Source organism: Capra hircus, assembly GCF_001704415.2.
Source record: "Capra hircus breed San Clemente chromosome X unlocalized genomic scaffold, ASM170441v1, whole genome shotgun sequence".
NCBI classification, from domain to species: Eukaryota; Metazoa; Chordata; class Mammalia; order Artiodactyla; family Bovidae; genus Capra; species Capra hircus.
In genome coordinates this window covers 1,175,545-1,247,633 of record NW_017189517.1, presented here as the reverse complement: position 1 = coordinate 1,247,633, position 72,089 = coordinate 1,175,545, and the positions used below count along the sequence as shown (strand labels likewise).

At 40.3% G+C, this 72,089-nt stretch overlaps 2 protein-coding genes across 3 annotated transcripts; both read left to right on the top strand.

Annotated features, from left to right (window-relative positions):
* Window positions 1-44,581: 44,581 nt before the first annotated feature.
* SLITRK2 (SLIT and NTRK like family member 2) lies at window positions 44,582-56,389 on the top strand. 2 transcript variants are annotated; one of them, XM_018044268.1, is made up of 4 exons: window positions 44,582-44,760; window positions 48,504-48,557; window positions 48,666-48,854; window positions 49,099-56,389. In XM_018044268.1, the coding sequence occupies exon 4, from the start codon at window positions 49,142-49,144 to the stop codon at window positions 51,674-51,676; it is 2,535 nt and encodes an 844-aa protein (XP_017899757.1). In that variant the 5' UTR covers window positions 44,582-44,760; window positions 48,504-48,557; window positions 48,666-48,854; window positions 49,099-49,141; the 3' UTR covers window positions 51,677-56,389. The 2 variants fall into 2 exon arrangements, with proteins under 2 accessions (XP_017899757.1, XP_017899758.1); XM_018044269.1 differs by lacking the exons at window positions 44,582-44,760; window positions 48,504-48,557 and having other exon boundaries at window positions 48,609-48,854; window positions 49,111-56,389.
* TMEM257 (transmembrane protein 257) lies at window positions 54,330-56,389 on the top strand. Its single transcript, XM_005709480.2, is given in 3 exon segments — window positions 54,330-54,386; window positions 54,389-54,562; window positions 54,564-56,389. Coding segments are annotated over 3 exon segments (354 nt in total). The 3' UTR covers window positions 54,687-56,389.
* Window positions 56,390-72,089: the final 15,700 nt, after the last annotated feature.

The window sequence follows — 72,089 nt, the reverse complement described above, 5'->3', positions numbered from 1 at the left end:
TTTGGTCATAATATGCCACATCTCTCTGTAGATATGATACTGAGAAATGGAACATTTTCTTCGGAGTTAGTTTATAATTGTGGTTCACATTTTTACTTTTTCAGGATTCAGGATTTGGACTATTTCCCAAAACATTTTGAGACAGGTTAGAGGTTTAAAAATGCAAATCTGGACAATCAGGGGATTCAATGGAACAGGAAGTATTTCAAGTCAGCAGAAAGAGAAAATTGTACCAGGCAGCTGAGTTGAGTCAATGCCTACACTTTGGTACTGAATTGGGTATTAAGATTTCTGGCAGTAAAGTCCAAAAAGGGAAACGTGGTGAATCTTTTCTTTAGTCATTGTCTGAAGAAAGAAAGCACACACATTAGTCTACAGAAACAAGCTTTGTTTATGCAGAAAAATAAATGTCTGATGATACCCTGTTACTTTCTGGGTACAAAGCACAGAGAAGCACAGTTGGGCAATATTTTCAACTGTAAATCAACAAAAGATACAGAAGCACTGTTTACAAAATAGGCCATTCTTGTCTAGACTCTTTGAAGAGCCAGAGGAGGCAATGTTCCATCATGACTGAAGGGAGACTTCTCCACAGAGCAGAAAACACAGTAAAAGAGTCTAAGGCAGAAACAGAGATTTGGTGACACACTGGAGTCATAGACCTAACAGAATCCAGAAATGACTGAATTGCTAACCTATTACACTGTTTCATTCAAGTTTCAGCTGTCTTGCCTCAGCTTCACACACTCCATACTTACCTTATGAAAGCTTTATACTTGAGAGACCATATGTGCTAAATTGTATTGCTATAATATTTGTTGCCCTCAACCTTGCCTAAAACCTCATGACTTGATCATCCATTCCTGGGGGAGAATTATACTTCTCTACTCATGGACATCAGACTCAGGCATGTAACTTGGTTTGGCCAATGAACTTTGATCTGAAGTGTCATGTGCCACTTTCTGAGCAGAAACTCTCAGAGTCTTCATGTGCCATGTGGGTTTTTCTCTCTTCTTTTCCCTCTGCCTTGAGATTGATGGGTCTCAGAAACTGCCTGTTCCTTGTACTTTTTTCTCAAAATGGAGATGATAGAGAATAGAACTGCACTCAACCTATAAAGGACATGAAAGGTGACTGAAAAATAAACTTTCCTTGTTGAAAGATACTGAGATTTGGAAGCTTAATATTTGTTACCATGGGATAACTTATCAAGGCTTCTGAGGTGGTGGCAGTGGTAAATAATCCGCCTGCCAATGCAGGAGATGCAGGTTTGATCCCTAGTTCGGGAAGATTCCCTGGAGGAGGAAATGGCAACTCACTGAAGTATTCTTGCCTGGGAAATCCCAGAGACAAGAGTCTGGTGCACTGCAGTCCATGGAGTCACAAAGAGTCAGACATGACTGACCATGCACACCTGAACTTAGTAAAAACTGACTGATATGCAAAATACATTGGAAAGAAACTTGCTTTGCTTTCATGAATTAACTCTGAGTTGAGCTTGTGTTCTACCAGAATATTCTGTGCTATATTATGTGGAACATACAACTTCTATCTTATAATTTTTACTTCAGAGAGAGCCAACTGACTCCCTCAGTTCATAGAACAAGTAATTTTAACAAGTATCCCTGATGAGCATGTCAGTAATGAATGTTGAGCTAGTTGCAAAATGCCCAGAGGGATAGATAGGGGGAGAAAAAGACTATTAATACTGATTGGGCATCTTCCATGCACTAGATGCTTTACATATATTATTTCATTTATGGTTATGGCAACTCAGATTCCGCTGCCATTCTACAAATGTAATTCAGAAGGGTTGGGTGAATTAGCTGCCATTAGAGAGCTATTAAATGAGATATCTGGAGTTTGAGCTTTGATGTGACTGACTCCAAAGTCTTTACTTTCCATTATCCTCTTTTTATTACAGGTTTTCCACTACACGAGACAGATGAATTGATGACACAGACACAGAGGATCATTTCAAAGTCTTTGGAAGCCTAATGTTGCTCTAAGCTTAAAGGGAAAGGGGTCAGGTTGTAAAGGGTTGTTCAATATGTTTGCACAAATATACCTGGGGTTTAATTCCAATATTAAGAATAATTTATTATTTTAATTGTAAAGGAAATTGACAGAAAATTTGGAAAATATAAAAATCACAAGTGTATGTCTATCAATTCTTGAGGTCAAGAATTTATAAACTTAGAAGCAGTGGGGGAAATATCAAAAAAAGTCATATTTGGTTGCACAGATGTTAAACAAATGCTGTATCTCAAGTATAGGCTTTAAATTTTGAAAGATATTTCTTTATATATTCTGAGTAGGATTCTATTAATGGGCAGACTAATATTTCTATCATTCTTATGATAATATGGCACTTCTAGATCACTTTTATAGTTTTGCATATATTTTAATTAATATTTATATAATTAATATTCCATAATAGCAATATATTATATATTGATATTAGTTAATTGTATGAATATTAATAACATGCCTCCTTCACATGTTTGGTTATTAACTAGAACTAGAAATTGGGAATGGGGAACACAGTAGACATATATATGTGAGGAATTGAACATCAAAAGAGATAATGACTATTGGCCTAAGGTGGCATTGCTGACAGAACAAGTAGCATTAAGACTCAGCTATGCAGTCACTGAATGGGGACAAGGATGCAGGAGTGTTTCTCATGGATCAAATGTGAGACGTGGGTAAGGTGATTGAAAGAGACACTTACCTGAAGTCTTTAAAAAAAAAACAAACTTAATTCATTTATTTTAATTGGAGGATAATAAATTTAAAATATTGTGATGGTTTTTGCTATACATTAACATGAATCAACCACAGGTATCCTTACCCAAGCAGACTTCCCATCAAGGTAAAGTGACCCCAGTAGAAGATAAGGATGCTGAATTCTCTGGTTAAAAGAGAAATATGTAGTGTTGATTTATTATTGCCATTTAGGGGATTTCAATGAACCCACATATATGTATCTCCAAGGAAAAGAGTTAGAGTTGACCATCGATTAAGATCAAAATGAGGCAGGTTTAAACATCTGACGAGGCTAGAGGCACCAACACCAGACACCTTAAGCGCAGTCAAATAGACCTTTCCTGACCCTGACATCCCCTCCCACCTGTTTCTTATCCTGGAGATGTCAGAAACTGGAGGCATGCTTATGGAGGGGGGAGTAGAGAACAGAGGAGATTTGTAAGTGAGAATGATGCACATGAGGGATAGAATCCTTACCTTTGAAGTTCAAAGTTTTTTTTGTTATTACCCTAGATTTACATTTATTGTTGTTCAGTCATTCAGTCTTGTCTTTTTTCGACCCCATGGACTGCAGCATGCCAGGCTTCCCTCTCCTTCACCATCTCCTAGGGTTTTCACAAACTCATGTCCATTGAGTAGGTGATGCCATCCAACCTAGATTTACATAATCATTACTAAAATGAAACTACTAGAAAGCCAACCAGAGGACTTTCCATCAACTAAGACTGAGCATATAAGCTATAAAGACTGTCCAAAATGTCTTATATGGGCTCAAAAAATATTCCACAAGATGGATTTAAAGGAATAATTGAGAAAAAGAAAAAAAAAACATGTATCCCACTTTACAAGTACTCCCAATTCAATGTATTCAATTGCTTTTATCTTCTTCCATGATTTGAAAGGTAGACACCTACTTTTGTTGCTAGTACTCACTTGAGCATTCATTCATTTCTCATCACATGTATTGAGTACCTACTATGTGCCAGGTTGTATTTAGGTATTGAGGAAATTATAGTAAATTTTAAAAGAGAGCAAAAAACTGCTGCCCAAATGGAGCTTACTTTCTGGTCAGAAGAGAAAAACAAAAAATAAAATATCAAATAAATACAATTGTATTGAAGAAGATTAAAATAAAGGAATGGGATGATGATGGGGGGCAGGAAGGGAATGGGTTGCTCTTCAAGTAACAGTTTCAAGGGTGATCTTACCAAGACCTGAATGATCAGAAAGTGACAGCCATGTACAATTTTTGGAGAAAAGTATTGTTGGCAGAGGGAAGAACTAAAAGTGAAAAAGCCCCAAGGAAAGGACTAGATTGGCTTTTCAAGACACAGAGGAGACAGAAGACTGGAGCATAGTGAGCTCAGAAGACCATTGGGAATTGACATTGGAGAGGAGCATATATATGTAATGTAAGGGATTGTTTGTAAGCCTGTGTAAACTATTTGGATTGTATCTCAAGTAGAATGTCAAGCCACTGGAGGATTTTAAGCATGGCAGACACATGATAAGGAGGGATGTTGTGGGGAGGGAGGTGGGAGCGGGGTTCATGTTTGGGATAGCATGTACACCCGTGGTGGATTCATGTCAATGTATGGCAAAACCAATACAGTATTATAAAGTAAAATAAAGTAAAAATAAAAAGTTAAAAAAATTTAAAAAAAAAGAATTACATGTTAAAAATAGCACTCTGGAGACTGTGGGTAAGGGAATGGGCACAGAGAGGTAACTTAGGAAGGCATTACAAAAATCTAAGACTATGATGGCAACTTAGACCAGAGAGGTGGTGAAAGAAATAGAAGAAAGTGAAAATTTTCAGAAACTCTTTTGGAAGCAGAGTTGACAGGATGTGTTGATGGATTGAATTCAGGGAATTGAGGAAATCGAAATCAAGGATTAGTCTCAGGGTTTTGGCTTAAGATGTTAGATTAATGGTGGTAGTGTTGCTAAGATCCACAGAGACTAGGAAGGAGGGTGAGGGAAATCAAAAGGTGTGTTTTTCAGGTTCTAGATTTGAGATGCTTATTTGGCATCTAGGCAGAGATACTATGTAGGAGTTGGATATGTCCTGATAAGTCAAAAGCTCAGTGGAGATGTCAGGCAGGCTACAAATTTGGGATTCTTGGAATATGCTTGCTTGTTATTTAAGACCATGTAGCAGAATGAAATAACCTAGGAAGAAAGTAGAGAGCAAACGCGTGGTCCAGGATTAAATTCTGGGAGCACGCCACTTTCTAGAAGTCCAACAGAGGAGGAGAAGCCAGGAAAAGAGACTGAAAAGGATCAGCCAGTAAAATAGAAAGAAAAACACAGAAGCATGTTGTAGAAGGGGAAAGAAGAGGTTTTGACAAGTAGGGAAAGCAGTTAACTATGTGAAATGCTGCTGAGTGATGAACTAAGAGGAAGATAATGAAGTGACCACTGGATATGACAAGCAAGGTCAATATCAAGATAACACATTTGACTTCCCTTTATGATTCTTATTAATATATTCTGTGATTGCAAGCTTTCAAAAATGTTATTGGAAAATGCAATTATATTTGTAGTATTTATCAGTTTCAGACTTTTCAATTTGCTGTTCTTTCTTAGTCTAAATAAATACTGGTATCTCCTGCTTTTCAAGGGTTGGCTCTACACCACTTTACTTTTGCAAAGGGCTTCCCAGGTGGCTTAGTGGTGAAGAATCCGCCTGCCAACAGGAGATGTGGGTTTGATCCCTGGATGAGGAAGATCCCCTGGAGAAAGAAATGGCAACCCACTCTAGTATTCTTGTCTGGAGAATTCCACAGACAGAGAAGCCTAGTGGGCTACAGTCCATGGGGTTGCAGGAGAGTCGGACATGACTTAGTGACTAAACAACAATTTTTGAGAAAGACCTATTTTAGTACCTGTTTTCACTAACTGAAAGAAATACAAAGAGGATTTTTGCTTTTTCATGGCAAAAAAAGACAAAAAGCAAAAATAGTGTCAGCATTTGTTTTCAGTGAGCTGAGGGTTTATAGAGGCTGTGTGCACCCAGAGTACCCATAAGAATGTCATGGCCAAGCTCCTCCTGGGAACCACACTCAGCATCCAGTTTCCATAACTTCAAACTGTGTCTGTGAGCATCTGTGCTTTGTCTATGCTCATTTTGAGTCTCCCTTTGTAAGATGGTTCTAAGGTAATAGTTTTCTTGCTTATGGAAGATTTCATAGATACACTTGCCTTTTGGAGAGCTGGGTAAACCTGTATTCATGTCCATACCTAAATTTGTATTCTTTTTTCCTAACTGCGTCCCCTAAATTGCATGAGCTTCTGGCTACTCAAACACTCAATCTGTACTTGTTGAGGATGGATAGATATATACATAGACAGAGAGGTACCATTTCTTTCAAACATATTCAAAGAAAAAAGACAATTTGATACCTTGGTCTAGTTTATAATTCTTTTTTGTTTTTAATTTGGCCACACCACCTGGTTTGTGGGATCTTAATTCGCCTACCAGGGATTGAACTGCACCCTCAGCAGTAAAAGCACTGAGTCCTAACCACTGGACCACCAGGGGATTCCCTAATTTATAATCCTTAACTCACATCCTTCCCCCCCCCCCAACTCTGTAGATGGTGATCTACTGTCTTCTTCAATTTAGTATTTTGGAGAAGATTAAGGATAGCCTGATCTTTTTCTTTTGTGCAGAACTATTATTAGGTTATGGAGAAGGCAATGACACCCCACTCTAGTACTCTTGCCTGGAAAATCTTATGGATGGAGGAGCCTGGAAGGCTGCAGTCCATGGGGTCACTGAGGGTCAGACACGACTGAGTGACTTCCCTTTCACTTTTCACTTTTATGTATTGGAGAAGGAAATGGCAACCCACTCCAGTGTTCTTGCCTGGAGAATCCCAGGGATGGGGGTGCCTGGTGGGCTGCTGTCTATGGGGTCGCACAGAGTCGGACACAACTGAAGCGTCTTAGCAACAGTAGCAGATTATTAGGTTAATATGTTGTTTTGTTTTGTTTTGTTTTGTTTTCCTTTTGGTGAGCAGTACAGACTTGACAACCAGGATTCTTTGACTAAAACGATTCACGTGATTTGAATCTATTTTTATTTATATTTTATAGAACCCAGTGAATTCTCACACTTTCTATATTTAATGCCTTTCTTGAGATCAGAAAGATTTCCCCATGCATTTTTCTTCAATGTTGCTTCTGTTTTGTGTGTTCTCCCCTATCTTCTAACTGTCTTTAATTGTAGCACCTACCTATAGGATCTCTCCGCCAAATTTACTATCACCACTTTCATTATTTTCATCTCTCTTTTTTTCTGTGTTCTGGGAGTTTCTCAAATTTATCTTTTTATTTACTTATTCAATTTTCTGAGGTGTCAGTTCAATGAGATACTCATTACTTGCACACAGTTTCGTCACTGTATTATTTATTCATCTCTGAATAGTCTTTCTTTTATTTATATTTATAAAGTAGCAAGTGAGATGTGATAAGAACTTTAATTTTAAAAATATAGGACACTGATTCTGGCCCTATGGATTATATCTCTTCTTATCCCAAACTCTCCAAAGAGAAAGGTCTTAAAAGATGTCTGTGAAATCCATTTCAGTGTTAACAATATATCAAGAAAGCACTGGAGGGGGTTACATTGTGGGGGAGTTGAGAATAGGTTTCTGACTAATGTTTCATTAAAACTCTAGAACTTAAGAGAGACCCTGAGGCTCTGGCAGGTCATAACACTCCATTGTTCATCTGTGGAGCCAGGGACAGATTTAAAAATGAGGAAGTCCACAAAGCAGAGAACTGAAAACCTTACTGTATGCATGATTACCTTAATTCATTTAGCTCAGCATTGCTTGGGGATGCAAGAAGATAGAGGGCACCAGACCTACCCACCCAGTGAAACCAGAAGCAAGTGTGCCCATGGACATCAACAAATGGCCCATCCAGAATCTCTGGACAGGCTCACTGGCAAGAGGTTTTGTTTGCTGAAACCAGCCTGTAAAGAATTATGGAAGAGATGCCTACTTCCTTAAATGTGCAGACATCAACACAAGGTAACAAGAACAATAAATAATCAAGGAAACATGACACCATGAAAGGAAACTAACAAACCTCCAATTAATGACCCTAAAGAAATGGAGCTGTGAACTATCTGATATTCAGAAAAACCCTCTTAAAGAAGAAAGTAAAGACAGACAACTAAAGAGAATTAAGAAAACAATGCCTGAATGAAATTAGAATCTCAACAATGAAATAGAAACCATTAAAAACAAAACAAACAAACAAACAAACAAAAAACAGAAATCCTAGCATTAATGAATACAGCAAATGAACTGAAGAATTCAGAAGAGAGCTTCAACAGAAGACTTCACTATGCAGAAGAAAGAATTAGTAATTGGGAAGACAGGTCATTTGAAATCAGGCAGTTAGAGTAGCAAAAAGAAAAAAAAATGAGGAAGAAAGCCTATGAAAATTGTGGAATATCATTAACAGAAATAATCTATAAATTATTGGAGTTCCCAGAAGGAGAAAAAAGTGATAAAGGGATGGGAAGCTTATTCAAAGAAATGATGATTGAGAACTTCTCAAATGTGGGGAGAGAGTTGGGCATCCAAGATCATGAAGCTAGTAGGTCACTCCAGAATTCCAATTCAAAATAATGTTCTCTAAGGTATATTAAAATAAAACTATCTAAAATCAAAGGCAAAGAAAGATTTTAAAAGAAACAAAAGAAAAACATTCCTGACATATAAATCACTTTGGAAAACAGTATGATGTTTCTTTTAAAAACTAAAAATAGAGTTGCCATATGTCAAGAAGCAACAGTTAGAACTGGACATGGAACAAGAGGCTGGTTCCAAATTGGGAAAGGAGTACATCAAGGCTGTATATTGTCACCCTGCTTATTTAACTTATGTGCAGAGTATATCATGTGCAATGCCAGGCGGGATGAAGCACAAGCTGAAATCAAGATTGCCAGGAGAAATATCAGTAACCCTAGATATGCAGATGACACCACCCTTATGGCAGAAGTGAAAAAGAACTAAAGAGTCTCCTGATGAAAGTGAAAGAGGAGAGTTAAAAAGTGAAAGAGTGAAAAAGTTGGCTTAAAACTCAACATTCAGAAAACTAAGATCATGGAATGCAGTCCCATCATTTTATGACAAATAGATGGGGAAACAGTGGAAACGGTGGAGGCTTTATTTTGGGGGGCTCCAAAATCACTGCAGATGGTGACTTCAACTTTGAAATTAAAAAATTTCAAATTTCTTTCTCCTTGGAAGAAAAGCTATGACCAAGCTAGATAGCATATTAAAAAGCAGAGACATTACTTTTCCAACAAATGTCCATCTAGTTAAAGCTATAGTTTTTCCAGTAGTCATCTATGGATGTGAGAGTTGGACTGTAAAGAAAGATGAGCACCAAAGAATTGATGCTTTTGATCTGTGGTGTTGGAAAAGACCCTTGAGAGTCCTTTGGACTGCAAGAAGATCCAACCAGTCCATCCTAAAGGAAATCAGTCCTGAATATTCATTGGAAGGACTGATGCTGAAGCTGAAACTCCAATACTTTGGCCACCTGTTGTGAAGAACCGGCTCATTTGAAAAGACCCTGATGCTGGGAAAGATTGAAGGTGAGAGGAAAAGGAGATGGCAGAGAAAGAGATGGTTGGATGGCATCACTGATGAGAGGGACATGAGTTTGAATAGGCTCCGAGAGTTGGTGATGGACAGGAAAGCCTGGCATGCTGCAGTCCAAGAGGTCACAGAGAATCAGACACGACTGAGTGACTGAACTGAACTGGTGATCCTGCAATACTACTCCTGGGCATATATCTGGAGAAAACTATAATTCAAAAAGAAGCATTCTCCCACTCCAACATTCATTGCAGCACTATTTACAATAGCCAAGACATGGAAAAACATGATGTCAATCAACAGATGAACAGATGAAGAAGATGTGATATATATATATATATATATATATATATATATATATATATACACATATATATATAGTTAGTAAATAGTGTATGTGTTGAAGATTACTCCAGTGTTTCAGATACTCAGAGTGATTTTAATTAAGAAGTAAGATTTCTGTACAGTGAGGAGTTTTTTTCTGTTTATGTGCAACCCTCTTATGCAAGTAAAAAGGTAGCTACACCAAGCGAAGAAGACCTCATTGATCTGTTTTAATTAACTACTGATATTTTCCAATACATGTATTGTTTACACTCAGGAGCATCAGATTGTGTCACTCAGAAATTTCATGGGTGCTCATAGCTTAAAGCACCTCAAGTGGAATGGAGAAATAGAAAGGAAATGACTTTGTAGAATGTTGTAGAACAAGTCTTTTTTTTTTTTTTTTTTTGCCAGTAGACAGAATAAAATCAGCTTGACCTTATCTGTGTATCCAAAAACAATCACTATTAAGGGAACAGAGTGCTTTTTAATGGGAGATTTCAGCTCATCTTGCCTTTAAAATTTCTGTATTGCCTTAAGTAACGATGGGTGCTCCACCCCTCTGTGTTCAACAGACCGAAAATGAAGTAAATTGATGTGAAAACATTTTTGTGCTCAAGTTAAATACCATAGCTTATCTCTGTGATTATGGCATTTAGAAAGGACATCACCCAAAAGGACAGAGCATATATTACCACAGAGAGCTACCGAATCAGTATTTGGCATGAATGAGAAGGACGTCCCACAGAGCATCCACTGAGCTCCAAGAGAGGCTGATGGAAGGGCCATTAGCTCAGATGATGGCTACGTAATCAGATAGGTTAGCTGATAATTTGTACAAAGTGCTTAGGAAACTCCTTAAACTAGAAAAGTAAAGGGTGACTTATTTCTGTCTGATAAGGCACGAAGTACATTCCCACCAATAGATGATTGTAATAAGAAGATAAAGATAAAGCTGGGCTTCAAGTATTAAAAGATGGGTTGAACACACATATGCTTCTCTTCCCTCCCAAGAACCTCTTGAAATTATTAAAAAGAATTTTCTTTGGGCGGGGGGCAGGGAGCGAGGGGAGAAAAAGCCATTGCAGTGTCAGAGAAGCCAGAAGGGCAGCCAGGAGTAGACTAGAGATTTTGAAGGAATCCCAGATGGTAGAAACATCATAGAACACGGATGAGGTGGGACTGACTGAGGAAAAAAGATTGAAAACCACAGCCCAAATATCAGAAAGAGTCAGGAGCATTAATGATAGCAGTTATGAATGGGGATGCATTGGGAATAGCTAAGACAGCCATCACTGTCTCCGTCTCCAGCATTCTGCCCAGGGTGCTGGTGTCCACAACTCTGGCTCTCTGGGTCCTGAGGACTTCTCTCCAAATGACATACCTTGTCTGCCTGGTAAGGAGTCTTGAGATAGCTGTTAGGCCCTGGAAGAGAAGAGTTTGAGGTAACTGAATTTTCAAGTAAAGTGCAGAGGAAAAAAAAAAAAAAAAGGCAAAACAAGAAAACTCTCCTTCCTGGAGTGCAATACACTAAGAGCCTCTCTTCCCCCTAGAAAGTAGGACCTTCCCTCTTTTGAAGCTTGTGGGACATGCTATTTGTCAACGGGGTTTTCAAAATCTTCCCTTGTGGCTCAGATGGTAAAGAATCTGCCTGCAATGTGGGAGACCTGGGTTCCATCCCTGAATCAGGAAGATCCCGTGGAGAAGGGAATGGCTACCCATTCCAGTATTCTTTCCTGGAGAATTCCCATGGACAGAGGAGCCTGGCGATCTATAGTCCTTGGAGTCACAAAGAGTCAGACATAACAGAGAAACTAACACTTGCACTTTTCAAAAGCCAAGCAAAGGAAAAGAGCAATTTTTAAAGCCCTGTTAGAACAGAGATGCTACAGAAAGTTTACTCTGGGCAGGAGAGACTGTGGGCTGAGATCAGCTGAGAAGAGGTTGAGAAATGCTGGGGTAAGATTTAACCTCCTCTCTCTTAACCTTCGAAAGCTTGAGCTCAAGAATGTGTTTTAGACATGTGATAATATAAAGGAGAAAATGAGTGTTCTTGCTCAAATTTTAGTTTGAAGTGCCCGTGCTCAAGAATTCCTCTTACAATCTTCTTTTCCTTATAATGAATATGGTCCAATGACCTTTTTTTCCTCCCTGAAGCATACTTTATTTCTGGAAATGCAGATAAAGTGCCATGAAGAGAAACTCAATCTTATTTTATTTTATTTTTTTCTTGAAGATAAGGAGTTCAGTAATCAGGAGTCACCTGTCAGGGCACAGGCAAACACTGGCAGCTCAGGAGGAAAGAGCCATAGGCAGTGAACTGAAGGCTTTCTTCTCTCCCCCCGGTTGGCTCTCCTCTGGGGAGGGCACACTTCTCCAGGGAACATGGAGGAGACTGGGTGTCAAGAGCTGATAGATAAGAAGAGCTTGTGGTTATTTATAAAAATCCGCTTGTATAAGATAGCTTCTGGAGTGCTCCAGTGTGTGTATTTTCTGTGAGTTCTGCTTCTGCACTGTGTCTGCCAATAAAGGTGCAGAGCTGAAGAGCACAGGAGCTGAAGGCTCAGGGTGGCTAGGCATGATTAGCCTTGCTTCTGCATGAAACTTTGCACACAAATAATTAAGTACCTTTTGAGTAATCCTTAAAGAGGGAAATATCATTTCTGGCAATGATTAGGGACTGTTCTGTGAAATGGCAGCTGGATTTAAACAGAACTTGACTTCCTTGGTGGCTCAGATGGTAAAGCATCTGCTTACAATGTGGGAGACATGGGTTCGATCTCTGGGTTGGGAAGATCCCCTGGAGAACGAAATGGGAATCCACTGCAGTACTCTTGCCTGGGAAATCCCATGGACGGAGGAGCCTGGTAGGCCATGGGGTTGCCAAGAGTCAGACTCAACTGAGCAACTTCACTTTCACTTTCCACAATGAGTAGATTTCAGTCCTTAGCACTCTCTTAAACTGAATAATCAGTTGAAAACACCCACAGCATTCTTTTTCAAAAGTATCAGTTCAGTTCAGTCGCTCACTTATGTCCAACTCTTTGCGACCCCATGGACTGCAGCATGCCAGGCCTCCCTGTCCATCACCAACTCCCGAAGCCTACTCAAACTCATGTCCATTGAGTCAGTGATGTCATCCAACCATTTCATCCTCTATCATCCCCCTCTCCTCCCGCTTTCAATCTTTCCCAGAATCAGGGTCTTTTCAAATGAGTAAGTTATTCCCATCAGGTGGCAAAGTACTGGAGCTTCAGCTTCAGCATCAGTCCTTCCAGTGAATATTCAGGACTGACTTCCTTTAGGATGGACTGGTTGGATCTCCTTACAGTCCAAGGGACTCTTAAGAGTCTTCTCCAACACCACAGCTCAAACATATATTTAATACTTATTGGCTAATCTTCATCCTTTGAAAGTAAATTTTCAGAAAAAGACGCCATTTGAAGCTAACACTGGAGAAAAAAAAGTGAATGATCAACTCTGGTATTATTCTTTGAATCTAAAGCAATGTCTACTGAGAAAATAATGACATTGGTTTCATTTGTTCCTGGAAAAATAGATGGGAAGATGATTCCAAATGATTCCAAAATGGGTCAACATCCTGAAATAAGTGGATAGTGTCCAGAAGAAGAATAAGGCCCTATAGGACAAGATGGGTCTTGTTGATTGTGAAGACAGAAACACTTCATGGTACTTGATTAGCTACCTATGAAAAAGGGAGATGGACTCAAAAGAGGAGAGGGATCTGAGAATACTGGCAGGCAAAGGGGGGTGGTGTGTAGAAACAGGATTGGCCGCTAGGGCAAGACTCGCATATCAGAAGCAAAGTCCAGAAAGGTTTATGGAAAATACAGCACAGGTACAAGCTGAGAATGATGGTAGGTGAAAAATCAGGAAACAATTGTATGGGGTACGATTTCAACTACAAGAAATATTATAGCTAGAAAAATCTGTTTGTCTGTGCATCTATCTGTCTGGGTCACAGAAAGATTCCTACAAGATTGATGAATTTCACAGGTACTCCCCACAGTTGTGCAAACTGGTGGTAATCCCAGATGCTGGGGAAGGTCAGGACAAAATCACTGTAATGTTAACTAGTGGGGAGGAAGGAAGAAAATTGTACCCCAAACCTGGGCAATAAAAGGGCTATCCAGACCTTGCTGCCCTTTAATGCCTGTGGGTATCAGGCCCTTTGGCTCTTTAATGTAGGAGTGTTAAAGGTTGTTACAAATGCCTTTAGTGGTTATTGAAATGTTTCTTCCTTCCCTTGTTGGATTCTAGTTCAAAGGATGAAGATCAGTCAATTTCAATCTTCCAGGATGGAAAAATGAAATAGATCGAGCTGTGGACATTGGGGATGGACCAAGACAGAACCCAGAATGACATTTCTAGTTTCTTGAGTTAAGAAGTCTCTTTATTGGGCTGTCATAGTCGGAGAAGAAATGCCAACTGCTTCAGTTAACTTGCCTGGAGTCACACTACAAACCATTAAGAAATTAATTAGAGATGCTTAGAAAATTCACAGCTATTTTGCTATTCATTATTTTTAAGGGCTCAAATACTAATGGAATTTTATTTTCACTTCAATATTTAGTGTTTGAGTAATGTCTCCAAACTTGATTCTCCTGATAGCTGCTCCTTTTCCCCTGTACTGTGGTAAACACCATTGGCATTCTGCCCAATGGTTTTATGTCCCTTTTTCCTTGCTAGGACAACAAAGCTTATGTCAGACTTTTCTGAATTGCAATATCCTTCTCTCTACTTAGGTGATGATTTTCTTTTCCTTTTATGTGGAAAGGCATTTTATTTTATTTTTTAAATTAATCAATTTATTTTAATTGGAGGCTAATTACTTTACAATATTGTAGTGGTCTTTTGCCATACATTGACATGAATCAGCCATGGTTGTACATGTGTTCCCCATCCTGAACCCCCCTCCCACCTCCCTCCCCATCCCACCCCACAGGGTCATCCTAGTGCACCAGCCCTGAGCACCCTGCCTCATGCATCAAACCTGGATTGGCAATCTGTTTCACATATGATAATATACAAGTTTCAATGCTATTCTCTCAAATCATCCCTCCCTCGCCTTCTCCCACAGAGTTCAACAGTCTGTTCTTTACATCTGTGTCTCTTTTGCTGTCTCACATATAGGGTCATCATTACCATCTTTCTAAATTCCATATATATGCATTAATATACTGTATTGGTGTTTTTCTTTCTGACTTATTTCGCTCTGTATAATAGGGTGCAGTTTCATCCACCTCATTAGAACTGATTCAAATGCATTCTTTTTAATGGCTGAGTAATTTTCCATTGTGTATATGTACCATGGCTTTCTTATCCATTCATCTGCTGATTGACATTAGGTTGCTTCCATGTCCTGGCTATTGTAAACAGTGCTGCAGTGAACATTGGAGTACACGTGTCTCTTCCAAATCTGGTTTCCTTGGTGTGTATGCCCAGACGTGGGATTGCTGGGTCATAAGGCAGTTCTATTTCCAGTTTTTTAAGGATTCTCCACACTGTTCTCCATAGTGGCTGTACTAGTTTGCATTCCCATCAAGAGCGTAGGAGGACCCCCTTTTCTCCACACCCTCTCCAGCATTCATTGTTTGTAGACTTTTGGATAGCAGCCATTCTGACTGGCATGAAATGGTACCTCATTGTGTTTTTGATGTGCATTTCTCTGATAATGAGAGATGTTGAGCATCTTTTCATGTGTTTGTTAGCCACCTGTATGTCTTCTTTGGAGAAATGTATGTTTAGTACTTTGGACCATTGTTTTGATTGGGTCGTTTATTTTTCTGGAATCGAGCTGCAGGAGTTTCTTGTATATGTTTGAGATTAATTCTTTGTCAGCTGTTTTGTTTGCTATTATTTTCTCCCATTCTGAAGGCTGTCTTTTCACTTTGCTTATAGTTTCCTTAGTTGTTCAAAAGCTTTAAGGTTTAATTAGGTTCTATTCATTTATTTTGGCTTTTATTTCCAATATTTGGGGAGGTGTGTCATAGAGGATCCTGCTGTGATTTATGTCAGAGAGTGTTTTGCCTATGTTTTCCTCTAAGAATTTTATAGTTCCTGGTCTTATGTTTAGATCTTTAATCCATTTTGAGTTTATTTTTGTGTATGGTGTTAGAAAGTGTTCTAGTTCCATTCTTTTACAAGTGGTTGACCAGTTTTCCCAGAACCACTTGTTAAAGAGATTGTCTTTTCTCCATTGTACATTCTTGCTTCCTTTGTCAAAGATAAGGTGTCCATAGGTGCATGGATTTATCGCTGGGCTTTCTATTTTGTTCCATTGATCTATATTCCTGTCTTTGTGCCAGTACTATACTGTCTTGATGACTGTAGCTTTGTAGTATAGTCTGAAGTCAGGCAGGTTGATTCCTCCAGTTCCATTCTTGTTTCTCAAGATTGTTTTGGCTATTTGAGGTTTTTTATATTTCCATACAAATTGTGAAATTATTTGTTCTAATTCTGTGAAAAATGCCATTGGTAGCTTGATAGGGATTGCATTGAATGTATAGATTGCTTTGAGTAGTATACTCATTTTCACTATATTGACTTTTCCAATCCATGAACATGGTATATCATGATATATTTCTCCATCTATCTGTGTCCTCTTTGATGTCTTTCATCAGTGTTTTATAGTTTTCTTTATACACACACACACACACACACACACATATATATATATATATATATATCTTTTGTTTCTTTTGGTAGATATATTCCTAAGTATTTTATTCTTTTCATTGCAATGATGAATGGAATTGTTTCCTTAATTTCTCTTTTTATTTTCTCATTATTAGTGTATAGGAAGGCAAGGGATTTCTCTGTGGTAATTTTATATCCTGCAACTTTACTATATTCATTGATTAGCTCTACTAATTTTCTGGTGAAATCTTTAGGGTTTTCTGTGTAGAGGATCATGTCATCTGCAAGCAGTGAGAGTTTTACTTCCTCTTTTCCAATCTAGATTCCTTTTATTCCTTTTTATGCTCTGATTGCTGTGGCCAAAACTTCCAAAACTATGTTGAGTAGTAGAGAGTGGGCACCCTTTTCTTGTTCCTGATTCTAAGGGAAATGCTTTTAATTTTTCACCATTGAGGATAATGTTTGCTGTGGGTTTATCATATATAGCTTTTATTTTGTTGAGGTATGCTCCTTCTATTCCTGCTTTCTGGATGGTTCTTATCATAAATGTATGTTGAATTTTGTTAAAGGCTTTCTCTGCATCTATTGAATAATCATATGGCTTTTATCTTTCAATTTTTTAATGCGGTGTATTACATTGATTCATTTGCAGATATTGAAGAATCCTTGCATCCCTGGGATAAAGCCCAATTGGTCATGATGTATGATCTTTTTAATATGTTGTTGGATTCTGTTTGTTAAAATTTTGTTAAGGATTTTTGCATCTATGTTCATCAGTGATATTGGCCTGTAGTTTTCTTTTTGTGTGTGTGACATCTTTGTCTGGTTTGGGTATTAGGGTGATGGTGGCCTCATAGAATGAGTTTGGAAGTTTATCTTCCTCTGCAATGTTCTGGAAGAGTTTGAGTAGGATAGGTGTTAGCTCTTCTCTCAATTTTTGGTAGAATTCGGCTGTGAAGCCGTCTGGTCCTGGGTTTTTGTTTGCTGGAAGATTTCTGATTATAGTTTTGATTTCCATGCTTGTGATGGGTATGTTAAATTTTCTATTTCTTCTTGGTTCAGTTTTGGTAAGTTATAGTTTTGTAAGAATTTGTCCATTTCTTCCCAGTTGTCCATTTTATTGGCATATAATTGCTGATAGTAGTCTCTTATGATCCTTTGTATTTCTGTGTTGTTTGTTGTGATTTCTCCATTTTCATTTCTAATTTTGTTTATTTAATTCTTCTCCCTTTTTTTCTTGATGAGTCTGGCTAATGGTTTGTCTGTTTTATTCATCTTCTCAAATAACCAGTTTTAGCTTTGTTTAGTTTTGCTGTCGTCTCCTTTGTTTCTTTTTTATTTATTTCTGCCCCAATTTTTGTGGGTTATTTCCCTTTACTAGCCCTGGGGTTCTTCATTTCTTCTTTTTCTAGTTACTTTAGTTGTAGAGTTAGGTTATTTATTTGATTTTTTTCTCTTATTCCTTGAGGTAAGCTTGTATTGCTATGAACTTTCCACTCAGCACTGCTTTTACTGAATTCCATTGGTTTTGGGTTGTTTTGTTTTCATTTTCATTCGTTGTTATGAATATTTTGATTTCTCAGTGTGTACACATCAACCTCAAACTCCCCATCTCCCCCTCCCCACAACCTTTCCCCCCTAGTAACACTATGTTCATTCTCTAAGTCTGTGAGTCTGTCTGTTTTGTAAATAACTTTATTTGTATAGTTTTTTTTTTTTAGATTCCACATATAAGTGGTATCATATGATACTTGTAAGGAGTTTTTGATTAGACTTTCTAAGCCAAGCATTCCTCATGCTAAGTGCTTGGTTTGGCATGGGCAAAACATGTAATTCTGGCAAATGAGACTTTAGAGGAAGTCTGCTGGAGGCTTCTGGGAAGGTTTTCTTTAAAAGGAATGTAAGAGATAGACTACTGTTTTGATAATTAAATGAGCTAATATATATATAAAGTGCTTTGAACAGTGACAGTACATAACAAGTCAATAATCAGTTGCTATCATTGGGCTATTGTTGCTGTGTTTGTTAATGTAAATGCATAGCATCCCAGAGTGTCCATGGTATTCTAGAAGTGATATAAGATGTGTACATCACATTTATGTCTATGTAACAAGGACAAACATTAGCCTACAGTGGAGGCGCACAGCCACAGGAAGAGTTTTGACAGAAGCTGAGAAAACCAAGCTCTTCAAGAATTTTCTGACTTAAACATACAGAAGCTGGCTCAGAGCTGACAAGATGAATATGGCGCAACAGTATTCATCCCCCTGTAGCCCTGGGGAGAGCTCTGATGCATTCTCAGTAAGAAGGAGGAATAATCTCACACAACTTATGTCTATTTTTCTTTAGTCTCCATTGACTGCATCACTCCAACCCCCAAAACAAATCTTCCACGTGTATAATTCATGTATTGGCCACATGGTAATAACAAGATTACAAAAGCTGAAATCATAAAATAATATATCCTATAAAATTAAAACTTCGAGTGTAATGCAGAAACATTTCAATGTCCAAATAATTTTTATTTTCACTACTTATCTCTAATGTGAATACTAATGGGAAAGTTTAGAAATACTGGTATATGCAGGACACAAATGCCGTGTCTTCTCTGAACTCTTCAGCAAAGTATAACAAGTATGAATATTAAATATTCTAGTTTAACAGCTCATTCTTGTTTTGCAAAACACTACTTAATGTGAACAAAACTTATTAATGAGCAAAAAAACTTTCAGTACCATAAAATACTATAATGCCACACTAGTCTATGACTTAAAAAGTGCTCTTATTAAGGTTCCATTTTCCACCAAACAGAAGAGTGGCCCGGATGATGCTAGGAAGGGTCTAGATAACCACTATTGCTATCTAGACACTAGGTTTTTTAATATTGGCCGGAGGTATTCTTTTGTACTGAGGGATGCCAGAATATCAGGGTTTTTTGTGTCCATCCTAATTTTCATGATTTTTATGTAAAATATTCTGCCTTGAGAGTATTTATTATACTGTTTTATATCATTTACAACCATTATTAGTAGTAAATAAAGTCTACAAAATAACTTTTAAACAATACATTATAATCTCAATGTTTATATAACAAGAAATCAAAATAATGTAGAAATAGTTAACTAGCATTTATTGTATGAAATAATATTACAACCAATTGAAGAATAATCCTCAAAAATGAACCAAATCCAAAGCTAAGGATGAGTCAGTGAGGCTTTATGGTACTCTGTCTCTCCACTTCTGTGCATATTTGAACATATTTTTGGAAAGTTTTTAGAAGACGTGGGGCAGAATATAGGCCCCAGAAAGGTGTCCACATTCTACTGTGAGAACCTATGAATATGTCAGATTACATGGCATAAAAGAATGAACATTTCTGACCACCTGATCTTGAGATGGTAGATTATCCTGGATTATCTGGCTAAGTGCAATGTCATTGCAAATGTCCATAAGCACAACAGGGAAGCCAGAGAGTGAGAGTCAGGGAAGGAGATGTGAAGCTGGAAAAAGGGTTATAATGATTCAGTGTGAGAACAATTCGATCATACATTTCTGGCTTTGAAAATGTAGGAAGGAACCATGAGCCAAGGAATGCAGGTGGCCTCTAGAAGAGGCAAAGAAATGGATTCTGTGCTGGCACTTCCAAAGGAATGTAGCCTTCCTGACACCTTGGTTTTAGCCATTTCAGACTTTTGGCCTACAGAACTGTAAGATGATAAATTTGTGCTGTTTAAGCCACAAAGTTTGTTGTCAATGTGTTATATCAACAATGGGAAACTGGGACTTTCCTGGCAGTCCAGTGGTTAAGACTATGCACTTCCAATGCAGGGGATGCAGGTTCAATCCCAGGTTGGGCAGCTAAAAGCTTACATGTTACATGGTGTGGCCAAAAAAGAAAAAAAAAAAAAAAGGGAAACTAATACAGGGAGAAACATGTGTCCTTTCCCTTCCCATTTGGACAGAAGTGCAGTAGGCCCCTCCAAAGATGTACATATTCTAATCATCAGAAACTGTGACTATGTTAAGGTTACACAGCAAAGGGGACTTACAGTTGTTTCATCAACTGACCTTGCAAAGGGGAGACTACCCTAGACTATCTGGATGGGCCCACTGTCATCATAAGGGTCCTTAAAAGTGAAAGAGAGTGGCAGAGAGAGGGCAGAATCAGCTAGGTTTGAAGATGCTCTGCTGCTGGCTTTGAAGATGAAGGATGGGGTGACAAACCAAGGAATGCAGGTAGCCTCTAAAGGCTGGGAGAGAGAAGGCAGTGGATTCTCCCTTAGACCCATCAGAAGGAACATGGACCTACTGACATCTTGATTTTAGCCCAGTGAGCCTCATTTCAGACTTTCTGTAAGATAATACATTTGTATTGTTTGTATTTCAGACTTTCTGTAAGATAATACATTTGTATTGTTTGAAGTGACCCCATTTTAGTTATATATTATAGCTGCATGAAAAAACTGATCTATGAAAAATTTTTTGTTGTTGTTGAATATCTCTCTGTGCTTAGCACTGTGATGCTCACTTAGATGCCAAAATGATTTGGTCCGTGCCTTTAAGTTGCTTTCCATCAGCTCAAAACTTACACAAGGAATGCCTAGGGGGTAATAAGAGATGACAGAGTGTTTAGAGCTAAAATGAGGGATGAAGAGAATAAATCCTCCTGGAATTCTGACCACATAAACAGACAGAAATCACAGGACCTAGCTTGCTCATAACAGAGAGTTCTGTAGGTGCAGGAGGATGGCGTTGGAGAACTGCTGACTTAGCTGGGTTATCTGTCATTGTACTGTGTTCTACAAACCTGTCGTGTTACAGCTGAGATCCCTGGGCATCTCAAGGGAACAAAGGGTGATGGGTGACTCTCAACTCCCCACTGATGTGCTGCCATGCACCATGACAGAAATAGTCTGTTAGCCTATGCTTTCCTGGCCTTCTTGAGAATCCCTTCCAGCCCCTAGACATCCCCAGCTAACACTGCCACACCACCTGTGGAATGTGTCTGTCCTTATGCCCTCATTCCAGCCCACTGCTCCTTATTTTCAACCTAACTGTTACTTCCGTTCACCTTTTCCAAGCCCCTGCAATTTGTTTCTGCCAATGGGAACTTAGCCATGGGAACTTGGGTGACTTCCCTTTTTTGTGCTTCTGGTTCCTAATCTGTAAAATCTGGAGGCTAACAGCACTGATCTGGTAGGGGAGGCAGCTCTGAGGATTAAATGACACATTGTAAGTAAAGTGCTTAGTCTCCATCAAAGTGTAGAAAGGTTATTAGTATCATTCGTTAGGACCAGGTACTACTTGATAAATAGAGAGATCAAATGTCCAGTTTGCACAGGGCAGCCCAGGTTTACACCTGCTTTCCCAGATTAGTTATTAATAGCATCCCTTTTTTGCTCACAAAAATGTCCCCAAATGGCACCTTAATCATAAGGAATGAGGCAAGAAGCGAATTATTAGAATTCGGCCATCAGATCAGCATCAACAAAAAAGCTAATTTATAGTCAAACGTCTGGCTCATAGCTTCTCCATCTTCCCTGTCGAAGGAACAGCATTGGTGCTGGGACTCTGGAACAGGCCAAGGGCATAGAAATGGCTATGGACAGAAGGCTTCAGAGAGATGCTATACTTTCCTTCTTCTTGAACAATTTCTTCTTCATCTTCCCTAATCCAGGGAGAAAGTAGGGATTAGAAAGATCCAACTAAGCAGCCATTTGATTATTTCAAGCAGGCATTTTTGTCTGTCTTCCTACAAAGAACAAAGTCAAATCCTTTTGATAAAGAATTGCTATGATACTTTAAAGCTCCAGAGCTGTGATTATGGTCTGAAAATAGCTCTTGACATAAAACACAGATTAAAGATTCAGGTGAGTTTAAAGATGAGTTTTCCTTAGTCTGAAGGAGGCTAAAACCAGAGTTAGACCAAACAACAATTTATTACAGAGATGAGATAAGGAGCTGTACCCAGGCGTTCCTCCTTTATAATAGCTTTTCTTTTAGAATGACCTCTCTTTCAACCTTTCCATTCATGATTTTATATGTAAATGGATGTGTGTGTGTGTGTGTGTGTGTGTGTATATATATATATATATACACATTCATATCTATATCATCTCTAAGTATTTATGTATTGTCAACTTTACCTCCCTGGAGAATTCCATGGACAGAGGAGCCTGTATATATATATATACACACACATACACACAAGTCTTTGACTCAATTTCTGCAAGAACCTGTGCCCCTCAACTCCCTCTATGACTGCACCTCTAGCTGAAGGTCTGTTCATGCTCTCACTCACCTTATCTTCAGCTGCCTGACCACCTTTGTCTTCCACGTGAATCCTAGTCAGCTTTGCAGGCTATAGTGCTGCCTGACACTGGACATCCAACTCCAACGGCTTCCTAGTGAGGAGTTGAAAGGTACTGGGAGCAGGAGAGTCATAAGCCACTAGAGCCATTCCTTTCTCAAATCACATCAAGTTACTAGCTCAATTCTGTGCCACTGTGCATATGATGAAGTGACAAGAAGGCCCCTCCAGGAGCTCATGTGAACTCGCACTCCACTCTTATAATCAACCAACTTTTTTTTTTTTTTGGAATGGCTATAAATATTTCTCCTAATTTTAGTAAAAGCCAATTGACTTTTCCTGCCAGACATTTTCTACTTACACTTGAGTGCATTTCTGCATATAATCTTTAACCATCTAGTTAGCTAAGAAAGAAGAAAAGAAGACATAAGTGTGAAGTCCTCCAGAGGAAAAAAGCAACCCACTCCAGTATTCTTGCCTGGAAAATCCCATGGATGGAGGTCCCTGGTGTCACAAAGAGTCAGACATGACTGAGCAACTTCACTTCTACAGAGTAAAACAGTAAAAAAAGAAAGAAAGAAAGAAAAGAAAAGTAGCAGACTCAGTAACTGTAACGTTGCTCACCATTAAGAGCTGTTCTGACTTTATTATCCATTACTAATGTTGCCCGTCATTTTTACTGCAGTTTTTCATTAGTAAGCCTGTCTACAGTGTACTGTACATAATAACAACACTTAACTCTACTCACTCCAGGACATGGCAATCAAATGTGAACCATGACGCTCATGAGTAAATACCAGTAATTTGTGGTCATTTAATACTGGTGGGAGGGGGATTCAGGATGAGGAACACATGTACACCCATGGCTGATTCATGTCAATGTATGGTAAAAACCACTACAATATTGTAAAGTAATTAGCCTCCAATTAAAATAAATAAATTAATAAAAAATACTAGAATATTAAACTCAATGTTCTCATTGTTACTTTGTATCATAATTTAAAACAAAATATGTGATTATAAAAAATAAACATTGATATTAATTGCAAAACTCTTCTACTACATATGAGCTGCAGAGCTCTTCCACTAGATATTCTCAGCATAACTCTTATTTTTTAAAACTCTGGATTCACATACATATTTCCACATTCTTCCTGGAAATGATCCCTCTTGATAGATAATTCATGGAAGTTGCATTGTCATCTGACTACCAAATGTCACCAGTTCATATTAACTGCAAAGAAGATCAGTAAGAATTAATTTTAAAAAGGTAAAGAAAAATACTTTCATTACAATAACATAGAATAAGACAAATTTCCAATTACAATATCTCTAAACATTTGCCTCCCTGGTAATGAAAATAATGCTGCCTTTCAGGTGTTATGAGCAATACATGAGATAATGTGTATCAGCTGTTTTACACAGGTGCTTGAGTAGATATTCAAGAGAAACAGTACTTATATTATTATGAAACCCCAGTGCTCCCACTTTTCTAGCCTTCTAAGCACCATCTTTCTTGAATGTCTAAATAAAAAATAACTTGAGAACTCATCCTGGGTAACACAGTGTCCTCCTGTGTATTTCAAATCATTCCTGGGGAGTATAAATCTATCTCTCCTGAGCCAACTAAAAATTGGCACTTGCCATCTGCCTCTACAAGGACTTATTGACAAACCACTGCAACCACAGGCTGCAACACCCACTGAAAAGAGTTCAAGGTGGTGATAAAGAATGAGGCCCTCTGTGCGTTGGGAAAAACTGGCAGACCAGGTCTTTAGACAGTTGGATATACAGTTGGATATTTTCAGGAGACGATTTTATGAGTCCAATTCTTGCATTTTCCCATATCTAGAAAAGCACTAAGATCATTAATGGTGACGTCTGCTCCTCATGACTAGCAGCAAGCCTCTGCCAGAATGTGTGCTTGACTACACATACTCCCAGTCTTCACTAAAACCATATGTAACACTGACCATACCCCCTGCCTCTTTGGAGCAGTTTCTAAGGCCTACCTGAAATGCTGTCTCCCGGGCGACAGTCATTTTGCCTCAAATAAAACTTACTCACAATTCTCACATTGTGCATTTTGTTTTTCTCAATAGACACCTGCTTTTTACTTGTGACACTTGGCTCTAAACTGATGCCTGTGAATTCTCTAATTCACTCTAATTTTGGTCCATCTCTACTTACCACTAAACCATACCACTCCAGTTCTCAAAAACCTCTTTCTGAATATAAAAGCAAAGCCCCTTCTTCCCCACCCCAAGGAAGTACAACACAAGAGGCTGTGGTGGTTAACACATTGTGCTGGACACATGATTACAGTGCAGGAAAGGAAAATTGAGTTCAGTGTCAGACATCATTGCTCCCCAAATGCTTAGGACACACTCCAATAGGCAAAGTCTGTAGCAAACCAGCTGTCTGCGTTTCTTCTCCCGTCATCTCTCTCTTTCCAGTTTCAAGGTTCTTCAGCTTTTTCCCAGAGCATGCCAGATGAAAGGGAACATCCCTAGATATCCAGGAGGGATTGGGTTCCCATCCCTCCATCCTTACCCCACCAAAAGTGAACTTTTGCATTATTAGAATGTTAGAATTCCTCTCAGAATTATTTATACTTATACTACTTCCAAAATCAGAGAACAAAGAATAAGTACTTAGCTTACTTCTGCATGTCAATAAAGCTCAGGATTAATCCCTTGCAGAACAAAGAGAAAGACTACCTATTCCCAAAGTGCATTCCCACTTTCACTCTTCCAGCCCTAGGAAGGAAATTTTCTGCAACTTGAAAAGAGCAGTTTTGTCCCTGCTGCTAGTCATCAAGGAATCAGAAATATTGGGTTTCAGTTTTGGACCATCTAGATACAACATGAATAACAATAATAAGGTCTTGGCAAATTATTTTAGTAAGTAGATTTTTAAAAATCATTTAAAATTAGCACATTAACTGTTTCTATGCAAACATGAAGCTGCCAACTTTCAATTAGAAAGTAGTTGGTTTCTAGGTAAGTCAACAACTACCCTGCAGATTTGTTGGGGAAATTTTGCGTGGTTTAGTTCCTACAAAGATAAACTGCAGCCTAGATTGCACTCAAATCATCCCCACCCCTCAAGTCAAATTAATGAGTTTTTGCCAAACTGTAAAGACAGGCTTTGTTTGTTACTAACATTAGTTAAACAATCCAGAGTGGTAATATTTAGATATGGTCACAGAATTCTCTAGTAGACAAAGTTCTTATATATTCTTAAGCTTAGCCTGCTGTTTTGTAGGAAAAAAAATCAGGTTTTACACAGCTCCTGTGTCAAGGTGCATGGATATTTTTTCTTAAAGGCAAAATTCTTAGGATGGTATTGGTTTGGCTAAATATATCTGTTTGGATTGATATCACTTGGGTATAGATATTTAATGCTCACATTTAAAAAAAAACACACACAAGTAAACAATTGAGGGCTGGTGTGATGGTTCAACATGGTACTTAGGACCTTAACACCTTCTAGAAATCTGTTCTACCACCCCCAGAGGGTTGTTGTTGCTGTTTAGTCACTCAGTCGTCTCTGACACTTTGTGACCCCATGGACTGTAGTCCTCCAGGCTCTTCTGTCCACGGCATTCCCCAGGCAAGACTACTGGAGTGGGTTGCCATACCTCCTCCAGGGGATCTTCCAGACTCAGGGATCAAATCCGAGTATCCTGTGTCTCCTGCATTGGCAGGAGGGTTCTTTACCACTGCGCCACCAGGTAACTTTAGTCTTTATGATCCAAGATGACTGTAGGAATGCAGTCAAGGTAAGGCAGAATAAGGGGATTCACCTTGCTTCTTAAAGAGATTTTTCAGAACCGCCAAATGACACTTCCACTCTCATTGACCAGGACTCAGCCAGATGGTCACATGTAGTAGTTTAGTAATGATCATCTTGATTCTGGGAGATAATGTGCAGAAATCCTTGATTCTGGGAGATAATGTGCAGAAATCCAAAACAAACAAACAAAAAAATGAGCTTCTTAGACTAAGCAAGCAATGGCAAGCAAACACCAAGAGGCTACTAGCAAAATCTGTGGCAGTAGCTTTTGCTTGTTTTAGGTCTGTTTTAAGAATTCTGGGGACAACTTTATCTTCACAAAGAATGACAGCCACTTCTATTCCCTGTGACTCTAGAATTCAGGGGAATAACATGTCCATATGAGGTCTGATTTCTTGGTAGATTACACTGCACCTACAAGAACCCTAAGCTTAAAGCTTAGCCACATTGGCGATGAAGAATGAGACAGGACTGCGTATTTTTAGCTGACCTGAGGAGCAGGCTTGCCAGAAGTCTATTTGTGGGAAGGACTGAGGAGATTCCTGGCAGCAAATTCACCTTAAGAAAGAAGTGATTCATTTGTTGTTTCCATTTATTCACTTATTCAACAAATACTGATGGAGTATACACTGTATGTCAGTCACAAAACATATACACATTGGTGAACAATAGCAATGACAAATACAATGCATGCATATAAACCTTTCGATCTAATGGGGTACATAGCTATTTTAGAAAGTAAATAATGAATAAGATAACTAAATACATTGTTGTAAATAGTGTTAGATGCCATGGAAAACATAAATAGGGCCCTGTAATATATGAGAAAAACAAGCATGTACTCATCATAGTGAAAGCAAGGTGACAAGAGAAGGTGTTTATCACAAGGATGTGGCTTGCTAGCATTGGTGAAAAAATTGAAACCAACTTAGATGACTATCACTCTTGTAATTGATAAATATAATTTGATAGATGACTATAGCAGTCAAGCTGAATGAATTAGATTTCTATGCATCCACACGGGGAGAGCTAAAAGAAATGTTACATTTAAAAATAAAGAATACCACATACAGTATTTTCCCACAAAACAGGCCTATAGATTGTCCATGTACACATATTTTTTTAAATTTATATTTATACATACACACACACACACCAATGTCTTTGCCTTTGGGGAGAGGTAAAAAGAATATAACCGGGAATGAGATACAAAAGTGGCTTCACCTGAATCTTCACATATTTTATATTGATAATATTGTTCCTATTTGCTTTAAATCTCTACTACATCATCAATTTGGGTAATGGGAACAAAGGTGTTCGCTGCTATATTGTTATTATATTTCATATTACTCCTTTCTCTCTTATTTTCTCTCTGTTTTCAATCTTTCATTCTTTTAATTCTCAAAAAAATAAGTGATAAATTTAATTTTTTCTCCCACCCAGAAGAAAGGAAATTACTGCTAATATTTTCCCTTGGAGACATACATTTCTGTTCTGCCACTGACTGTATTTATGTCACAAAGCATAAATGACAATTAAATTCGCAAACACACACATACACTCAAACACATTTTTACAAATCAGGCTAAGCTGCAACAGGAGCATTGGTCTTGCTCCTGTAATAAAGATTATTACCTCATAATGCCTCTAAATTCAGTACCTTTTGATATCTCAGACATTTGCTGAGTTTAAAAAGAACACATACAATGTATGACTAAGCAGAACTGACCTTCAGGAAGCATCAAACAAAGCATTTCCTTTGCTTTGAAGTTGTAAAAAGGATTTCAGTTTTGACAAAGTATAGGCTAAATCATGCTACACAGATAAAAGAAACCAATGGTCAAGTTTTTCCTCCCAATTAATGCATAAAGATTTAGAACATATGGTAATGTCCCATTAAAAAACGTTCACTAAGTTACAGACATTTCATATTTTGAGTAGACAAAATTACTATGAAAAAATGAAGATGCCATCAAAACCCCCATGACAACAGTAGCTATAATTTATTGACTCTCTACTCTTAGAGATTTGGGGGTGAGAGCCTTTAAATCCACTGTGGGTTCATGACTAATTGAGAAATGAATGAAGACACCATATAGATGGGGATCAAAGATCAAAATACCAGCTTCATACTATTATGCTTGAATTAAATAAGTTGATTTGGTCTATGGCCACAGCTGAGCTTCACAGAGAAGACTTCTGAAGTGGATAGAGCTACCCAATCCCAGGCAGTGCTTGGCACACTCTGAGGATAGGTGGTCCTGAAAGAGCGAACACAAGATGCATAGAGGTGAGCTTGATCAGATTCTTCACTCAAGGTCAGTAACAAGGTCACTTCTCTTTCAAGATTGAGTGAGAGAGACAGAAATGCTCTTCCTGTTACTTCCAAGAAGGATAAGAAGATGGTATTCCTTACTCTGTGGACTAACCTAAGGACAGTGGAAGGAGAACATGGTTCCTGCTTCATCTATTAAATGTGCACAGGATGCAACATTTTATATCTATTTCCCATGTTTTTCACAACAGCCCTCACAAAGTCAGCATAATAGGCTTTACAAAAAAGCAAAGTGAGACTCGGAGAATTTAAGCAGCTTGCCCAGTACTCACACTCTTGTTAGATGGTTGAGTTGCGGCTCAAACCTAGGTCTATATGAATCAAAAGCCCATACATTTTCTACTATCCCCACTTCATACCAATGAGGTCACCTGATTTCTCTTCAAAATAATTATAGTGATGCAGACAGGGCATACAAATATCATTAGTCCTTTCAAGTTTCTTAGATAATTGGTGCTTGTCAATCACATGCATTTGATTCTGTATTAGATTAGGTCAAATGGGATGTCTCTTCACAAAAATGTATTAATTTCAAGTTAATTCACCTTTTTAATGCTGAGAGGTGAAGTCCTGTTCTGCCTTGGGTGTGTACACACAGTACCTATTAGCAATTAAAATGAGTTACAAATGTGTCAAGAAGAGATCCTGTTGCTGAAATCCGGGTCAGGTTACTTGAAATGGATATATATCTTCCTCTTCTAAATGTTAATTAGACGTTCTATTTTATCTTCAAATGTTTCTAGCAGAAATTTTCTTGAAGTAGACACTTACAGGTCAAGAGAGCTTCTAGAGTGCATCCTCAGTCCCTATCCTAAAGGGTTTATGTAACTTTACTCAAAAATTTGAAATGAAGGAAAAAGCAAAATGAACAAACAAACTACTATGGAGTCTGGTTTCCCTATCATATTCTCAAAATGATTCTAGTAAATGATAACATGAAAAGTAAGCTACTTCAGATACCATTAAATTTAACATTTTTGCATCTCTGTGCCCATAAGGTAAATCTTTTCAAACTCTAAACCAAAGTTGGGGCTCATTTTTTTTTTCAATTCAATAAGTATTTATCAACCATTTTATTCCACTCTATATAGTTTATCACCCAAAACACTAATAAATAGCAATAAACTTTTAGTCCAAAGGGTCTGGAAATAAAATGTTATTTCTTTTTGTGGCTGACCAACAAGCCACTTTTTTATGGGCATTTTGTAACATGGTTCATAAGCAGACTGTACTGTGCAGCATTAAATTTTAACACTGATTGTCATTGAAGAATACAATTCTAAAACTAAAGTATCAAAACATTATACAATTTAATATTTGCGTAACAGTTGGGAGATCTGAGTTTGGTTCTTGCTTTGTCTGGTTGACTGTGAATAAGTTACTCAGCTTTTCAGAGCCTTAGTTTCCCTATCTATAAAATGAAGATGCTGGACTGTAATTGGCCCTGCAAATTTCATCAGAATCCCTTGGGAATCCTATAAAAATGCCATTCCTGGACACTTTAACACAATATCACATTCCACCTCCAGAAAGTTTCATTCCATGAGTCTGGTGTGGGACCCAGAAAACTGTGTCTTTTCTAAGTGACCAGGAGGTAGAGGCTGGAGGCACACCCAAATCACACGCCAAAGTCCTCTAACTTTAAATTCCTTCTGGATCTACCATCTTCCCAGTTTAAGGAAAATTCAGTAAAAAGAAAACCATGATGGTGTCTTTATGACTGAAAGCTCTATGTGGTGTTGGGTCATTTCAAATCATCATTTTCTTGGGATACAGACTGCTGCCTGAAGTGTTGATAGTTTTATTTGACAAAATACCTAATTGTGGATGAATGCATTCCCAAATCAGAAAAAAAGGAAGGAAATAAGAAAGGGAGGGACGGAGGGAGGGAGGAAAGCAGGCAAACATGCAAAATACAAATTCTTAGGCTATCAAGTACTTTTAGTCAACATTGCTACCCAAACTACTGACATTTGGTAAGCAGAAAATTCTTAAAGATGACTAATTACTTTGGTATTTCAATGAAAGATAACAATTGAACTTGTGTGAAAGCAGCTTGGGAAACCTGCAGAGTTTAGCTATAGATCACTCATCCTACAGCCTTATATTTTGAGGTCTTTCTACAGAGAATTTGGAGAACGGAAAGGCTACCCACTCCAATATTCTGGCCTGGAGAATTCCATGGACTATCTAGCCCATGGGGTCACAAAAACTTGGACAGGACTGAGCAACTTTCACTTTACAGAGAATTATTTGATATATTAATATATCATAGTAGTTTTAAAAAATGACAAGGTGCTATTGCATATTAATATTGAAAACAGATCAAGAAATTGGATAACTTAACTCCATATAGGCATTATGGGTTATTAGCATTCTAGGATTCATTTTGGACAAACCACTTAAAAAATCAGTGGAGAAGTACAGTTTGGTGAAGCCAGAAAGCCTGTAATCAATATCATTACTACAGTTCGAGACTGAATTTGGCTAAGGACCATAGCAGGGGTAACGAGCAACTCCATTGCTGCCTAATACACCCCAATGTTGTCAATGTACATCATAGCAAATCTGTTCTGACCCCTGAATAAATCATATGCTAGAATTCCAAACAACTGAAACTGTAAATCAAGGATTGCTCTATACTATTTATTTGCATTCGAGAGTTAGGAGTTATCTTAGATTGAGTAGTTATATTTTATAAAAATTGAAAGAAGGGCATGGATTCATTCATTTGACAATTGTCTTTTCTTGCTGTAAATAATAGCCAACACAATTATTTAGCAATACTGTACACATCTCCTTAAATATTAGTATTTCTATTGAAAATAATCTACTAAAACAAACCTATTCAATATGTTTCAGAGAAGGCAATGGCAACCCACTCCAGTACTCTTGCCTTGAAAATCCCATGGATGGAGGAGCCTGGTAGGCTGCAGTCCAGGGGGTCATGGAGAGTTGGACACGACTGAGCGACTTCACTTTCACTTTTCACTTTCATGCATTGGAGAAGGAAATGGCAACCCACTCCAGTATTCTTGCCTGGAGAATCCCAGGGACAGAGGAGCCTAGTGGGCTGCCGTCTATGGGGTCGCACAGAGTCGGAAACGACTGAAACGACTTAGCAGCAGCAGCATTAATATGTTTAAATGATGACAAAGAAGTTATCTAGTTCAAATAATGCTGTTTCATGACCTGTACCAACTAGATCAGTATGTAAAGAGGTAAGGGTACAGCATACTAAACTCATTATTCTGAAGCAATGATGTGTAGCAAAGAACGAGCTTGCTTTTCACTCCTTTCAAAATATTAACAAAGTGACACTGACCCTACTACAGTACTTGAGTTGCCATGGCAATGTCTAGGGTGGGCAACAAATCTGGCAATGATTATGCCTCCAGTTTTATCATGATGTCCTGGAGTTGCCACAGATTGATGTTTTTGAGACACTCCATATGGTTCCTCAATCCCAGATAGACATCAAGTTATTTTTCTGAGAGGACATCAAAGATATTTAGGTTATCAAAAGTGTCATTAAATTTGAAGGTTTTTTTTTCTTTTTAATTAGCCTAAGAACCATGGTATGACCAGACAAGTGCAGGAGTTGTTTGATATATGTCCTGGAGTCATTATGTTTGACTTAAAGGTGACCTCAGCTGCGATAATCAGATAAATCAGGGTGTGTGCCAGGTGGCACTGTAATATCACTTAGATAACTTCCTGGGAGATGAAAAATAAAGGAAAATTTAAAAGGAACTGATATCACCCCACATTACATGCAACAACACCAGAGAAAGTCCTAGATATATTTTTACTATTTTTATGACCATTCTTTTTTTTTAATTTTTTTTAAAATTTTTAAGTCCTCTATTACTTCTTTAATTTTCATTTTTATAACCTACTATTACTTTGCAAAAAAACCCTATTTTTTTAAAAGCAAACTTCATATATATATATTTTATAAATTTTGTGACTTTTTTCCCTCTTTTTGTCTTCCTTTCTTTAATATTGTATTTTTAAAATTCCAAACTCTACTTGATTTTTAATCTTTGATTTTTGGTATTGTTATTAATTTTGTACCTTTGAGAACCGAATCTTCAGTACCCATTTTTACTTAGGAGTGAGATTACTGGCTTGACTGCTCTCTCCCACTTTGGACTCTCCTTTTTCTCCACTCTCTGCCTGTGTCTCCTCCCTACCCTTCCTCTTCTCTACTCAACTCTGTGAATTTCTATGTGTTCTAGACGGTAGAGAACACTTAGGGAACTGATTACTGGCTGGATCTGTCTCTCTCCTTTTGATTCCCGCCTATTATCCTCCTGGCCACCTATGTCTCCTCCCTCTTCTCTTCTCTTCTCTGTATAACTCCGTGAACATCTCTGAGCAGTCCAGTTGTGGAGTGCACATAAGGAAGTGATTACTGGTGAGCTTGCTCTCTCCTCTATTGATTCCACCTCATCTCATTCAGGTCACCACTAACTCCCTCCTCGCTCTTCTCTTCTTCATGTAACTCTGTGAACCTCTCTGGGTGTCCCTCACTTTGGAGAAATTTTTCATCTTTAACCTAAATGTTTTATCAAAGGTGCAGTATAGAAGTCTTGAGACTACTGTAAAAATAAGACTGAAAACCAGAAGCTGGAGGCTTAAGTCCAAACCCTGAGAACACCAGAAAACTCCTGACTACAGGGAATATTAATTGACAGGAGCTCATCAAACACCTCCATACCTACACTGAAACCAAGCACCACCCAAGGGCCAACAAGTTCCAGAGCAAGATATACCACACAAATTCCCCAGCAACACGGGAACACAGGCCTGAGCTTCAATATACAGGCTGCCCAAAGTTACTCCAAAACCACTGACATCTCATAACTCATTACTGGACACTTCATTGCACTCCAGAGAGAAGAAATCCAGCTCCACCCACCAAAACACCGACACAAGCTTCCCTAACCAAGAAACCTTGACAAGCCACCTCTACAACCCCACCCACAGTGAGGAAACTCCACAATAAAGAGAACTGCACAAACTGCCAGAATACAGAAAGGACACCCCAAACTCAGCAATATAAACAAGATGAAGAGACAGAGGAATACCCAGCAGGTAAAGGAACAGGATAAATGCCCACCAAACCAAACAAAAGAGGAAGAGACAGGGAATCTACCTGATAAAGAATTCCAAATAATGATAGTGAAAATGATCCAAAATCTTTCTATTTATTTATTATTAAAAAATAAATTTATTTTAATTGGAGGTTAATTACTTTACATTATTGTATTGGTCTTGAAATCAAAATGGAATCACAGATAAATAGCCAGGAGACAAGGATTAAGAAGATGCAAGAAAGGTTTAACAAGGACCTAGAAGAAATAAAAAAGTCAATATATAATAAATAATGCAATAAATGAGATCAAAAACACTCTGGAGGCAAAAAATAGTAGAATAACAGAGGAAGAAGATAGGATTAGTGAATTAGAAGATAGAATGGTAGAAATAAGTGAATCAGAGAGGAAAAAAGAAAAATGAATTAAAATAAATGAGGACAATCTCACAGACCTCCAGGACAGTGTTAAATGCCACAATATTCAAATAATAGGAGTCCCAGAAGAAGACAAAAAGAAAGACCATGAAAAAATATTTGAGAAGATAATAGTTTAAAACGTCCCTAAAATGGGGAAGGAAATAATCACCCAAGTCCATGAAACCCAGAGAGTCCCAAACAGGATAAACCCAAGGCAAAACACCCCAAGACACATATTAATCAAATTAACAAAGATGAAACACAAAGAACAGATATTAAAAGCAGCAAGGGAAAAACAACAAATAACACACAAGGGGAATCCCATAAGGATAACAGTTGATCTTTCAATAGAAACTCTTCAAGCCAGGAGGGAATGGCAAGACATACTTACAGTGATTAAAGAAAATAACCTACAGCTCAGATTACTGTACCCAGCAAGGATCCTATTCAGATATGAAGGAGAAATCAAAAGCTTTGCAGACAAGCAAAAGCTAAGTGAATTCACCACCACCAAACCAGCTCTCCAACAAATGCTCAAGGATCTTCTCTAGACAGGAAACACAAAAAGGGTGTATAAACTTGAACCCAAAACAATAAAGTAAATGGCAATGGGATCATACTTATCAATAATTACCTTAAATATAAATGGGTTGAATTCCCCAACCAAAAGGCAAAGACTGGCTGAATGGATACAAAAACAAGACCCCTATATAGGTTGTCTACCAGAGACCCACCTCAAAACAGGGGACACATACAGACTGAAAGTGAAGGACTGGAAAAAGATTTTCCATGCAAATAGAGACCAAAAGAAAGCAGGAGTAGCAATACTCATATAAGATAAAATAGACTTTAAAACAAAGACTGTGAAAAGAGACAAAGAAGGACACTACATAATTATCAAAGGATCAATCCAAGAAGAAGATATAACAATTATAAATATATATGCATCCAACATAGGAGCACCTCAATATGTAAGACAAATAAATGCTAACAAGTATGAAAGGGAAAATTAACAATAAGACAATAATAGTGGGAGACTTTAATACCCCACTCATACCTATGGACAGATCAACTAAACAGAAAATTAACAAGGAAACACAAACTTTAAATGATACAATAGACCAGGTAGACCTAATTGATATCTATAGGTCATTTCACCCCAAAACAATGAATTTCACCTTTTTCTCAAGTGCTCACGGAACCTTCTCCAGGACAGATCACATCCTGGGCCATAAATCTAACCTTGGTAAATTCAAAAAAATTCAAATAATTCCAAGCATCTTTTCTGACCACAATGCATTAAATTTAGATCTCAATTACAAGAGAAAAACTATTAAAAATTCCAACATATGGAGGCTGAATAACAACACACTGCTGAATAACCAACAAATTCAGAAGAAATCAAAAAAGAAATCAAAATATGTATAGAAATGAATGAAAATGAAAACACAACAACCCCAAACCTGTGGGACACTGTAAAAGCAGTGCTAAGGGAAAAGTTCATTCATAGCAATACAGGCATACCTCAAGCAACAAGAAGAGAGTCAAATAAATAACTTAACTCTACACCTAAAGCAACTAGAAAAGGAAGAAATGGAGAACCTCAGGGTTAGTAGAAGGAAAGAAATCTTAAATATTAGGGAAGAAATAAATGCAAAATAAACAAAGGAGACCATAGCAAAAATCAACAAAGCCAAAAGCTGGTTCTTTGAAAGGATAAATAAAATTGACAAAACATTAGCCAGACTCATCAAGAAACAAAGGGAGAAAAATCAAATCAATAAAATTAGAAATGAAAATGGAGAGATCACAACAGACAACACAGAAATACAAAGGATCATAGGTGGGACGATTTGGGAGAATGGGAATTCTAACATGTATACTGTCATGTAAGAATTGAATCGCCAGTCCATGTCTGACGTAGGGTGCAGCTTGCTTGGGGCAGGTGCATGGGGATGACCCAGAGAGATGTTGTGGGGAGGGAGGTGGGAGGGGGGTTCATGTTTGGGAACGCATGTAAGAAAAAAAAATAAATAAATAAACATAAAATAAACGTAATAAATAAATAAAAAAAAAATAAACTCAAAAAAAAAAAAGAGACTACTATCAGCAATTATATGCCAATAAAATGGACAACGTGGAAGAAATGGACAAATTCTTAGAAAAGTAAAACTTTGCAAAACTGAACCAAGAAGAAATAGAAAATCTGAACAGACACATCACAAGCATGGAAATTGAAACTGTAATCAGAAATCTTCCAGCAAACAAAAGCCCAGGTCCAGACAGCTTCACAGCTGAATTCTACCAAAAATTTAGAGAAGAGCTAACACCTATCCTACTCAAACTCTTCCAGAAAATTGCAGAGGAAGGTAAACTTCCAAACTCATTCTCTGAGGCCACCATCACCCTAACACCAAAACCTCATAAAGATGCCACAAAAAAGAAAACTACAGTCCAATATCACTGATGAACATAGATGCAAAAATCCTTAACAAAATTCTAGCAATCAAAATCCAACAACACATTAAAAAGATTATACACCATGACCAAGTGGGCTTTATCCCAGGGATGCAAGGATTCTTCAGTATCCACAAATGAATCAATATAATACACCACATTAACAAATTAAAAGCCATAAGATTATCTCAATAGATGCAGAGAAAGCCTTTGACAAAATTCAGCATCCATTTATGACAAAAACTCTCCAGAAAGCAGGAATAGAAAGAACATACCTCAACATAATAAAAGCTATATATGACAAACCCAAAGCAAACATTATCCTCAATGGTGAAAATTGAAAGCATTTCCCCTAAAGTCAGGAACACGACAAGCGTGCGCACTTTCATCACTACTATTCAACATTGTTTTGGAAGTTTTGGCCACAGCAATCAGAGTAGAAAAAGAAATAAAAGGAATCCAAATTGGAAAAGAAGAAGTAAAACTCTCACTGTTTGCAGATGACATGATCCTCTACATAGAAAACCCTAAAGACTCCACCAGAAAATTACTAGAGCTAATCAATGAATATAGTAAAGTTGCAGGATATAAATTCAACACACGGAAATCCCTTGCATTCTTACACACTAATAATGAGAAAATAGAAAGAGAAATTAAGGAAACAATTCCATTCACCATTACCATTGCAATGAAAAGAATAAAATACTTAGGAATATATCTACTTAAAGAAACTAAAGACCTATATATAGAAAATTATAAAACACTGGTGAAAGAAATCAAAGAAGGCACTAATAGATAGAGAAAAATATCACGTTCATGGATTGGAAGAATGAATATAGTGAAAATGAGTATACTACCCAAAGCAATTTATAGAATCAATGAAATCCCTATCAAGCTACCAACGGTATTTTTCACAGAGCTAGAACAAAGAATTTCACAATTTGTATGGAAATACAAAAAAAAAACCTCAAATATCCAAAGCAATTTTGAGAAAGAAGAATGGAACTGGAGGAATCAACCTGCCTGACTTCAGGCTCTACTACAAAACCACAGTCATCAAGATGGTATGGTACTGGCACAAAGACAGAAATGTAAACCAATGGAACAAAATAGAAAGCCCAGTGATAAATCCAAACACCTATGGACACCTTATCTTTGACAAAGGAGGCAAGAATATACAGCAGATTAAAGACAATATCTTTAACAAGTGGTGCTGGGAAAACTGGTCAACCACTTGTAGAAAGAATGAAACTAGAACACTTTCTAACACCATACACAAAAATAAACTCAAAATGGATTAAAGATCTAAGCGTAAGATAAGAAACTATAAAACTCCTAGAGGAGAATATAGGCAAAACACTCTCCGACATAAATCACAGCAGAATCCTCTATGACCCACCTCCCAGAATATTGGAAATAAAAGCAAAAATAAACAAATGGGACCTAATTAAAATTAAAAGCTTCTGCAGAACAAAGGAGACTATAAGCAAGGTGAAAAGACAGCCTTCAGAATGGGAGAAAATAATAGCAAATGAAACAACTGACAAAGAATTAATCTCAAAAATATACAAGCGACTCCTGCAGCTCAATTCCAGAAAAATATACGACCCAATCAAAAAATGGGCCAAAGAACTAAATAGACATTTCTCCAAAGAAGACATACAGATGGCTAACAAACACATGAAAAGATGCTCAACATCACTCATTATCAGAGACATGCAAATCAAAACCACAATGAGGTACCATCTCATGCCAGTCAGAATGGCTGTGATTCATGTTTGGGAACGCATGTAAGAATTAAAGATTTTAAAATTAAAAAAAAATAAATAAATAAAAAAAACAAAAACAAAAGTCTACAAGAAATAAATGCTGGAGAGGGTGTGGAGAAAAGGGAATTCTCTTACACTGTTGGTTGGAATGCAAACTAGTACAGCCAGTATGGAGAACAGTGTGGAGATTCCTTAAAAAAACTGGAAATAGAACTGCCTTATGACCCAGCAATCCCACTGCTGGGCATACACACCGAGGAAACCAGAATTGAAATAGACACGTGTACCCTAATGTTCATCGCAGCACTGTTTATAATAGCCAGGGCATGAAAGCAACCTAGATGTCCATCAGCAGATGAATGGATAAGAAAGCAGTGGAACATATACACAATGGAGTATTATGCAGCCATTAAAAAGAATACATTTGAATCAGTTCTAATGATGTGGGTGAAACTGGAGCCTATTATACAGAGTGAAGTAAGCCAGAAAGAAAAACACCAATGTAGTATACTAACGCATATATATGGAATTTAGAAAGATGGTAATGATAACCCTATACGTGAGACAGCAAAAGACATACATATGTATAGAATAGTCTTTTGGATTCTGTGGTAGAGGGAGAGGGTGGGATGGTTTGGGAAAATGGCATTGAAACATGCATAATATCATATATGAAATGAATCGCCAGTCCAAGTTCGATGCATGATACTAGATGCTTGAGGTTGGTGCACGGAGACAACCCAGAGGGATGGTACGGGGAGGGAGGATGGAGGGGGATTCAGGATGGGGAACACATGTATACCTGTGGCGGATTCATGTTGATGTATGTCAAAACCAAGACAATATTGTAAAGTAATTAACCTCCAGTTAAAGTAAATAAATCTATATTTTTAAAAAGAAGCTGATATCACATCTGAGTAATAAATCATCAAGATTCAAGGTAGAAAACAATCCTTTCTCCTCTCATTGATTTGCAATGACGGTTGAATGCTGCATCTAGCTATTACTTGGAAATGATTTTATTTACTTTCTAAATCTTACCTTCCCTCTGAGTCCATAATTTCTAAACCCTGTTTCATTTTGTGCAAATCACAAGTTCAGGATAGATCTGGAGTGTGTCATTCTTGCTATTTTTGAATATTAATGGCTTTGTCATCTTCACAAATGATGACTTTTTAAAAATTTCAGAAATACTTAATGCAAATCCTTAGTAGCTGCTTTTCTGACTGTAACTCCTTAGAACTGGGCAACTTGTGTGCAGACACTTTTGAATGTTCCAGCAGAGTCAGCATTAAACTCTCTGCCACAGCACATACTTTACCATATATTTATACTAGCCAAACATAAATACATAAATAAAATAAACAGAACTTAGTACAGAGGCTCTACTGCATTATACCGCTGCAATAATGTGCAGTGTCAAACCCAATAAATTTGGTTTCCTCCTGAGCGCATTAGGTTGTAACTCCAGACCAAAATATAAATTCCAGCTGCAGCAAGATTAATAGGGAAGAATGTGTCAGGATAAATGAAATACTTACTAATGCTGTCCTAAGTCTGATCTGTAAAATCTATGGCTTTTGCCATGTATATTCCCTCCCAAGTCCAGTAAGCTTAAATATGGTTCTAAGTGATGAATCACTCTACTTAGTCACCATGGATGGATGGAGGTCTGGTACCCTCAGTGAACAGGTGCCATCACTAAGTGACATTTGATTTGAATACAATCAGTTGAGAGCTGTAAGTTTTACTGTAACTTTGCACCATATGCACTTCTCTTTTCCCTCTATTCTAGTCTCCCTCTTTTTCTTTACTGCTTCCTTTTCTTTTTTCGGGCTCACTGTTCCTCCTTGGCCCGATCCACTATATCAGTGTTTTTTAAACTGTGAGATACAATCTATCAGTCCTTGATGAAATCAATTTAGCAGGCCACGGCCAGCAGTTTTTAAAATCAACTACAATAGAGTATTTCAGGGTGCATGGCTATGACAAGAGGACTACTGCTTCAGAAACTCTGGTTTCAACCCATGACAGTGCCCTGGGTCATGATGGAAAATATCTTTCTTCACAAAGAGCAGTAACAGTATGTGTTGTCTGCCTCCATTGGTAGTATTTGGGGTCGTAGAAGTGGTGGGCAGGCTTCAGGGTGAGGCAGACCAAGAAGCAGGGCATCAGGGAGCCTGGGCTCTTGGTCTTGCTCTGTCACTATGTCATCATGTACATTATGTTACTCCATTTTGTTTAAGTGTGAAATAAACATATCGTACACACATACCATATATATACATATACACATATACATACATAAAACTATATATATATATATATATATATATAATAGATAGTATGCATATACTGCTTAGTTGCTCAGTTGTGTCCAAATCTGTGCAACCCTATGGACTGTAGCCTGCTAGGTTCCTCTGCTCATGGGGTTGTCAAGGCAAGAATAGTGGAATGGGTTTCCATTGCCTTCTCCGGGGGATCTTCCTGACCCACGGATTGAATCCAGGTCTCCTGCATTGCAGGCATATTCTTTACTGTCTGGGCCACCAGGGAAGGCCAAACATATAGTACATGTATATAAATATATAACATACTGGTGCTACTGGAAATTGGGAAAAGCCAGGGATGCTGCTAAACACATTAAGTACACCAGCCCTCCACAGCAAACACTGATCTGATCCAAGAAGTTAACACCCTGATATACACACATAACTATGTATTTGAAAAAAAAATCTAGGGAAAAGATGAAACGTTTTCAAGTTTTCATTTGAATTCCTGACATCATACAGCTCCAATGAGAAGAGTAAAAAATCTTTCAAATCCTGATTCTATTATCCAATTTCAGGTAAAATGATGCTTTCTCACTAAAACCATTGCCTTCTATCAATTACTTTTCTTAAGAAAGGAGTTTAGGAATTTCTCATTTCAATATTTCAGCTCGCATATGGGTACTCATCCTTACTGACTCCATAGGACAGGTGGTAATACCCAGTTTTGCACATGGGGAAACTTAGGGACAGGATCTACCCTGGAATTTGAACCCAGGTCACTGGTCTCCAAGGGTTTGGATATGAGTTTGATTAAAAGACAAACTGCTCTGGGTCCTGGCCCAGCACTATTCCAACCAAGCCAACATGCCTGCCAAAATAATCAAAATAATTGCATTGACTTTAAAAATATCCAGACTTTCAATAGGATCAGAGAACCAACGTCTACAATATCCTTAAAACTATAATTACCGGTATTAACGACATGTCCTCTGTGTCTCATTTCTTTATTTAGGAATTTGTCTGTCTCCGTCTGAACACTTCTTTGAAACCTTTGGTTTAAAGGGACACTATTTTCAGAAAACACCTTACACTGGTTTTAGATTTACTGACTCTGCATGAGGTCTCTACTTGGTCTTATTTTGCAAAATTTTAAAAAAATTTCCAGCCCTGCATAGGTGTGGAAAGGTAGAGAAGCAGCATTCTCAGGCAAACTGTGTACTCTCAGTAACTGGGCAACATTTGCATTGTCTTGGTAATGTCTTCACATTTCAAAAATTCATCCTATGTGAAGCTTCTGACTTTCTCTTAAATTTAGCTTGAAATTTCAAAAGCCCAAGCAAAATTTAACAAAATTTTCTGTATTGCCCCAGCAGCATTGTAATCAGGGATCTCTAATCCCTTTGGTAACATAAACTCATCAACTGAGTTCAGCAGACAAACACAGAGATGCATTCACAGTGCCACTACAGCAAAGAATCAAGAATGTCATTTTTACTAATTCACACACATACATTAATACACATGTCTTTGATATTCAATTACATCAAGAATTTTCCCTGTAACACAGAAACTTTTAGAAAACGCAGTACGAAACAGCTTTCCAACAAATTGGTACATTTAAATCTTCCACACGCTTCAAACTCCCTTCTGTAATTATCTATGTAACAATGTTCATAGGAAGTTCTGTATTGCTCCTGATTTTGTGTGCATGTGTGCATTCAGGGTATCCTTTGAAATAGCTATTCACCTACTTGAAAATGTTATGCTGACAAAAAGTCTGCTCTTTTTCATCTTACTATCAGTGCGGTCTTGTGCAGAAAGGCAGGCTGCTAAGTGCTTTTCTGAAGGCTGATAAAGATATTAGACTTGCTTACAAGGCTGATTAAAATGGATGCAAGCCCATTTTACAAGTTTCTACTGGGCTAAAATAAAATAGCATGTTCCTCATCTCATCTGTATATATAATGGCTTTTGTGTGTGTCCCCTGTAGTGAGGGACGCACCACTCATCTCAGTAAACTGTGTCTTTTTTTCAGCATGAATGTGTCATTATTTCTGCCTTTGAATAGCCCCTCAGCTCTGTGCCTTGTAGTTGTTTATAGCCCCCATTAAATGACTACACAAAAAGATGACACCGTCGGAAATGAGGTAAAGACAGAAGAAGAAACAGCATTAACTGTTCTCAGTAATAATATAATGAGTTCAGGCTGCTGCTATAGTCATAGTGAATGGGTTTTACAGGAATAAGGATATTGAAGAAAAGCAATGTTTCTGACTATGTAACTGTAAATAGCCTGCCCATGTGCATATGTGAGAACTCTGTTATTCTGAAACTGCTTGTCTGAATGGCAGGGGAATCTCAAAAAGGCTTTCTCAGGACTGAAGTCAATAAAAGGAACAGTAATGCTCCTTACAACCTCAGAGATATAAGAGAAAATTCTCTGGACTATTACTAAAATAAAGTCTGCCTATGTGCATAAGATTATCAGTAATTTTCTATTAAAGAGGCCCAGAGTGGTCTGCTTAGAAAACCATTAAGAAAAGAAAGCCTAGAAGAGAAGGAAGAAGCACAAAAGATTCCCCAGGGTAAGGACAAGAATGAAGTGGAAGTTTGTGCCAGGAGAAAGTGGTTTAAACGTGCAGGAAATAACCTTGAAACAGACAAATTGCAGTGCAGATTCACTAGCCCAGAGCTAGTTTTTGCTCTAATGTTGCGTCTGTCTCCTCCCCTCAGCTCTCCTTCTCTGCCACCAAGTGAGCGGATTTCTGAAGAACTGGGGTTTTACAGACTCTGTAGGGAGGGAATGAAAAGGATAGGGGACAGTGATGACTCTCCTTACGGCTGCTCTGCTCCAGGACTGAGGGGAGAAAGTCTCGGTGCCAACGCATCTACTACCTGCTCCCATCTTCAATGAATACAATTGCAACTTTCTCCCGGAGACCCAGGGAAAGCGGGTGTGGAAGGAACCGCAACGCTCTGGGCTTTTGCGCACTTCCCTCTGGAGCTATCATGACCCTCGCCTATAGAATCTTCCCGTGATCAAAACACAACCACCTGGACTACTAATCAGAGAGGAAAGAAAGGAGAAAGCAGAAAGGCGAGTGGCCCCGAGTCCGCTCCAGTCGATCCAGGCAACCCCGTGAAGAATGAAAAGAATCAAACGGAACCAGGGATTGGGCCGTGGCAAAAGACTGGCTCTGGCGGACGCTGGTGTCGCCCGGCTCCACGTTATATGGAAACGCCGTGTTGACTGCCTCGTCAGGGGTCCTTACATATCTGCCCGCGAACGGCGAGCCCCGGCGCTCACTAGTTAAGGGGGCGGCCGTCCCGGACGGTGCCGGCTGGGAAGCTGGCCGCTTTCAGTTGTCCATAACTTCCACCCTGAGGTCTCAGTGGCCCCTCGCCTACGGTCCGGACCCCGTGCCAGCCTGATGTCACTTGACCGTGTCCGCGCCGCAGCCCCTGGTGAAAGCTGCAGGGGCTGGGCAGATTTCCAGGCGAGAGGGGCCGCCGGGAGGCGGGAGCTGCGCGCCGCGGCACAGGTCAGAGAAGCCGAGACAGGCTCGTTTGTGGGCCGGTCCATTGCCGTCCGGGTGCAGCGCAGTGACATCTGATCTGCGGGGTGATTGATAAGCGCGGGAGGGGGTCCGCCGGCCCGCCCTCCACATCGCCTGCCTCCACCCCCTCCCGCCTCCTCCCCACCTCCCTCCCGGTTCCCTCCCTCCTTCCTGCCGGTAGCGCTGCCCGGCGGCGAGCCGCTCCAGTGGGGATCTGCCTGCCCTTGGGGGCGCCGCCCGCGCTCGCCGCCGAGCCTTTGCTCCCGGGCCGCGCCGGGCTGAGGCCGCGCCGCCTCCCGCGCCTCCCCAGCTCGCGGATGCCGGGGGCGCCTCCGGGGGAAGCTCCGGGCAGCGCGTTCGCCGGGTAAGTTCTGAGCACTCGGGGACGCCGCGGCGACGCGGCCGGCCAGCCGGCTCCCCCGGCAGAGGGAACAGGCGGGGAAAGACGGCGCGATCCGCCGGGGACCGCCCGCGGGTGGCCGGCCGTCCCCGCTCTGGCTGCCTGGCCCCGGGACCGTCCGTCCACGCGAACGGGCGTGGTCCGGCTCCGGGCGTCGCGCGGCCACCCCTCGGGTGGAGGACGCGGCGACCGGGGCTCGGGAAGGGGGCGGCGCGGCGCGAGCAGCCGTCGCGGCGATGGAGGCGAGAGAGCAGGAGGGGGCTGCGTGAGTGGTCGGGCCCGGGGCTCGGCCTCGGGGGACTTGGCGGATTCCTGGGTCCCTAGAAGAGCTCTCGGGAAAGGCTGGACCGGGGGAGGCGGAGCGGGGGCCTAAGGCTGCTGGCGGGCGGGCGGCGGAAGCCCCCTCCCCGGGCCGGCCGGGCTCTGTGAAGACCCTGGCGGCCGGGGCAAAGTGGGGCTGCGCGCCCGCCCGCACTTGCCGCCGGCGGCCCGGAAGATCCGATCCCCGCTTCACTTGGGAAGATGCGAGGGAGACCGAGGCGGTGGAGTCCCAGTTTCTCCCTCCATCGCCCCCGCGAGGACAGGGAGCGTTTGCCCGATTTTAGCGTCCGCCTCTGCCTCCCTCGTGCTTCGCGTTCACTTGGTCCCTTTCCGCCGCCCCGGGAGCCGCTGTCCCCGGCGAGGAGCCGCGGCGGCGCCTTTCGACTCGCGGGGCTGAAGGAAACTTCCTTAAAGTGCTTTCCGGCGTGGAGGTTGATTTGTTCCCCGTCACTGTGTTTGGGGAAGCTGCTGCAGCAGCCCGGGGACCGGTGGGAGATGCGGCAGTGGTGAGAGGGTCCACCGACCCGAGTCTGAAGGCAACCGCGGGAGGGTACCGCTGCCGCCCCCGCGGGGTCCCCAGTGCCGCTCCCCCAGGCAGCCTACCGCGTCGTCTCTCTCGCCCCGTGATGTCGAGGATTTCAACCGCCTCAGTCATCCATTGACGAACCCCCGCCCTAATTCCTAGTAGATGCTGTCCTAAAACATTATTGACACAGTTATCCGTGTCCTGCAGGAAATTATGATCTTTGAAAACGAAAACTCATATTTGGTATTTCACTTTCAAAATTTTTGTTTTTAAGAACACATTTCAGTAAATCACCACCACCACCACCAATTCACGGTAAGCAGGAGTGAGTTTTCTGGAGAACTGCTGGCCTGGGACTCAGAATCCCTGGGTTCTGTTTCTAATTTTATAGATTCTTGAACTTAAGCAAGTCAGCACTTCCCCTGGTTGAGGAAATGTCCTCATCTAGAAAATGAATCTGATTGCAAAGGTATTGTCCAGCTCTCATGTTGGCTTCTACTTCAGTGAAATATTAACCTAATTAATAAACGTTTGTTATATGAATGACTGAATAAACCATCTCTCTCTAGGAACTCTGTATATTTAACATTTGGAAATATGTAGAAACAAATGTCCCTCTGCTCTGGAAGGCAGTTTAATCGTGCTGGCACTTATTCCACTGGCATCTAATGATGTAGTTGCCAGGCTGGGTGGGAGGCTATGCCCTCCCTCTCTGGGGCAGTTCCTCTACTGTTGCCCTTTAGCAGAGAAAAGGGAAATCTGAGGGCCAAGAATAAAACAGTGTTGCCCAAGGTGAAGCCAGAATTACTGGATGAGGTTGGGCTCTTCCCCAAAGGAAAAGGAGGGGAAAGACGAAGGCCTGCGACCAATTGTGGAGGAGACTGGCCAAAGCCACAGGTTGCTTGGGGAGGGAAAAGCTTGTCTTGGTGGGACAATTCTAGGACATCAGCTTCACAGGAAAGGAAGAGGGGAGAGGCAGGGGGCTTGCTGTTCTCTGAAGGCTGATCACCTCTGCCAGTGCCTCTCTGCCACCCTTGGCCCAGCCATGGGACCTTGTGTGGACTGTGGCAGACAGGGCCCAGGAGGCAGGGAAGAATCAGCTGAAGTGTCTGGCTGAACTGGCACATAGCTCGGTCAACTCTTCCCATTCTCTTCCATCCATTACTTTTGCTGCCTCATCTCCCCCATTCTCACCAGAGGCAGTCCCTGGCCCATCTGGGCCATGGGCAGACATTCCCATTTTGCAAATGGACTCCAACTGAGCAACTTAAAAGTTGCCTTAAAAGAGGACCTTAAGATAATTAGGGGAAAACGAGATACTGAAGGCAAAAAGCCAACACCTGGCCAATAATAATCCTGAGGAAAGGTTATCCGAATGCAATTGATTATCAGAGCTGGGAGGGGCCGAATAGTCCACCCCCTTGTGCCAGTGGGGACAGGAAGATCCAGAAACAAAGCGACACACCTGGCAACAGAACTGGACAGGGGGCCAGGTCTCCTGAGTCTCAGGCTAGGACTCGGGTCATCCCTCTTCTTTCTCAGAAGCCAGTCTTCCTGCATTGGTAGCTTCTGTCCCCCTGGGTCCCTGGCTCCTGCAGCCTGGAGGGCTCTGCCCCCTTGTGGACTGGACTCCCACCTAAGGCGCAGCCTGGCAGTGCCTGTCTGACACCCACCCCTCTTCTCCTTCCTTCAAGCGAAGAGTACACGTTTAAACCTCATTATCTGGCTAAGTATAAACCTCAGGGGGAGAAGGGTTTTGTTGTTGTTCATCTCAGTCTATAGGCTAACGTTGTTGGGCTGGCTGTCAGAATCCAGGCAAATATCTAGCCAGTCACCACCCAGAAAGTAATTCTCTGGGCACTGAAACAAAGCTCTGAATGCAAAGCATAGAACCCCCGGGAGAACTCCTCGTCCTCCCACACAGGCACACTGGTGCACACACAGCCCGCTCTCCGCACCAAGAGCATCTCAGCTAGGAGGCTGGCAGGCGGGTTCAGTCCTGTAGCAAAGAGGCGCGCGAGCGCGGGCGCGCGCACACACACACAGACACACACACACGGAAGATGGGACACACTCGGATGATTTGACACACACACAGAGTCCTGTAGCAAAGAGGCACACACACACACGGAAGATTTCACACAGACGGAAGATGGGACCTCTGGTCCGGAATCTGGAATGAGACACCAACATCCCCGCCCCCCTCCCCAAGTCCCAGTGAAAGGGCCAGGAGGGAGGGGCAGGTGGAAGAAACCACTTGGAAGGGCCCGAGGCGTCCCGGGGGTACCAACCCCATAGTGGGGCCGCTCCTGGAGAACCCCCTCTCCAGGAGCTCCGCCAGCCACCCGCCACCCGCCGGGCTGGAGGTGGAGGAGTTCTGAAGAAACTGACGCAGCCGGGATTCGAGCTTGGCGAAGCCACTCGCTGGGAAGGGAAGCGTCTGCCCTTCCCTCCCCCGCCGCGCGCCCTCGCTCCCCCGCCTTCCCCCTCCCCCGTGACGTCACCCCAGCCCTGTCCCGGGGAACCCGCAAAGCCTCTCAAATTCAAACTGCCAGGCGCACTGCTGCCACTACCGCGGGACTGGAAGTGCGCGCCCGGGCTCGGCCGCGCCGCCGCCAGCCGACCCGGCCGGCCGGCTTCGCCAGCTCCGTGCCCAGTCGCACCCCCCGGGGTCCCCGAGGACTCAGCTGCCCGCCGCTCGGAGCGTCCTCGGCCTCTCCTGCCGCCTGCCAGATTCCGAATTCGTGCGCACCCCCATCTCCCCACCCCCCAGCAAAATTAAATCAACTGGCAGAAAGCAGAGCATCCCTCCGGAAGCAGCGGCGTCCCCTTTTACCTTGCTCTTCCTCTCTTTCTGAAGATGCTAAACTACCGGCGGACTGCAGAGGAGAGGGGTCCCGTCTTCTCCTGATGCGTGAGTAACCGACCCCCCGCCCCAGCAACCCACGCTGTCTTTGCTCATCCACCCTCTCCCCTCCCCTCGCCGCCACTCCCCTGATTTTCCCACCCCCTTTTTGCGCAGTTAAAAAAAAACAAAACAACAACCAAAAAAAAGTAGAGCAATTTCTGCTGCGAGCCCAGGACGGGCAAGCCGCCCGAGATAGCTTCAAGATATCCCCCAGGGGCGGAGGAGGAGGCGATGGGCTGGATTTAGTAGGACAACTCGGTTACTAATGACTCCGTGGCTGGCTGCCACCCGCCTGGAAATCAGGTGCAAGCATGTGGGTGCCGGGACGCGTGGGTGGGTCGGTGGGTGGGTGGGCCGGGGGTGGGGTGGGGAGGGGAGGAAAGCAGAAACCGCTGGGGAAAAAAAACCGCAGTGATTTCTTTCGGCTTCGCAGCCCACTCCCCGCCGTCTTCCTCCCTCCCACGCCGCCCCCTCGCTTTGCCATTTTAATCCGGCCTCAGTGTTTCTTTCTCCTCCGCCTCCCACTCTCTCTCGCCCCCCGCCCAAGGTTTGCCTGTAGGTACCTGAGCTGACCCCGAGGGCGACTAAAGATGCTGAGCGGCGTCTGGTTCCTCAGCGTGTTAACCGTGGCCGGGATCTTAGAGACGGAAAGTCGCAAAACTGCCAAAGACATTTGCAAGATCCGCTGCCTGTGCGAAGAGAAGGAGAACGTCCTGAATATTAACTGCGAAAACAAAGGATTTACAACGGTCAGCCTGCTCCAGCCCCCCCAGTACCGAATCTATCAGCTCTTCCTCAATGGCAACCTCCTGACCAGACTGTACCCCAACGAGTTCGTCAACTACTCCAATGCAGTGACTCTCCACCTGGGCAACAACGGGCTGCAGGAGATCCGTACCGGGGCGTTCAGCGGGCTGAAGACCCTGAAGAGGCTGCACCTCAACAACAACAAGCTCGAGGTGCTGAGGGAGGACACTTTCCTGGGCCTAGAGAGCCTGGAGTACCTGCAGGCCGACTACAATTACATCAGCGCCATCGAAGCGGGGGCCTTCAGCAAGCTGAACAAGCTCAAAGTGCTCATCCTGAATGACAACCTCCTGCTATCGCTGCCCAGCAATGTGTTCCGCTTCGTCCTGCTGACCCACCTAGACCTGCGAGGGAACCGGCTGAAACTGATGCCTTTTGCGGGGGTCCTCGAGCACATAGGGGGCATCATGGAGATCCAGCTGGAGGAGAACCCCTGGAACTGCACATGCGACTTACTTCCACTCAAGGCTTGGCTGGACACCATCACTGTTTTCGTGGGGGAGATTGTCTGTGAAACCCCCTTCCGCTTGCATGGCAAAGATGTCACCCAGCTGACCAGGCAAGATCTCTGCCCCAGAAAAAGTACTGGCGACTCGGCTCAGAGGGGCGGCCACGCTGACACACACATCCCGAGGCTGTCACCTACCCTGAATCCTGCTCTCAACCCGACCCGGGCTCCAAAAGCCAGCCGACCACCCAAAATAAGAAACCGTCCCACCCCCCGGGTCACAGTGTCGAAGGATAGGCAGAGCTTTGGCCCCATCATGGTGTACCAGACCAAGTCCCCGGTGCCCCTCACCTGCCCCAGCAGCTGTGTCTGCACCTCTCAGAGCTCTGACAATGGGCTGAACGTCAACTGCCAAGAACGGAAGTTCACCAACATCTCCGACCTGCAGCCCAAACCCACCAGTCCAAAGAAACTCTACCTGACAGGGAACTATCTTCAGATGGTCTATAAGAACGACCTCTTAGAATACAGTTCTTTGGATCTGCTGCATCTAGGCAACAATAGGATTGCAGTCATTCAGGAAGGTGCCTTCACAAACCTGACCAGTTTACGCAGACTTTATCTAAATGGCAATTACCTTGAAGTGCTGTTTCCGGCTATGTTTGATGGGCTGCAGAGCTTGCAGTATCTCTATTTAGAGTATAATGTCATTAAGGAAATTAAGCCACTGACCTTTGATGCTTTGATTAACCTACAGCTGTTGTTTCTGAATAACAACCTGCTGCGTTCCCTGCCTGATAACGTATTTGGGGGCACGGCCCTCACCAGGCTGAATCTGAGAAACAACCATTTTTCTCACCTGCCAGTGAAAGGAGTTCTAGATCAGCTTCCGGCTTTTATCCAGATTGATCTCCAAGAGAACCCCTGGGACTGCACCTGTGATATCATGGGACTGAAGGACTGGACAGAGCATGCCAATTCCCCTGTCATCATCAATGAGGTGACCTGTGAATCTCCCGCGAAACATGCCGGGGAGATCCTGAAGTTTCTGGGGAGGGAGGCGATCTGTCCAGACGGTCCGAACTTATCAGACGGAACCGTTTTGTCAATGAATCACAACACAGACACACCTCGCTTGCTCAGTGTGTCTCCCAGTTCCTACCCTGAACTGCACACTGAAGTTCCACTTTCCGTCTTAATTTTAGGATTGCTGGTTGTCTTTATCTTATCTGTCTGTTTTGGCGCTGGCTTATTTGTCTTTGTCCTGAAACGCCGGAAGCGGGTGCCCAGTGTTCCCAGGAGTGCCAACAGCTTAGATGTAAGTTCCTTCCAGTTACAGTATGGCTCTTACAATACTGAGACCCAGGATAAAGCAGACGGCCACGTCTATAACTACATCCCTCCACCTGTGGGCCAGATGTGCCAAAACCCCATCTACATGCAGAAGGAAGGAGACCCGGTGGCCTATTACCGAAACCTGCAAGAATTCAGTTACAGCAACCTGGAGGGGAAGAAAGAAGAGCCAGCCACACTTGCTTACACTATCAGTGCCACAGAGCTGCTGGAAAAACAGGCCCCGAGAGAGCCCGAGCTGCTGTATCAGAATATCACTGAGCGGGTCAAGGAGCTGCCCAGTGCGGGACTCATCCACTATAACTTTTGTACCTTACCTAAAAGGCAGTTCACCCCTTCCTATGAATCTCGACGCCAAAACCAAGACAGAATCAATAAAACCGTTTTATATGGAACTCCCAGGAAATGCTTTGTGGGGCAGTCCAAAGCAGACCACCCTTTACTGCAAGCTAAGCCGCAATCAGAACCAGACTACCTCGAAGTTCTGGAAAAACAAACTGCAATCAGTCAGCTGTGAAGGGAAATCATTGACAACCCTCTGGCATCAAAGGATGCTGCTCCAAACTCTTGGAAGCTGGGTGTTTGCTTTTGTGTGTGTCTGTTCTCCCTTTCTCAGCCTCAGTGGGGGACTTTGAAGATGTTTGGGGGATGGGGTGAGGCAATGATACTGCTTTTTCAAGTTTTCCTTTAAATTATTTCTCTCTTGCTCTCCTCCCTCCCCCACTTTCCCCCCCTTCTCTCCTTAGGAATCATCATTGAACATGAATGTTTCTACAGTGCATTTTTTCATATACTTTATGGTTGTGTTTCCTTTTTATTTTTCCAGTGTGGGAATGGGAAGAGGAGATTATAGTGAATGAAGAAACAGTAAGCAAACTTTTCAAATGAAAATGGATATTTAGTATATTTTGTAGAAGATCTCCAAAGATCTTTTGAGACTATAAATTCTTTTGTAAATAATGATATATGGTATTTCGGACTTCAGTTACCAAGCATAGCCACTGGGCATCACTTCTTCATGTTAAAGTGCCTTTGCACTTTAAGTACATTACTTAAATGTTGCTTTTAGCTTTGATAAATTGAACATATTTTAATGTGTTGTATTTTTGAAATTAAAAACACTGTAAAATAGATTGAAATGTCAGCTATATTAAGTCAACGTACAGATTGCTTGAGTTATAGAAATCAGCTTGTCATCAAATGATTCTAGTTCTAGGACTTTATAGATTTAACTGTAAAATGTTTCCTTTCCTTTGGGTTTGTTCTAAATGATTTTATTTAAGTCAACTATGGGGATTTAACAGTGGACTAGAGGTAATAAACCACCTCAGTTGGGATTAGTAATTCATTAATAAAATATATTTAACCCAATATCAGAGTGAATTGAACAATTAATGCCCTTCTGTAAATCATTTTACACTAACCTGGTCAGTGTTTTAGATTATTTTCCTAATAAAGAGTACATTACACAACTTGTAATATATTTTCATGCATTAAATTAGATATTTTTATATTTAAATGAAAGAGTCTGTATTTCTAACTTTTAAATTGAAATTAATATTTTTTCTGCCTATTGAAACATTTTCTATAAACACACACCAGTAGAGGCCGCCACACACCTCATTGAATAAAGACATACGAGCCATTAAATACCTTGAAGGAAGACTTCAAAGGTGAGATTTAAACGTCCCAAGTAAGTTCTCTGCAAATTCAAGGCAACAGAGACAAATGTATACGTTACTTGCAATTTCTTTTAGGATTAAAGGTTAGACTCAGAATCCATCTCAATTTTCCCACTTTCAGAGAGAGCAGTGTTTTCCTCTTGAGTTTATGGAAGCGTTAACAGGGAGCTATCAAATGATGTACCCTGTAAGTCTCCAACGCAATTAATAAATGCCTAAATGGAGAAAGTAGGCATCTTTTCTTCCCCTGCCTTCGTCAGGCCAGTGTTGCTTGAATTTTTCCTTGACTTAACCAAGCTTTTCATTTTGGTGTTAGAATTAAAATGATTTGAACTAACCAAGTCTACATAACATTTATGAAGCCTTATTAGCCTGTAAATAATTTTTAGATGCAAATATTATTGTGTGATTTAAACAAACAGCCCTTCTTTACAACAAAAAATAGTTTTGTTTTGTCTATTGTAAATCCTTATGCAACTGGGGTGGTGATCTGCATATAAAGTAGTCCAGCTTTTCAGTTCCTTATTAAAGCAATTGATGGCATCTGAAAGAAGCACACTGTTTCCTTTTCATAAATAGGTTACTGCACATAATAATCCTTTATTATCATGTGGAAATTGAAGTGGATCCTGATGACTTACTTTTAAAGCTTTAAAATGACTAATAGTTTATTGTCTGTCACTATAAACAATTCATGTGATAGGCTTTCAATTAGAAATTACTTAAATCCAAATTATTTGGATTAATAGCTACTGGTGCAAAATCATTTTTTTAACAATAGAAGGTAATTGTGTATATATAAATGTAAAGGACATTCAGGAAAGTGAATGCCTTTAATACCCTAAAATCTCTGAACATCTACAGTGACAAGCTTACATGTTCATTCTTTGATTAGAGATCATAATTCTTATTTAAATCCATTAGATTGAAGTTTAAAATGGTGGGCTGAAATGATCTACAGGAAGGTTAATGTCCAGAGATTTTACATTTCCTAGAAGAGGGGCAAGAGTGATATGCCAGTTGAACTTGGAGATAGCTCCCAGAAACCATCTCCTCTTATATATATAAGGATTACAAAAAGACTGTCGTGTCTGCTCTCATTTGGTGCAATGATAAATACAGAACACTGAGGTAGGTATTTGAGGGAATGATTATGAAGGCAAATTAATGTCCATCTTCTATTAAGAGAGTTTTTTGGTTTAAACTCTATGCCTAGAACCACTGATGTGGTGATTCCACTTCAATGTTCATATTCTCCTGAAAATAAAGTCATTCCTGTAAAATACTAGTCTCCATAGAAAAACTAATTCATTCATTTTAAGCAGAGATAGCTTACTATTCATTTAGTTACATGGTTTTAAAGCGGCCTCCTGGAAGAACTCAGATTCATAAACTCTTTTGCTTAATAACTATGGTTTAATTTTAAATTCTCATGCTTCTTAGATGTGTACTTTATTTTGTATTAGGTCTTAAGATGAAATTGTTTGAATGTGGTCCAGAATATTTCATTTAAAGGCATAAAACACCATACACTGTGAAGCTTTATTTTTTTTAATGCAATCACAAACACTTTATGTTTTTTAACTTATTAGCATCCCCACTGATTGTATTGTTTTGCTTTATCCACTTAAGTGCTTTAAAACATATTTTATATTAGGATTTTTATTTTTATCTCCTACAGCTAGATTTTGCTATTTCACTTTTATTTCACATGCAGCTTGTAATGGGTATGAGCACAAGCACAGCGAAATGGTTCCAGCCAGCAAAATGCGATCTCCCCTGGCCCTGCCTGAAACAGATCTGTATATCTGGCAAATGGTAATTCCCTCTGATTCTAGCTTTTAATGAGTTGCTTCTGCTGTTTCTGAATATACCTGTGTCTATGTTTGTATCAAAACTCTCAAAAGCACCACTTCTCAGTCTGGATACAATTTCCAAAAGTCTAATTTGCTTCTGGACTTTGGTCAACCTGTGTGCCTTGTTACTTCCCTCCAGCAGTTGGTGAGTAAGGAAATTACCCTTCAGTTTCTTCTGTTTTATCCTCTGGCCTCTAAGGTGATTTAATTTTTCTAAATATTTTCATTTCATCAAGGGATCAATATTCTATGGATTTTACAAAAAGGGTCTAATGAAAAAGAGGAACGTTCTGTGATTTCTCAGACTCTGGAAATTCATTTTGGATGTACACATTCCAGAAACAGAACTGGATTAGAAGCTAAACTAAAGGAAGCCTTCTAGACAATTCTCCTAATCCAGTCATTTCTTCATTCATACACTAAGTAATTGAGTGCTTGCTTCCTAGGGGCCAGGCTCTGTGCTGTGTGCTAAGAGGGTGCAGAGATACAGTAGTCAGGATCTCTGCCCACCCCCTCACCTCACACCCTGAAGAGAGCTTAGTACTAAAAAAAGGATAACCTTATCTGAATGACCATCACCTGAAAAGACAGTGGGGACAGCAGTGAAATGCAGGAAGTTGAGTTTTTGAAGATGATTTTGTGCAATGAAGTATAACATTGACACATCATGGGCTACCTACTGTGTAACCACTATTAACATCATTTTAGAATTACACAGCTAAACAGGGAGAACACCCACAAAAATAAAAACAAATTTCTGCAGAATAAGGCCCAATATTATGGCCTGAAAATAGCTATATACTTCTGCTATCTAAAGATGTACATTGTAAAGATGAATCCCCAAATTGTAAATACAAAAAATCACAAACATACTTATAATTTTGGAATATCCATGTTTTAAAGGCAATATTGACTTTCTATTTCAGTGGCTTAAAATATAACATTTTGGCTTAAGTGTCTTTTACAAAGATAATAAGACACCTAAGTCCTGAGAGAAAATTAAGTACTGTATATAGGTGTACTTTGCTTCACACAATAGTTGTGCAAAAAGTCACGTGTAAATTGAAGTTTTGTAAGTTAAATTGTATTTTAAAAGCATTAGGAGAGCTGCCATTTAGAGGAAACTTGTGAATCAATCCTTTTATAAAGCAGAAAACCATTTTATAATACAAATAGTCTGTCTAATTTATCTTTTTTGTATGTTTGGAGTTTCAATATCGACTTTGCTTAAAACACAGCCCACCTGCATAATAAGAGTGTGTTTTTCCAGTGCTGCTTGTGCTACCAGTTTCTTGGTTGCTAAGGCCTTATACTTGAAAATCCGCTGCAGTTTTGTGTGACTGGAGCTATGAAGCGATTCTCTGAGGGTGCAGTAGCATTCCTGAACAGTCCAAGTAGCCAACCCATTTCAACTCCATTGACTACAGGACTTTTCTGCTCCACAGCATCTTCTCTGTCAGACGTGGCCATGATTCATTAGATGGTAGAGTGACTCCTGTATTCACATCCTATAAAGTGCTTAGAGTCACAGGTTTTATAATAAATATATGTGATCATGTAACCATATTAAACTGCATGTGTGTTGGAATTTTTTAGCAGTATTTTAGCTTGAAAGTACTTGTACAAATACTATTAGATTTAGTTGCAAATAATTGTTCTCAAGTTGCTGGAATAAATGGAAAATGAAATGCACTCTCGTGTAAATAGACTTCTGTGCCAAATAGTGACATCGTTTCAAAAAAATGAGTGCCATATTTTGGGTTGTTAATAAGGAAAATGAAATATTGAAAATGTGATCAAATGATACTGTGTTTTATTGGATGAACTTTATATAAAATTCTTTTTATGCTATAGTTAGCTTTCAGTTAATAAATATTCCCTAAAAATGAACATTTGAATTAGTTAGAAAAATTATTTAGACTCTTGAGAAGAGTTGATAACAAAGTATTACTGGAACCATTCTCTTTGCCTTGGACTATACTGTTCAAATATTTACAAATTAAGGTCTTCTTTGTATTATTAGAATTTACATATAAAGGGTAAATGTCCTTTTAAAAACATACTAATACTTTTCTATGAATGCCCATTGGTATCAGCCTTAAAAAATTAAAAGTAGAAAGAACAATAAAACAATTCAAATAGAGATCTCTCTAGGAATTGAAAATCTGATTTCACACTGCCCTCACCACACACACCAACCCATACAACAGCCAACTGTTTTTAATTACAAAATTCTGTCTAATACCATAGGTGATTTAATACTTTAATATCTATTAAATGAGAAAGATTGGCATGAAAATCCAAGAAATAGAAATTATGAATTCATTAAAGAAGATGTTATAACTGTATTCCCAGAGACTAGAGTCAAAATGAGTGAGAGAGAGATGCATTTGTTGCTGTAATCATGGTAATACTATAGCAAAGTGACTTATTTGGTATTTGCATTGGTTGGACATCAGAATATATCTGCCAGGTATGCTCCATCCACAAATGTATAACAAAGGATTTGAGATTTGTGTGATGAACAAGAGGATTTGCAACTAATTATCCCCTCTTTAGATTATTAATTTACTGTCTTCACCATATATTCAGATTATTCATATGGCCTTCACAAGTCTGTGCAAACAATTGGAATAGTCTCATTCTAGAATGTTATAATGAAGAATGAGAGTTGGTACTTAGTACATGAGATTATCTCATTCTTTACAAGTTAAAGCCGCTCAGTCGTGTCCAACTCTTTGTAACCCCATGGACTATATAGTCCATGGAATTCTCCAGGCTAGAATACTGGATTGGGTAGCCTTTTCCTTCTCCAGGGGATCTTCCCAACCCAGGGATCGAATGCAGGTCCCCCACATTGCAGGCAGATTCTTTACCAGCTGAGCCACAAGAAAGATGATTTGAAATGGAATGGGAATGAAAGGGATATATAGCCCCTCATTCTGAACACATGTCATACCAGACAGTAAATCATATGTGCCTGTTGATCCTGGGAAAAGACCATCAAAATAAATGTTGTCATTACTGAATGGGGGCTGGAAATGCACCTGATCCGTATTTTCCTGGGCAACAGTATGTGATTAGTTATACATCATTTTTATTAATTTGATTTTTCAACCATTATTTTGTGTTTGCTATCAACATTACCCTAAAAAGGAACATTAGAGCTAATTATCTGTCAGATCTAGTTGCCTGGCATTTTGGGATACATTTGATCTTAACAGAATGTTGGGTACAATGTAAAACATAAGGTAATTTCTGGCTCACAAAGTGACTGTTGGGCAAATAGGAGAGGTGAATAGGGTGTGCTCTGGGTAATCTTTAGCCAAGTCGCTCACTCCACAAACCCCTTTTCCTTTCACAGCATTAACACCTGCCATAGTGATTTGGAATGTATAACCCTTCAATAAATATTTCCATAATGAATGAATGAATAAGACTGGCTCTCATGTGAACACTGAAGAAGGGTGGAAAACTGAAGGATCTAAGTTCAAAGTAATTGTAATGGGTTTTTAGCCATTCCAGGAAGTCCCAAACAAATATTTACTGGAACAATTTTCGGAGCTTATGAAGAACACACACATGCACACCATGATGATGGTAGAAAAGTTACGGTAACACACAGCTAAGATCCAAAGTTTATTACATGCCAGCAGGCCCATTTTTTAAGTGATACCCGAATCTGTCTATTGAACCCGATGATCACATTCTAGACTTAAAAGTAGCTTTACTGCTGAGCACTGAGATTTCCTTGTTATTGGCTTTTGGAATCAGGAGATTCTGAGTTGAGAGAAAATACACTCCCTGACAAGCTTGAATGATGAATTCTTTCAGAGCTTATCATTTAGGTATTCCTAGGATCTGTGTGTTTGGTTTGTTTCTTAAGTCTTCCATATAGAAGAGAAATACTTTGTGTTCAGACTATATTAAGTTATATTTCTGTCAGAACACAGTTGTTTCATAAAGTCCAACTTGTCCAGAAAAGAACCTAGAGGTGGTGTTTCATAACAGAGTCCTAGGATCTGAGGTTCTGATCTTCGTACAGCTAAGAAGCTGTGAGGATAAGTCATAGTTCTCATTGGGTCTCAGTTTTCCTATCTGGAGCAGTGGTGGCCTGTATGAACTTAATGGCCTCTATGAACTTAATGGATATGCTCTGATTCTAGTTTATTTGGGGAGTGAGTGCTACACACAAAATGGACAATGCATGAAGTCAATTATTCAGGTACTTCAAGCCTGAAAATCTCTTACCCTTCTCCTTTCCAGTGTCTAATTTGGATATAGCCATCTCTGATTTTATTTTTACAAGATTCAAATGTAACATGTGTCTCAGGTTAGTTTATCTTCCAAAAGCTTGACTTTTAAAATGTTTAAAACATTTTTCTTACTTCTTTGTAAATCACAACATTCTACTGCTTTGGGGAGAGGGGAGGAAGGTGATGGGATTTTTCATTTAGCTGTTTGGTAGGGGGAGTTTTCTATGGGGCTTATTCTGTGTGATAATAAGGAAAGTTAAACTCTGAATCTCCCTAGGAAAATCATATTATCACATTTCAGGGCACAAAGCAGTTTTCCCATCTGGTTGGTCATCATCCTACCTTTTAGCCAACACTGCCAAGTTTCTTATCATCAAGGAAACTGACGGACCCTTGGACAATTCAGTTGAGCTTCAGAAATTCGATTCATTCCAGTGAGCAAAGCTATTAGCTGACAAGTGTATTTGGCTTCTAACTGATCATAAACTTCAGCCATAGTTTTATTGCTGGGCCACTGTGTCTCTAGTTGGTCAGATTGATTTTAACTGGAAACAAAAAACAAAGCCCTCAGTCCTGTAATATTTGTCTGACATAAATTTTGCAAGGGTAAAAAAGAGAAGCAAACATTTACTCAAAAACTTCCTCTGCTTTCCAGCTGTTTGAAGGGCTTATTAAAAGCCTTAGTGAATGCAAGGAAAACCCATCTACACTTTGCTTTCTGTTTTCTTCTGCCGTGTTACAGAAGGCTGTGGAAAAGGACATGCAGACTATCTTGTCCAAGCCATTTTCTTTAAAAAATTTAAAAACAGGATGCCACAGAGATACTAAGGATTTACAGTGTAATTACATTTAAATGTTTAACTCAAAATTTTGAAACAAAAGCTATTTTATGTACTCTGAAAAGCAAGTACATTTTAACCAATAATCTGGATAATTTGAGAGCAGGGCTTATTGAAGGAATCTTACTCTTTTTAAATTACATTTATTCAGATAGAGACAATCTAATTGTTGCTTTGTGCAAATTTCTCAGAAAGTTGTTCAGTTCTACAACTCAAACAGTTCAAATATTATGAAATTTAAAAAATAAGTTTATTATTCTGTTCTTACATATTAAAATGAGGAAGGCTCTGACTGTGTTGATGGAGTTTGTGGTTTTCCAACTGGACTTTCTGAGCGTCTGTATACAGGGATGGATATTTGTACAAAGACAAGGTAAAGTCTTAGGGGTAAATAGACACTTTCTAGAGTGATTTATAACAGATGGCCAGGAAATGGGGAGTTTCACAAAATCTTGCCTTGTGTCTCCAAAAGAAATCTTTCCCCAGATTTGATCCCTTATCAGGAGGCAAACATTTCCCTATGGCAGTAAGACTGTGGGCTTTTCTGAGTTCTGCTTTGTTTTGGTCTTCAATCACGCTGATTCTTTCCAATTTGCTGATGAAGGAGGATCTGAAGACAGCGGGGGACCATTCCCTAGAGGACAAGGTGCCCTCAGATTTTGCCTCCATGTCTCTGCTAACTCTCCATGTAACCTTAAACCAGTCCCTTCTCTGAGACCCAGTTTCCTCATCTGAAAAAGAAAGTAGTTAGACTTAGCCTTGCCAGTCAAGAAAACAATTGAATAAAAAGGAGCTTACTACTGGGGAAACCTGAAATCCACTTTGATTTATAAAAAGTAGTAAATCATCTGCAAAGTTGACATGTTAATGATCATTAATAACAAATTATTTTCAACAATCCTCACACCTGTTCTGTGACACACAAGTGAAAACATTTGGACTACAAGTTCTATTGTTTCTTTCAGCTTTAAAAAAAAAAAAAAAGAGTTTCATGCTTTTCTTTCCCTCATCTTTATTCCAGCTCCTAAACATTTTAATTGTATAAATCCATTTACACAAAGAGTATGAGTAATTTCTGGTAGTCCTTATGTGGTAACAGATTGTCTCTAAAAATACAACTTATGGAGTGCTCATTGTGTGCCGAGCATTTGAGCAGATGCTGTGCACATCTAAAACAAATCCACAAGTTCCTGAAGGCCTAGTGCTGGGACCAGACTCTGTTGGGGGGAAATGAAAATATCGGCTCCTGTATGTCGGGGAGACATAACATATACACCAGAAGTAAGACATAGCTCTTGCCCTCAGGGAATATAAAACTAAGTTGGGAAGATGAGCTACTCGTCCTTGAAAAGGAGAGGAGAAATAAGGGTCACAAAAGAAAAAGGTCAATGCAGATTAAATTGGAATTAGCTGAGAAGGCTCATGGGAGAAGGCAGGGCACAAAAAAAGAGCCGTGGATTGGGAAAAGGCTTGGGGAGTCAGCAAGCTTGACAATGTAAAGACAAATAAGCCTGTGAAGAAAACAAATTTTTACTGCAGTGGGGTGGGGATAAATTGGGAGATTGGGATTGACACATACACACTACTATATATAAAACAGAAGTTGCTCAGTCGTGTCCAACTCTTTGCGACCCCATGGACACCAGGCTCCTCCGTCCGTGGGATTTTCTTGGCAAGAGTACTGGAGTGGGTTGCCATTTCCTTCTCCAGGGATTCTTCCCAATCCAGGGATCGAACCCAGGTCTCCCGCATTGTAGACAGACGCTTTACCATCTGAGCCACCAGGGAAATCATATATATATATATATATATATACACATATACACACACATAACTAATAAGGACCTACTGTACAACAGAGGGAGCTCTACTAAATACTCTGTAATGACCTATATGGGGAAAAGAATCTAAAAAAGAGTGAATATATGTATTGCATTGGCCAAAATGTTCGTTTTTTTCCATAAGATGTTATCGAATACATATATGGAAGATATGTATAACTGACTCACTGTGCTGTACACCTGAAACTAATAGAACATGGTAAGTCAACTATACTGCAATAAAAATTAATTTAAAAAAAGTAAAAGGCAATGGGATGGGATAAAGATACTGCCCATATTGACATATGATATAGCAATTTATTTGAAAATTCAAGAAGAGTAACATGATAAAAACTGTGAAAGATAGTGAAGAAGAGTGTGGAAAACTGGCTTGATGCACCTTTTGATGATTTGAAAGCCACAGTTAAGAAATTTGGACTTGATTTCACAAATAATGCAAGGTTCTTCAAGCAAAGTAAAAATTGTGGAAGTGTAGCTATTTGTATAGGACTTCCCTGGTGGCTCAGACAGTAAAGCAACTGTCTACAATGCGGGAGACTCAGGTTCGATCCCTGGGTTGGGAAGATCCCCTCGAGAAGGAAATGGCAATCCACTCCAGTACTATTGCCTGGAAAATTCCATGGATGGAGGAGCATAGACAGAGGAGCCTATTCCATGGGGTCACAAATAGTCGGACATGACTGAGTGACTTCACTTTCCTAATAGGGCTTTATAAAGCATTTAACATGCATTTCCAACATTAATCCCTGCATTACCGTTTGAAATGATTATATTTGGGCTACAATGATGAAACCTAGATTAGCTTTGGTATTTACCCTGGTGAGCCAGTGAGTGTAGGCTGGGGCCTTCTACTTCACCAAGTCAGCACAGAGACATGCTCCCAAGCAGGCAGGCACTCTGCAGCCCACATGCTGAGATTTGAAACCCAGCTCTGCCACTCACACACTGTGTGACCTTGGGCAACTTGTGAAACCTCTTTGGGCCTCAGTTTCCTTATCTGAAACAAGGAAAGAAGGATCATATTTGCCCTGACAGTGTGGTTATGAGAATCAGTGACTCAATATTTGCCAAATAAAGCAAAAAGTGGCAAAGGTGTACTTTGAAATCAGTCCTGACTGACTTGAAACCCATGTCTTGCCCACTCTATCACTGGGTCTCCCTGGATAAACAGAGTGAGTCATCTTGCAGAAAGAGTGATCTGAGCATTTGGGCAGAGAGATTAGGGCCCAGGAAGCTGCTCTGGTAACTCACAATGAAGTGAGCAGACCCTGTGATGAGGGGAATGGAGAGAAGACGAAGCCAAGAGGCCTTGCTCTCATGTTCAACCACAGACTGACCAGGAGCTGGGAATCCAGGCTGATGGTTTAGAGAGCCATATTTAGTAACATGTCTGTCTTTTATCTTCAGCAGATTCTTAACTTAATAATATTTTTATTCTCTAAGGAAAAAGTGTAAGGCAAAAATGGGTTAAAAAAAATAAAAGTCTGTTTCTTCATGGATCCTGAAGGGATAGAGCCTCAAAGGGCTTGGTTGTGAGTGGAGAAACCTGAGGCCCCCTGGGGAGGAATTTCCAGCTTCCCAGAGCCTCACACAGGCCTCTTGTGGGGGCGGGGGAGACCTCTCCCCTCTTGGGTGGGGGGAGACCTGCACGGTGTCAGGACTAACGGCGATCCTATATGCAAGGCAGCAAAAGAGACACAGATGTAAAAAAAAGACTTTTGGACTCTATGGGAGAAGGCAAGGGTGGGATGATTTGAGAGAACACTGTTGAAACATGTATATTATTATATGTAAAATAGATGACCGGTGCAAGTTCAACGCATGAAGCAGCGTGCTCAAAACCAGTGCTCTGGGACAACCCAGAGGGATGGGGTGGGGAGGGAGGTGGAGGGGTTTGGATGGGGGGACACATGTACACCCATGGCTGACTCATGTCAATGTATGGCGAAAAACACTACAATATTGTACAGTAATTATCCTCCAATTAAAATAAATAATTTTTTAAGTGCCTAGAATTGTCTCACATGTAGTCTAAAGCTCTGCCACTTTGATGATTCTTGAAATTATGAGGAACTTTTGAACAAGAGATCCTCCATTTTCATTTTGAACTGGTCCTCACAAATGATGTCAAACCAGCCCAGGGTTTGTGACACCATGGACTTGATGAACATGCCACCAGTTACTCCTCAGGCAGCTCTGTGTGTCCCAGGACTCCTACCTTCTGAGCAGCCTGCCCCATCTCATCTTTCTGGCCAAGTATCTCTCTCAGGCTGTCTGACATTGAACAAAATTGTGTATTCTTCTCCTTTTATACACATTTTATTTACATTTGACATACTTTTTGACTAATTGAGAATATGTGTGTGTGTGTGTGTGTATGTGTGTAAATGAAAACATCCAGGGCTAAAGCAGAGGCAGTGTCAGGGGTGGCTATTGTTATCTCCACAGTAAAGAGCTGGTGAGAGTGGTTGAATGAGTTTGCGGTGTGAGAAAAGCAATTTGGCTTTTGTAGGGCAGGTTAAAAAAACAACTTTGTATGATTTGGTTATACTTTGTGGGAAAGAAATTGTGTACTTTTTTAAACTCTTCATTTACCTCTGTCATCTAAGCTGTGATCACAAGAATAACTTCCAGTAGGCCCAGGTTTCATTCATCATCAGAACAGCCTTAAGAGGAAAGAGCAAAGAAGAAAGCAGAATTTTCCCCATTGAAGAACATAAAGAAACAGAAACATTTTGAGGGGAAGTTGACACAGTTAAGTTAGAGCAGGGCTGGACGATGACGAAAGCCTGATTCACATCAGGATATTTAGATTGTCTTCTATTCCTTCATTGTAAATAAAATTGTTCCAAAGCCTTTGAGGATTTCCAGTAAATGGTACTTAGATAAATTTTCACAGTTACTCATAGCAAAACTCTTTAAATAGTAGATGAGAAAGGTCACGTCATGACAGCATTGTAGAAGCAAAACCTCCCCCGATGCCCATGCACAGATTTATATCAAGCACTTGTCAGGTGCATAGGACGAGCTTGTAGGCAACCCTCACAGCTGCCTCTGAAGCCCGCAGCATTTGGAAAGATGTTGGGCCACATATCAGACTTCTGTCTACATCTGACCCACAAATCATGGGTCTTACTTGGAATGCAAATGAATGAGCCTTAGGGACAACAGGACCTTTGATTGATGTATTTGGGCTTTCTGACCTGAAAACGCATCAATTATGAAGGGCTGTGTGGACATGAGTGGGACTTAGAAAAGTCCACAGTGTATGTTGGGTTCAAAGCTTGGGGCTTACATTCTTCTTCTTCTACTTTTTTTTTTTTTTTCTAAGTAAAAGCTCTCAGCACATTCCTCATTGATTCTTTGGGCTGACAAAATCTCAGTAGTGCCAAGTAGTGCAGAAGCCCGGTGCCCTAAGCAGACAAAAGAGACAACCTCCACCGTGGGGCTGGCTGCCTTGCTTCCTCAAACATGGAAGTGTGGATTCAGGCACCAGAAGACTCTCCTTGAGCTCTGGAACTGCTTGCATGGTCACAGATTCAGAAAACTTTGTTCTGCAACTGTTAAAAGTTACTGAATCACAGTAGAGAGAGCTAGCCTGTGACAACTTCTGGCATTATTTGTTTTATTTTATCAAATAATCTTCATGTTATGAAATTTTATTCATGATTGTTACAAACACTCAAGCCAAGTAAAGATCATAAAAATAAATGTTAAAGACTGATTTGGAAAATATGTACAAACGTATCTGGCTTGATGCTTAAATAGACAAATCAAGAACTCTTTATGTTTGTATTTGGTTATCCCTAGAACTGGTAGATTAAAAACTGCCATATGGCTTTTTACAAACATCTCATTTCACACGGCCAATTACTTTTCTATACGTAGTAATGACATAAAAATCTCCTCAAATTTGTTACCTGCATTGGACAAAAATTGTCCTAAAACCTCTTTTGATCAAAAATGCATGAATCTATGGCTTACTTTACAAATTGTGCCACAATTAGAATTAGAATTATACTAAAGTAAATCTGTGTATTAAATTTTGGATGTAGAGATTTCCACAGTTTTGTAAATCGAACAAGTATTTTTTACCTACAGCAAGCAATTTACTTTTTAAACCATGCTACTACATTTGTAAATTCACCTGATCTTCATAAAATTTTGAAAATCAGAACAATATGAAAGTACTTCTTTTTCACCTTTTAGAGACCAGAAATCTGGAGGGAAGAATTTGATGGGGTTTTTTCATCTGGTAAACACTGCAGGGAGAAGACTGAAATATGGGTTAACATCACCTATGGCTCCCAGGGTTAAAGACAAGAACTTTTCACTCCTAGCTATTGTTAAACAAACCATGTTTTAAAAAATCTCATTCCTGACATTTTCCAGCATGTAACGTCTGTCTTTAAAAGGTTTCAAGCTAATGCCCACACGTGTCTACTTTAAAATACTTTCTCATTTATTACATTTTCTTTACCCAGATCTCTGGTAGACTTAAGATCCCTCATTATACCATATGGAAATAAAGAGATTCCCAAATGGAAAAAAAGACTGTTTTGAATGCTGACTAATGTCCATAGCAGGGGGAAATAATTAACTCATTACCTCACTCATTCACTCATGTAACAAACATTTATTAAACACTGTGAAGAAACTCCGGTTCTAATCCTCCAGGAGTTCACAATCAAGTGGTGCAGAAAGTCAAGCATAAAACGAATGCTAATGCAGAGCTATAAATGGCACGTTAGAAGGATACATAGTGCACCCAGAGAACAGAGAGGAAGCAACCACTAACTTACTCTCGGCAGGAGGCCTAGCAAAATTTACCCTAGAGCTGGTGAGTAGAATTGCGTTGGCTGCAAAAGGTGGAATAGGGAACTGAGAGTCTAAGGCACAGAGGGATGTGAATGTATCACCTGTTTTGGTCTAGGTGAGATATCTGGTGGAGCTAACTCTAGGCTAGAGCATACAGTGAGAATGGTCAGGATGAGGCTGAGAAGGTAGGCCACAGTCAGCTCTTTAAGGCCCTCAAATGTCAGGCTAAGGAGACTGAAGGCATTGCAGGTTTGAGCAGGGTAGCAACAAGATTAAATCTGTATTTAGAAAAGTCTCTTTTTTTTTTTTAAGAAAAATCTCTCTGATGCCTTGAATAATGGACTAAGGCAGGGAGAAAGTAGAGATGGGAAAACAATTCGGAAGTCAAAACTGGAGGTTCAGCAGCTGAAAGTAGGGGTATGGAAGTCCCAGTGAGAAAAGGAATTAGTGATTTTTGCAAGGTAAGAAAAATGGAGGGATCAAATCTTTCTAGAATCGTACATATTTCTATTGTATGAGATATTCACATATATTTAATTAAAGCTTTGTGTAATAAAAACATCTTGGCCTAAAAAGCATTTACTAAGCCCATATTCCTATTTGTGTGTTATCCCAAAGCACCTATGAGAAGCATAGACATTTTTACTTCTTCACATACACTGAAGCCTTTTGTAGATAAATAAATGGCTGTACTTCCATCAGAAATATGTATAACTGCCCTAACTAATGAATGTTTTAACAGAGCCTCCAAATCCTGAATATTACCTGGTATCTGTTCTTTAGGATGGACATGCATGTGGTGACTGTATGAATATATGAATTCTATATGGACTATGGGAACCCAGTAACATGTGAATTTATTGTAAAACTCAGATGATTTGGGAGTGGAAATTCAGTACAGTTTTGATGTCAGTCATGTCTTACATACAGCAATTGGAAAGCATTCAAGTAGAGAACTATAATTCAGTTATCACTTATGTTTGATTCTTTCTCCATTTTGTTACTTAAAAGGGCTTGCATGATTTATATTGAAGGGAGCTATTTTAAAACCTGTAGGTCTACTATGATTACTTTACTAAATAATTTCTATAATGTATTTATTATGCTGTTACACCAATATTCAAGCACTTGCCCCATGCTAGGTACCAGAATACTGCATGGATGGGGAAAGTGGGCAGTAGCCCTCATAAAGGTCAAGGGGATGTGGAAAGACATCACCTAGGAATATATTCTTTTCAGTTGCATTTGAAATCACAGCCACTTAGCTCTCCAAAGAGCTGGTGCTGTAATCATTCATTCAATCAACTCTTTGGGCACTTCCTGTGTGCTGTGCACACAGTGGTAAATAACATAGACAAGGTTTCTGTCCTCATGGAGCTTACTGTGTCCCAAGGTGTGCTTGCAGTACAATGCTCTGAGTGCTAAGGTGGGGTTAACTAGAGACTGAAAGTTCCCAGGATGCAATGGGCACTTGAAATTTCAGTGCACTATGTATATGATTGACAGAGAGAGAAGGAAGTGAAGGTACACTTACCCTAATTTTACCTAAATATAACCACATTCTTTCAGAAATCTGTGAAAGCAGACAAAGAATGAAACAGGAAGAGGAGAAAGAAATGTAAAAGTCACACTTCCTCCATGAAGTCTTTGCAACTTCCTCCAAAATGGAAGTGATCTCTCAATTCTGGGCCACTGCCTCCAATTTTTGGGCATACTCTTTCTTGATTAAAAATAAAGAAAATCTCACACAATATCAAGTTATTTCCTAGTCCTACTTTTATTTTTTTCCTACTCTTACTTTTAAATAAATCCGGAAAAAATCTTCAATGTTTGTCCTTCCTCAATGCTTTTTCTGAAAAAGATTTAGCAGAATGGTGTATAAAGACTGAAAAAAAGATGAAGACCACGACTTGTTCAAGCTTTCTCTTCTGTGATTATTTATGCTCCTGTTTTTCCACCTTTGCCTTTCCTGTAATCAGCCTCATCCTGAAGTATGCTAGAGAGATGCTGATTACATACAAGTCACGGTAATTTACCCTTTTGACCTTCCTTGAGCTGTTATAAATCTCTCCACTGCTGGGAGGCCAGGGTTTTGTTCTTCCCTCAGCAACAAAGGGCTATTGCTTTGTAAGCTGCCTCACAGAGCAGCAGAGAGGAAACAGTGAAAACTGTGTGTGAGACTAGCTGGGGGAGGGGTGACTTTGACCTTGGCCTTTCTGAGAATGTGGGGAACTGCTTACCATTTTCTTAGTGTCAATGGCCCTCATCATGCCAGAAGCAATGCTGGTGACAAATTGGAATGCAGTTATCAGTTGTGAGTGTAAAACGAGGAGGCTGGACCAGTAGAACTCAAACGCCCCTTCCAGCCCTCATGTTCCAGGATTCTAAATGTGTCTCAAGGGTGATAACTTGAAGAGAAAATTGAATAGGGCCATGAATTAGACTTACGTGTGAGAAGCAGCCCACTGGATAGAGCCATTCACAAATCCCAGCTCTAGACAGTCTCTCCTGAACTCAGATGTCAAATAGGGAAGATTCGTTCTGAGTTGCGTTAAAAAAGACAAACAGCCTCACTGCTGTGCTGGCTAAAGCAGGGGGTCTGACCACCAGGAGAAGTTAGGCAGGTGGGAAAATCATTTCAGCATTTTGTTTCTCTAAGTCTGAGAACCTTTAACCTCTGTGATCACATAGCTGCTCATAGACTCCGACTAATCCTCAAGAAGGAGGAGGAGGTTCTATGAAGGTTTGCCACAGTCTGGTGATCACGTTTGGTCCACTGGTACCTGATGTCCTCTGGGATGCTGCTTATGGTATTGTTAGACTTTCTGTTCTCTATTCATACCTTGATCCTTATTGCTCCCATTAATTCTTTCATTTTTCTTTCTGTATTAATTTTAATGTGTAAAGGTGAGACCTCTTACAACTTGATCTATTCTTGTCGAGACTGTGAAGCAAATATGAGCAACACAGTGTGTTTTATTCCTTTGGCCTGATATGGACATAGGCCCATCTTCATACAAGTAATAATAATAATTACATAGCACTTAATCTGTGTCACTGGAGAAGGCAATGGCACCCCATTCCAGTACTCTTGCCTGGAAATCCCATGGACTGAGGAACCTGGTAGGCTGCAGTCCACGGGGTCACTAAGAGTCAGACATGACTGAGTGACTTCACTTTCACTTTTCACTTTCACACATTGGAGAGGGAAATGGCAACCCACTCCAGTGTTCTTGCCTGGAGAATCCCAGGGATGGGGGAGCCTGGGGGTCACACAGAGTCGGACACGACTGAAGCGACTTAGCAGCAGCAATCTGTGTCACATGATATTCACAGTGCTCTGCATGAATTCATTCAGGTCAAGTTCTCATCTGCCCTGAGTGAGTGTGTGTGTGTGTGTGTGTGTGTGTGTGTGTGTGGCTGATGGTACACTCCCCCTGTAAGGCTTGTATTTTGAATAGTTCATAGTGTCCTGTGTTTTATTTTTAGTTTGAGTTTCTGAGAAAAGAAAAGAGAAATTCCCTTCATTGGTTCATTTCTCTCCTCTTTTACCATGGCACGCAGCCCTGGCCTGGCAGCCCTTCATGCCCAGGAAATATTTTGTTGGTGCCAAGTGCTCTAGCGGCTGCACTGCTGGCTTCTGTAGTGAGCACTGCTCTGCCTGGGCGCAGGCCCTGGTGGCTCCGCCTGGCACCAGGAACTTTCTGTGCCTCTTTTCCTCTCACTGAGGGAGGTGTGCGACTGCAGGAGGGCCTCGTTTCAGAGGCGACCTGGGCGCTGTTCTAACCCAAGTCCTTGAGAGCAGGTTCTCCATGAAAGCTGGGCCGCAGCTCAGATGCTCAGCCTGATTGTGGGAGGGCAACGACAGGGACACAGGCTGCAGGGTGATCACAGAGCACAGCTACTGGGCCATGCTGGAAACAGGTAGCACATTTTGTAGTTTTATGGGAAGAGTTTTTGGCCATCTGCACAGTACCCTTGGCCTGGTCTTTCCCAGCACTACTTGTATCAACACAGACTTATCGAAGCCCACATGATAGATGATGCTTGAAATCCGCCAACAGAATGCAGTATTAAAACCAGGTCTGAACAGTCACTAAGACAGTGAAAGGAAATTCAACATTATCTTGTGAGATGCTAATGACCCTTTATCTGCTAGAGCTTTGGAAGATCCATTTGACTACCTGAGCACTGGGGCCTCCATTTGGCAACCTGAGCACAGAGGCCTCCTCCTTTGGCTAAGGGGTTGCATGAAACGACAGTGGTTGTTTGTTGTTATGAGTTTATGATTAAGATGACATCTCAGCCACCCTACTCCCAGCCTGAATATGAATGACTCTGCAGGGAGAGGTATGTTGGGTTTTACGCATGCCCCTATTCCCTAAAGTCCACAGCGCAGTCTAAACTACACACTTTGTGAGACTGTGTCTGTGTCTGTCTGAGTGTGAATGCCTTGGGAGTCTTCTGTGTCTCAGCGTGTTTTATTCTACAAAGCTTCTCATTCAGTGGCTTCTAAACCTTGTTGTCAAATCACACTGGAAAGGGAAGCTGGCTTGCAAGTGGTAGCATCTTGCAGGCAGCATTGTGACATTTACTTTTCCCTCCCAGTACCTATAAAAATCCCAAGATTAAATTTGGTTTCCTTTTGTTTCTTTGACATCCTATGCTGGGTTTTCATTGCAGAGACTTCTCAGGAATATTTTGGACGTGGGAATGGGCTGCCAACAGATGAAATTAAAAACACTTGCATCATTCTTCCTACCACCTGTGAGAAGCAGATGAAAATACTTTCAGACCAGGGCTCAAGTTTTGATAGCATGTACACAGTACACAGTATGTCAACTGGGTGCTTTTTGACTTAAATGCAGTCAACACAGCCAAGCACAGTGTAATCTGAGAATTTTGGTTACTTTAGAAGAGAGTAAATACATATTTCATTTCTCAACAACAAAAGAGCAGAAATGTGCTCAACATTGTCTTGCTAATCTCAAACCATTGTAGAGAAATGTTTGTTTGTGCTTGCTAATGTTCAGTATAGACAGAAACACAGCATGCATGGAACTGGTTCCATGGGAGTCATTAGAAGGCTTGCTGAGAATGTGTGCTAAGAATAATACACAATTCTTTGTGCTTGTTCTCTGGCAAAACTCATTATGAGAAGTGATTCCCAAGTCATAGGAGATGATGTGTTTGTCTCTCCTGGAAGAGGGAGGTTTGAATGGCAAGTGTCTTCCTTTGCTCCATCTTTCAGGGCAGCACCTTTGGCTGGTGCAGCAGGAAGAGATTTAAAGCAGGCAGGGAAGATGAGGGAGAACAAAATCAGGGTGGAGGAGACCAGTCTAACACGCTATTGATCAACATCCTGACTGTACAAGTTCCATTATGCAAGACCTAAGAGCATATCCCATCTATTTTATAAAAGGGCATTTCCTTTGCAACATAATCTGGTGGAAGAAGGTCTCAAGGTCAGAAAGCATATATTTTAATCTTAGCTCTGCCACTTCCTCTGTGATCTCAAGCAAGTTTACCTCCTAGAAGTATCAGTTTTCTCAACTGGAAAATGGGCATAATGATAGCACCTCCCTCACAATGATATAAGGATTAAATGCACTCATACATGTGAAAGTGTCTTTTGTAT

Coding starts and splice junctions, on each gene's coding strand:
- SLITRK2 (XM_018044268.1), top strand. CDS start 49,142: ATGCTGAGCGGCGTCTGGTTCCTCAGCGTGTTAACCGTGGCCGGGATC.